The following is a 72089-nucleotide window of genomic DNA, read 5'->3' as shown; positions in this document are numbered from 1 at the left end:
CAGCGTCTGTGTGATCTATCCGCTAATTACATCAGCAGCCTCTGCCGCACTTCAGTGTCTATTTGGACTTTCTGATAGTGCAACACAGTAGTCCCTGCTGCACCTCAGCATCTGTGTATACTTCCTATTAACATCACAGCAGTCTCTGCTGCACTACAGCGTCTGTGTGGACTTTCAATTAATTACATCACAGCAGTCTGCCGCACTCCAGCGTCTGTGTGGATTCCCTACTATACATCAGCCCACAATGCTGCAACCAGCCAAGTATTCCTCAGCCCTCAAGGCTGCAACCAGCCAAGTATTCCTCAGCCCACAAGGATGCTACCAGCCAAGTATACCTCAGCCCTCAAGGCTGCAACCAGCCAAGTACACATCGGCCCTCAAGGCTGCTACCAGCCAGGTATACCTCCGCCCTCAATGCTGCAACCAGCCAAGTTTATTTCAGCCCTCAAGGCTGTAACCTGGCCATCAGGCCACACTCCAGTCTAGTACATTCCAGTCCTCAAAGCTTTTTTATTAATTGACTGCTCATCAATCGATTCCTCTAAGCTGCTAGATCAATTGACTCTTTAAAGCTTCTTTATCAATAGACCCCTCAAAGCTTCTTTATCAATCAATTCGCACCTCTAATGATGAACTTTTTCCTGTGAATGTTCCCAGTGATTCATAACAGCCATCTTGCAGCCTGGAGATAGTGGAGGCTGTAACTGGTTCAGTATCTGGTAGTTGAATACTTTAGTTGAAATAGAGACTTTCTCCATTCTAACACATCTTATGCAGCACACTTTGTTCACGAATGATAAGGCTGAGTGGATTGAGCAGAGTAGAATGCTGGAGAAGACTGAGGCACAGCAGTGGCATATAGCAGAGTATTTGCAAACCAACTGTTAGTAAATCTGGGAGTTCTATAGTCATCTATGTAAAAGTATAGATGTTGGTCAAAAGTCTGGACTGAAATAGGGTACCGTCATCACAGATAGGTTGAATGGAACAGTTGAGCAAGTATTGGAACCCAGTTGGTGGGATTCAGTCAGGTGATAGCAGCCAAGATGGTGGCGTCCATGCTCCTACAGTATCAGAGAAGACTCCAGCATGGACGCCAACAACCCTGCTGATTGGCAATCATTGAACGTAGGGAGGCTTCCCGCAGCCAGGAGGGACATGTATGGGCATGAGAAGGCACTGCCAAAACTAGTAATGGCGACCTGAACCCTGATTTGTGACACTCATACACTAGGGTATTTGTTACAAGAATGTATGATTGAGGCATAGATGTCTACCCTTCCGCATCCTCCGGGAGAGTCCCATTTCAAGCTCTAATCTCCCACTGCCCTGAATTCTAGATCAAAACCCACGGATTCTTTGGATTCATCACTGCAGCTGGGGGGCCACCAAGGAGTTTCTGAGCAAGGACAGTGATGTGCCACAGTCACTATGACTGCTGTCCAGGCTCTGCTGTCTTCTGTCAGCAACTCCTTGTTGGACCACCAGCTGTAGAGAATACAGCTTGCCTGACCCCTGTGATCAGTGTCGTCTTATCTCAGGATCTGCTGCTATTGCTAATGTGAGAATTTTTTTATTAGTAATCTTTAGTTAAACACACAAAAAAGGGCAATACAACAAAAAGTTTTAAAATTTGTTTTCACCAAGTGATGATGATTAAAGTAAATCTATAGTTTCTTATCATATGTTCCCAATTGTAAAGCGAACGGAATATGCTCTGCTATATAAGTAATTGTTAATAAATAATAATTATATGGTAAACAAATGGTAATTAGGCTAAATCTATGATCAAAAGTAGTTGAACAATATATATCTGAAATAGAACATCAAAATAATAGATGCCTGGAAAAGCTTGTTCTAAAGATAATTGTAATTTATGTAGCTCATTAGTACACTGATTCATGGTGAACTATAAGCAGTCCGTTTAAATACTATCAGGATCCCAAACACAATTCCTCTTAGCAATATATTCTCAGTTGACACTGCAAGAAATATTTGCTTAGGGTTGAATTCACACAAGGTCAAATTGCATTTGAAATTTAATGCGTAGGCATCACATTTATCATGTATATATAAGAAAATAAATATCACACCGAATAGTTCAAACAAGAAATCTGCTATTGCAGCCTGCAATGTTAGTATCCATACTTGCAAAATTTCCCAAAATATATTGTTACTAATGTTATATAGAAATATCTTGCATTTAAGCATTTCAAGCATTTAAGCATATCAAATAAAAAAACAGTGACCTTGCGCTGGAAAGGAGCAGCTTAGGATTCTTACCAGTGTTATCTATACTGGAAAAGTAAATATGTAAATGAAGGAAAATAGAAACCTTGCGCTCCACTGTAAGGATATAATATTCAAAAAATTCAAATCAATCTCAATTTATACAAATACTTAAGTCTTTGGGATTCTTTCAATCTTCTATTATTCGATTTTTCTTACATCAGGGGTTCGTACATAAAAAAAACATCACAATAGTGTACTACGTTTATGATGTTTGTAAATCTTCAGTAGAGAAAGTACAGAAAAGTCCAACTGAAAGACTTCTTTCGCAGATTCCCAACCGCGTGTAGGATGTGTAGGATGTAAGGAAAAATCATATCAAGGTATCTTTTCTTTTATCCCTCATATTCACCGTTCAGAAACAGAACTTCAAATCACGTGTCCATGTGTGTAAAGCAAGAAAGCTCACATGTATGCTTACATGTAACCAGCACTGTATGTTCCCGTAGCAGTTTCTTTCAATCCTTTCTTAGTCTGAATTACCACTCCCACTCCAAAATTAGGTATAGGGGTATTTATTCATACAAAAAAAATTAAAAAAAATATTCCACAATTAAATATACAAATAAAAGATGACAATGCACCTAAATTCTTATTCCTTATACCAGGCTGTTATAATGCATAAATCAACATGGCAGAAAACCTAAGGGGCCCAAAAAAATTCCTTACCATATGGTTAATATCGCTGGCAAAGGTCAAATGTGTCCATAAACCACCATATCACCAACGCTTTTTCGACAGCAACTGTCTTTGTCAAGGTGATGGTGTCACCGTTGTCTCAATGGGTATAAATGGTTAGATAAGTCCCGCCCCTAATCAGGGGCTGTGCAATAGTGTTGCTCTTTAAATATCCTTAAAATACATCCTTTATGGTTCATAACATATATCTTATCTCCTCATATAAAAATATTTAGTGTTATGTAAAAACTATAAATCTACTTAGATTAGTATAGGGAATAACACTTCCTATATCATTATGTTACCCCTGTTACCTAGGCAACCGACTTGAGGGGCCAATCATAATGTACATATCTTTTTGGACACTAGAGGTCCTGTGCTTTTACGTCTAGTGATCTGAAAACATGCTCACACACGTCATTCGGACACTAGAGCACTTGTATGTTGACACACTTCCGGTCTGTGTTATCCCCGTGATACCAGATGTGTCCTTTATATCTGTTTTCCTTCTATTACCACAGTGGTCAGCACTTGAAGACTGCTTGCTCTAGTAATGCTCACACAGGGAACTTCCGGTCTCAACATCATACCTAAAACCCAGAAGTGTTAGAAACTTGAGATCTATATGTCAATCATCATTAAAGTGTATATCATATCCTCCCGTGGTGTTCTGCCTCTAGTGTTTAATCGTCCACCATTTTTTTCAAGAATTATACATTAAAATTATAATGAATAGAACCCCTATTTTCTAGGTAATAAGAACATTTTTAAAACATGACATGTTCTATTAAAATGTGTTATATAGAAGACCAATTATAAAAATGTAAACATCAAAACATTAAGAAATCCTTTAAAAACCATAATTATACGTAAACAGGACCGTATATAAAATCGATGTATAAAAAAAACGGAAATCAGTGGATATTTAAATTCAAAGAAACCATTTAAGTTCAAATTCTAAGTTTAAACCTTGGGGAACTAGCGTATTAATATCATATATGTATTTAATTTCACATTGTGCTAGACTACTACTTTTTTCCGCCAATTAACTTTTACTTTCTTAATTCCTATAACAAGTGCGATAGAATCAACTGAACATTTGTTTATCTTTAAAATGATTTGACAAATTGTGTTTGTCAAATCCTTTTTTTATATTTCTGATATGTTCCGCAAAGTTCTAGAAGTTCTCCCAATATATTGCAACCTGCATTCACATTGGATTAAATTTATACAGTTGCTACTATTACACCGAATGAACTCCTGGATTTTAAAAGAACGTCCATTTGAAGTTGAAACAAAGTTTAAAACTAGACTCAGAGTTCCTTTATACGTTTTGCACATAATGCAGTCTCCACATCTGTGGAATCCCACTGTTTTGATACGTCCATTTCGTTCTTCTTGGACTGTACTTTTTACAAGATGGTTCTTCAAATTTTTCACTCTTCTGTATACAAAAGATGGTCTCTCTGAAATAACATCTTTCAAAACTGGGTCCTTTGTTAGGATATGCCAATGGCTTTTTCTACTTCTTTATATTGACCACTGGATGTAGATATAAAAGGTAGTGTTTGTTTTCCACCTTTCAATTTCTCTTTATATTTAAGTTAAGTTGCTCTATCTGTATTTCTCATCTAGTCCACTGTTTTCTCAATCTCAATTTTATTTACACTATGTCCTTTTTTTTTTTATAAATCGTTTCAGTTCCCCAACTTGTTCATCAAAAACATGTAATTCAGAACAATTTCTCCTGATTCTTTGGATCTGACTTCGAGGAACACTTTTAAGCCACATGGGATGATGATTACTTGTTGTTGGAATGTAGGTGTTATTATCAGTTGGTTTGATTAAAAATTTTGTTTCAATTGATCATATATATATATTTATATATATATATATATACACATCAAGGAAATGCACTTCCATTTTGCTAATATCAAAAGTAAGAGTAATATTAAAACCATTGTCATTTAATATATTACAAAATGCATTTAAATCCTCTTCACTACCATGCCAAATAAAAATTATATCATCTATATAACGTTTCCATAGCTTAATATTCAAAATATATACATTATTCTTCCAAACATGGTTCTCTTCCCAAAAGCCCATAAAAATGTTCGCGTATGCTGGGGCAAACTTTGTGCCCATCGCCGTGCCTTGTGTTTCTTGATAAAAACGTTCCTTAAAAAAAAGAAATTATTGTTCAATATAAAATCTATCGATTCAATTAAAAAAATTATTTGTTTCATCAATATCGCTTTTCTCTAAACTGTGTTTCACTGCATCTATTCCAATTTGATGGTTTATAATGGAATATAGAGAGCTTACATCCGCTGCTATTAAAAAAAATCTTCATCTGAGGGTACCTTTTTTTACAAAAATTTCCATCAAAGTATTCATTTATTTTTGAACTTGGAACTACATGTAGAAGTTTTCAAGTAGTTCTATCACTTAGTTGTTTTAACACTTTATCGGTTTTGTTCAATATAACAATATCCCCCCCCTTGTCTGCCTGCTTGATCACAATATCCTCATTCTTTTCTAGGGTTTCTAATGCTTCTCTCTCTGATTTTGTGATATTAGGATGTTTGTTTGATTTGGGGTCAATTTGGTCCACATCTTCACTCAATAATCTGTTAAACGTCTCTACGAAACATCCCCGCATATGGGTTGGATTAAATGTGGATTTTGGTTTAAATATATTTCTCACTTCTGAACTAGCTTCTTTTTGTGTGATAAAATTTATGTTAAGTGATTAAGTTATGAGTAAATTTCTGTAAGTCGACATATGTACCAAATTTATTGATCTTATTAGCTGGTGCATATTTCAGACCTCGTTGTAAGGCCTTCGTTTCCTCCTCGGTTAAAATATGTGAGCTGAGGTTAAAGATTCTATTATCCCGTTGTACTGGAAGGGTTATATTTTGTTCTGTAGATATTTCATTTGAAATTTTAAGTTCTGTTCTTTTTTGTTCCCTGTCCTCTCTTTCCTGTTTTTTCTCTTGTAATATATTGACTATTTTTTAAGTGTCTCCTCCTTACTTGTCCTAAAAAAATCCTCATTCCGTAATACCTCAAATCAGTTTTTGTAGGAGAAAGGAGTTTCTAGGCTTAGAGCATTAAGCATAGATATGGCCATAGGTGGAGCTAGACACAGCCTTTGGGTGGAGCATGACACTTTCCCTCAATAGCGTGTCATGCCGCACATTCTTCTACTACCAAATATATTCTCCCTGAAACTACTGTAGTTCTCAAAAGTAGGCAAGTATGGATTGAGGGGAACACTCACTTATACACAATGAAAATTATTTGTGAACATCATTGTAATTATACATTAATATTAGCAGTAATTCACTTTGTGGTTCAGAATTCTGGTTTATCACGCAGTAACAAAACAATGCTAAAATTAGTTTATAGTATATATTTGGGCAACTGAATTTTTACTATATGTAGATACTATGAGTTCTTGAACATGTCATTTCTTGAGATCTGATAATATAAAATGGTATAGAATGTGCACACCTACCTACCTGTACTAGTGAACATGCATTAAGTTCTAAAGATTTTAGGCTTTCCAAGAAGTGTGTGGGAAAATTTAATGATGTGTGGGTTATACAGCTATAGGATATTTCATCCTGAACACCTTAGTAATTTTTTTTAACAAAAGAGAGTTATGGTAGACTAACCTTTTGTTAACTTTTTCTTTGAAGTCCACAGGGAGACAATGGGGGGTGTAGGTTGTGGATAGGAGGACCGTACACCAAACAGTTAAGCTTTTGCTATTCCAGGATGCTCCGGTCCGTCCGTCCCCTAGACTCCCATTTGTCCACCAGGAGCTGAAAGACTTCTGGGTGCAGAGACCACTCCCCGACATGCACATCATGATGGCTGAGGAAATCGGCTTCACAATTGAGAATCCCTGGGATGAACACTGTGGAGATGGCATTCGGCTCATGTGAGTGCGTGACATTTCTGCCATTACTGACCGACTTAGAGTGCCTCCCTGGTGATTGAGGTAGGCCCCCGCCATGGCTTTGTCAGACTGTACTTGTACTGGCCTGCCCTGAAGAATATCCTGAGCCAGAGTGATGGCTCTGTAGTTGGCTCGGAGTTCTAGGGCGTTGATTGGTAAAATCACCTCAGCTGGTATCCAGCGTCCTTGGAAGGAATGCTGGCCGGTCACTGCACCCCACCTGCAGAGGCTTGCATCCATGGTGAGGAGTACCCATTCCATGATCCAAAAGGGGCGATCTTTGTTTAAGTGAAATATCTGTAACCAGGAGAGGGGCAGACAAACTGCCTGAGAGAGGACCATCACCTGGGATCTAATCAGATGGGGCAGCCCCATTCCACCTGGAGAGGATTAGGTGTTGTACGGGCCTGGAGTGGAACTGACGAATTCCACCATGTTGAAGGTGGATACCATGGACTCCAAGGTCTGCATTGCTGAGTGAATTGACACTCCACACTGCAGCAAGGTTACTGCACAGTCGCCAAGATTTTGACTGTTGTCAGGAAAATTCTATGAGAATCCAGAAGAGCTCCCAGATGTACCATCCTTTGTAATGGGGTCAGGGAAGATTTTTTCCAGTTGATCAACCAGCCGTGCATCTGTAGAAAGGCAATAGTTATCTGAAGATGGCGGTGAAGGACCTCTGGAGAGCGTACTAAGAGCAAGTAACTGCCATGATTTTGGTAAAGACCCGCGGAGCTGTAGAAAGCCCAAAGGGCAGTGCCTGAAATTGGAAATGTTGCTGTAGGATAGCAAACCGGAGATACCACTAATGGGATGGTGCTATAAGTATATGTAGATTAGTGTCCTAAATGTCCAGCTACCATAAAGTACCCAGGTTCCATAGCTAGGACAATAGAGTGGAGGGCTTCCATACGAAACCTGGGCACCCTGATAAACTTGTTCAGAGACTTGAGGAGAGGCCAATGAGACTCACTGGGCTTCTGAACCAAGAAAAGGGTGGAATAATCATTCTCGCTCTGTGACGATGGGACTAGAATTATTACCCCCGCATGCAGCAAGGACTGAATGGCTTTCTGGAGGAGCAAGGCTTTGCTCGGATCTGATGGAGGGCCTGTGTAAAAGAACTTCTAGGGGGGACATCTCAGGAATTAAAGGGCGTACCCATGAGAGACCACTTCTTGTACACAGGCATCTGTGGTCTGATGCCAGAATTGGGCAAACTGAAGAAGTCTGCCTCCCACTCTGGGGGCCCCCAGGGGGAGGCCCACCCCGTCAGGCTGAAGGTTTGTCCTCGGATTTAGCAGCTGGACATCTGGTCCCCCAGGCCTGCTTGGTTCTGGCCTGGGAGGCCCTTTTGGATGCCAACTGCTGAGGAAAGGACTGACCTTTTAGCTTTTTCCTGTGGACAAAAGGACCTAAAGAATGTCATCCGAGACCTCAGTGTAGATGCTGAGGGCAGAAAAGCAGTCTTAGAAGCCGCTAAGGTAGCCACAATATTGTCCAACTCTGTGCCAAACAGGATCTCCCCAGTGTAAGGCAATGATTTCAAGGCCTTCTTAGAGTCCGTGACGGCCTTCCATGAACAAAACCAAATGATACGGCAGGCTACCACCGAAGTAGCAGATGCCTTGGAAGCCAGGAGACCAGTATCCAAAGCCGTTCTCCCAAATAGGAGGCTGCATTCCTGATGTGGGAGATGTAGGACAACTGTTCCCGGGAGGCATCAGAGGGAAATGTGTCCTCTAGAGCATTTGCCCAGCTCTCAATGGCTTTTGCCACCCAGGCAATGGCCATTGCTGGATGAGTAATGGCTTCTGTAAAAGAATACACAGATTTGAGGCAAGCTTTAATCTTCCTATCCATCATGTCCTTTAGGGAGGATGCTGTAGGGATAGGTAAAGTAGAGCTTTTAACTAGACATGTCACATGGGAGTCTTCTGCTGGGGGAGCTACCCATTTAGCGCAATCAGCTGCTGGAATAGGGTAAAAAGAAACCAGGCGTTTTGGTGGCTGAAACTTTTTACTTGGCGATTTCTATGCTTCGCTCATGAGCTGATCAGAGTGAGGAAATGCCGCTAAAACCACTTTTTGTCTCTTAAAAAGTGGCTGTTTTGTTTTAGGAGCAGGTTCAGCATCTTCTATCTGAAGAATTGATTGGGCAAGGTACATTCACTTTAGACTGAGGCTCCTCCTCCCATGACGGGGACTCCATGAGAGAGAGATCTGCGTCTTCTGCCTCCCTAGATGACACCTCAGAATCTGAGAGCTGTGTAAACTATGAGGATAGCACAGTACGCTTAGTAGTTTACTGGGTAGTGGTGTCTCACTTTACAACAATTGTAGAAAAGCTGTAGAAGTAGCCACTAGACTCTGCAATGAGGTAGAAAGTAGGTCTATCCATGGAGTAGGCATAGGAGGTACAGGTTTCGCCTGTACCTGTTGTGGCAACCCCATAGGAAGAATTACTGCCGGGACTGCTAGGCGGTCCGCAATTTAGCTAACAACTGTGAGAAGGAAGCCCAGGAGGGGTTCCTGAGCAGGAGCTGGTTGGCCTGGTGTATTATAACAAGTTGCAATTAGCCCATCCTGAATTAAATCCTCCTGGGTTAAGCCTGCTGAACAGGACCTGCAAGAGACCAGTATAGGTACAGCAGTCTGTTTGCTACCCTTGCCTTTGCTAGACATAGCTGCAGGACAGTACAGCACACAATATGGCACTGAGAAGCATGTAACCACACAGTATGTGACTGCCTTCACAAATACAAGTTGTTGAATCGTAATATTGAATCTTTTTAATACATTCCTGCCTATAAACCTCTAAGATTCACCTGCCTAGAACCTCTAAGACAAAACCTGCCTATAAACCTCTAAGATAAAACCTGTTTATACCTTCTAAAACCACAAGCTGTCGCTAATTAGCGCTGTGTTTGATTATACCATTAATGAAATACTGAGACAGTTGAATAGCGGTCCAACGCGCTAAAGATTATTATTCAGGTAAAAGTACAGATGTTACAACGCTATGATCTAATAATGAGCGCAAATAAATTGTACAAACATTAGGTCATAAGGTACAGTTAATATACATGAAACGGTTATTAAAGATCAAAATACAATGAGCAATATGAGACAGAGAGAGAGAGAGAAAGAGAGACACATCAAAATACAATGAGAGAGATATCAATGTCTCCTGAGAGCACATGTTCAAGATGGCTGGTGATGGTGTGTGTGTTTGTGTGTGAGGGGGGGGTTGGGAATGCTTCCTGCCCTATTGTCCAAACCGCATGGTCTACAAACAAACTCCATTATGAAGCTACCTCATTGAAATCTCCCATAATGCCATAGTTAATTAAATATGCAAGCTGGATATCATATGCCAACACATCAGGCAAACACTGCACCATTTAATATTCCAACATGTACAACACAAGCTGATTCCAATATACAACAATACCATCCTACAACAGACCTCATCCAGTACCCACTAGACCGTGGGGAGGGGGAAGGGCTGAAGCACATGCTCTTCCTTTGTTTGCAAGCCTCATGATCCCTAGGCAAACTCCAATTTGAAAACTCACATTAAGTTGTAACTCTGTAAATCATACATCCATCAATGATCACAATTATAATAAAGACAATATACTGTTCTGACCCATACAACACCATAACTGGGTAGAATTATAATTTCCTTTGTTCACCCCACATGGAAGTAGCCATCTCTAATAAACTGCAGACAATATACCTATCTGACCCACACGGCAATTACTTATGACCATTCAAAGCTGTTATTAATTCAACTTCCATAATATATAACTGATACCACCCTATGATTACATTCATGAGTACACAACACATACCAAGCCTATCTCTCCCAAGCAGAGATATTGTTCAAGCACATGGGAAGGCCCTAACACCGAGCACATGGGAAGGCCCTAACACCGAGCACATGGGAAGGCCCTAACACCGAGCACATGGGAAGGCCCTAACACCGAGCACATGGGAAGGCCCTAACACAGAGCACATGGGAAGGCCCTAACACAGCTCACCAGAGGATCTCAATCAACCAGCATCAATCATTTACAAATATTACAAAAACTCCATAATCAATCCCTTTCCTGCATGCTGATAACAGACTATTGTACCCTACAGTGTAGATGAAAAGTACAGATTAGATAACATATCATCCACTGTATGCTAACACAGACTTATGAATATCCTTAGAAAACTACAAACCACAAACCATGCTAATCTAATAACAGATAACACCAAAAATAGCTACAGACACCCAAATAGGCTAAATATTGCACAATTTATACTTAGCTATAACCCAGAGGAACTGAGACCCATTTTCCGTGGTCTTGTGAGGGAGGGAACCTCTCTCTCTTCCAAAATCTGCAAGTGTGTCTGCTGGCTTGTGTGTTCTCAGAATGTACATGCTATGTTCCCGCCCCCTTTCACCTGTGAGGTCATCAGAAAGGGAGTATCCTTTTGGTTTCCGGAAACTACTGCTAATTAGGTTCTAGTCCCAGTTAGCTATCTCTATTGACTAGACTGGAATAACCAGTCCTTTGGACAAAAATGTAAACAAGCCTACACTATGTCATTGTCTTTTGGTAAGGGTTAGAAATCTGTTACAGGGCATTTATTGGACAATTTCAAATGGATACAAAAGGTCTCCAACCTCCCTTTGCATCCCCCACATGCAAATCTAAGCTGCTATGGCTTACAACATTTCAAATAGTTATTCTCTCTAACATTCATATTTCATAGCCGCATGTTCTGATCTTCATATTGATGTCACCGGAATGCTGTGGAAACAGAGTAGATCAGTACTTTTCCAAACACTGTCCAATTGTCATTTACTAAGCCATAGTTACAGAAAACATTCATTTCTTTATATACTGACATTGCGTTTAAACCAAGTAATAATTATCCTTTTTACGTTACGGGACCATTGCTTTTAAATGTATGTATGCGGGGAAACACCACTGCTTTGCTGTTGCTCAAATATAAGTCTGTGGTGATTTTAATGTGTTGGAAAGTTATTTTATGTATTCTGAACACTGTCGGTATGTGTTTGGGGAAGATTGTTAAAAGGCTGTTCGTGCTACTTTTAGCAACTTTGCACTGTGGTTTGTGTACTATGCATTTTTGACAAAATGGCGCTTGTGTAAGCTTTCTTTTCTTACTTTCAAAATGGAGTCTTGCTGCCATTCACAAGATGGCGTCGTGCAGGTTTTCCTGATTGCAAACAGATTCTGTCTTACCCAATTATCCGGTTTTGACAAAGTAGATGTGAAGTACTGGGAACCCCCTATACACTGGTATTCCAGTGTTATTGTGAAAGAAAGTGGAAAGGCATAAGCTGACAGTAGAGTTAGGAAAACACAGACAGCAGCGCTAGCATGTCACTTACAATGCAGAAAATAAATAACTGCAATGGGCACTAAAATCAGCTACTCAGACTGCAGTGGCTGGTGGGCTATAGCACTACATAACCTGGCTCCTAGGAGAGGAATGTGAGTTGACTGGAACCAGCGTTACCGGAGGCAGCTGTGGTTTAGAATAATGGCCGCCTGAGGACTCTGAGGGAGCAGGGGGAGGAGAAGCAGCTCCGAGGTGGCAGGACTTCAGTGGAATGGTGCTCTGAGCTCGGGGAGGGGGCCGCAGAAAGAGCTGACCTCCCCTAAGCTGACATTAACCACCGGTTCCCTGGTCTCTTGCGCCAGTAATGTTAGCCCTGGTGGTCTAGTGGAGTCCCGGACGGTCCGTTGTCCACATCAGCATCTCTGGAGACAGACCGGAGATATGAATGCGCTAGACGCGAATTCCTACCTTACCTATATCCCGGCTGCAGTCTGGGGTCTGCCCAAGGATCCCGCTATCATGACCCCCGATGTTCCGCCAAAAGTACCAAGCCGAGGGCCAGAGTTGCGGCACCACGGAGGGGTGATGGACCAGCAGCACAGACTTCTCAAGGGCTGTCTAGAGCTGCTTTGTCCGTCTTGAAGTTAAAATAAATAAAGTAAAGCTTGCTTAAAGCAGCCCCACTGTTCTAACACCTGCCGGACACCAAGACAAACTGATTGCCTCAGGCTGTGGGCGGGGTATAAGAGGGAAGGACCGAAGCATCCTGGGATAGCAAAAGCTTAACTGTTTGGTGTCTGGTCCACCTATCCACCACCTACACCCCCCATTGTTGCCCTACGGATCCTGAAGAAATAAAAATATTTTTTTTTATATAAGAAAAAATAACAGTATGAAAATATTTGCCAAAAATAAGTGTCCAAATAAGCCTCAGTGGTAAGGCAATAATCAAAAAGTAGAAAGTTTGAAAAATATGCCAGTCGAATGAGAAAGGAAGAAATGTAAAAATGAAAAAGTTCAATGGAATTCAATTAAAATCATTGTATCCAAATATACAAGTAGCAAAATTAGATTGAATGTGCACTTGATGTGAGGTAGGATTGGTCATCTGTTGTACAGCCACTATTTTACACATTAGCCACTGAGGCCAGGCCCGTTAAGAGCCGCGCCGGGCCCCGGTAAAAATAAAAGGGGGCGTGACCTAATTGCAGGAGGCGTTGCCACGCCCCCGTAGGTCAAAAAAAAAAAAAAGAGGTTTGCAGCGCCGCAAAGGGGGCGCAGTGAACCCCCTCAGCCCGATGCTTAACTAGTGGGGGGCGCGATCAGCATAGGAGTCTGCTGTGGCTGCTTCTTAGCAGCCGCGAGCAGTCTCCCAGTGCAGCCAAGCACACAGCAGCGTGTGCTGGGCTGCTGTGATGTAAGAGGGTAGCCGGGCCCCTCCAGCAAGTCTGGGCCTGGGTAATTTGTACCCGCTCCAACCCCCCTTCTTGGCACCCCTGGCTAGTTCCGTGAAGCGATCAGACCCACATGTTGTTAATGCACAAAGCTGTCAGTCCTGCAGTGACTGACAGTTCTTCCAGTAGTGTTGTAATGGTTTGTAAGAACGGGGCTAGCGCTCCTCCAAACTGCGGTGGCAGGCAGTGAGAGAACGATCCCTAAGGTAGCGGCTTCAGGGGTCTGGTAGAGTGCAGAATACATGGGCGGAAAGCACAAGAGGCGGGTCTGCCGCTAACACTGGGCTTTACTGCTCTTGTCCGGCACTATCAGCGTCCCCAGCACAACACGTCTTCCTAGCTTACCTTACCTGCGGCTCTGTAGTAAATGCCGGTACCCTCTGCGGATGTCTCCTCTGTCTGTCCTGGGGCTGGGTACTGCAATGATAGTGCCGGACACGAGCGGTAAAGCCCTGTTATGTTTTCTTATATAAATAATATTTTTATTTTTTTCCCCATTTCCTTTCTCTCATGTATCAATGTGGGTCTGTTTGTCTATTTTAGATTAATATTTAGATCCGTAAGAGCTCTATTAAGAATTAATAAATACCACTGTTTTTACGTACCATTGCTATAATTCATTTTTATATATCGATTATCTAGCCACAACACTCTCATAAAGTGAGTGCAGGCTAATCGTGTTATTATCTATTTCTATTTAAAGAAAGAGAGGTGACCTCTCCTGCCATGAGCAACTCCTAATGTACATTCCTGGGCTCTAGATAAAGTGCACTGTACATTTTTCCTTTCTGAAGAAATAAAACTTACTTTACATGTTGAATATTCCACCCTAATCCTCTTCCTCTCCTGTCCGGTATAGCTATAGTCACTTTCTAGATCACCTCTAATCTCTGCATTGGACAGCAGTTACTGGATTGTAGCTCCCTCAGTGCACCATATCATTCTACCTGTGCTATCTCTTCTCACAGTGATCTGCAGACACTGCCTGGATTGAAGGTAGGTCAATGATAGGGATGGTCTGTATCAAACATGCATGGCCCACAATATAATAATAACTGAATACTTCCTGGAGTGACAATCTGGCAGGGTTTCAAGTGGTGCCCATATAATTGACAAGTAATGATGTCGTTTTGAAAAGCTTTGTACCTTGGGAAAAGAGAAAGGTAAAGAACGGCTGAAGAGGGCAATAAGCTTGATAAATGAAATAAAAAAATTTAAAAAAAGTTAATCGTGAATGAATGATCACTAGTAAATGCTAATGGCACCGCAGCTCTAATCTCGTACGCAGCAGCTGTGCGTAAATATGCAAATCTTTATGTATTGAGCTGCCCAATGACGTCTTTGCAAATCCAAGCATCTGCGTTCAAGGATACAGAATCAGTCGCAGATCATTCGATGTTAGCAGTCCTGAATGTCTCCATGGTCGCCCAGATTAAGGATGTGACACGCCGCCAAAATGGTTTTGACACGCCTGCGTTTTTAGCTGACATTCCCCGTTACCACTCCGAAATACTCCCTGTCGATCAAATGAGTAGATACTCACTGCGGACGACTATGGCAATGTACCTTGACAAATGTGCAGTGTGACTCGGGTGCATGCATAGAAGGATAATTAATCGCTCAACTGCGAAAACATCAGCATAGCGTACAACTCTGAATCAGGCCCTTAATCTCATATTCTTTGCAAATATTTTTGGAAAACCTAGGGGTATATTTACTAAGGAGGGTGATGTCAAAGCAGTTAAACATCATCGGCTTTGAGCGATCGTTTTTAAATGGCCATAGGGATAGATGAAAAAAAAACTGGTTTACCATTTATTTCTATTGCCGTTTTAAAATGATCGGTCAAAGCCACCGATGATCCACAGCTTTCACAAACTGCACCTTAGTAATTATATCCTGTACATTACCATCATGTTAATACTAGGTCAGTGGTTTTCAAACTCTGTCCATACAGTTCACGTTTTTCAGGTCACCTAGCAGCTGCACAGGCAGGGCCGGATAATAGGGGGGGGGCGACAGGGGCGGTTGTCCCTGGGCCCCCACACACTGTCCCCCGTCCCTGGCCACATCAGAGTCAATTTTTTTTTTTTTTACTGAGCCGTCTGCCCCGGTCCGCAATTAAGCCCTGCCCCTCCCGGCATTTGGCTCCGCCACCTTTTTAAAGACCCACAAATCGCGCCAGTGAGTGACCAACATCTGTTGCTGCTGCCTCCTTGAGTCCTCTGACACCAGGAGATGTAAGAAGACAAGAAATGTATTGTATGTGTACCTGTATCTGTGCTTTGTACCCCCATTGATGGACAGATGAGCTTTTTTATGTTGATATCTTGTACGTGTGGTTTTTTTTTTTTTCACATCATATTTATTGGATTTTTCAATTTTCAAAAAATATACATTTAACAACAATTGGTCCATATTTTAGAATACAATTCTTTAACAAGATATAATTAGTCATATAACATATTTCAGTTTAATTGAATACATTGGATACTTGCACAATCTCAGTCTTATTCATCCTAAGAAACTAATCTTGTTGTACCAATACTTACAAATTAGATAAAAAATATAAGCAATAAAAGAATATAATGAAAGAATATAAATTAAATTAAATAATATAGTATAATAACTTAAATAAAATAATAAAAATTAAAGGACACATACACACATCTGTAATATATATTTATGCTGGCAAAATGATAAGTCATTAAAAGTTGAGTGGAGATTAAATATCTCCTTGCAGTGTTATCATGTAAAAAACAAACTGTCTGTTATGTAGCTTCTATGCATTTTTTATACATAAAGCATTCTGTCGATTCAAAAACTGTAAATATATGTTTTTGTGTTTCTGAAGGTAAGTTATCAATATATGGTCCCCACTTACTATAAAAAATGTTTGCTCCCTTCTCCATCTCCGGAATAGCAGACTGCCTATTATTATATAGTACTTTTAGTAATAGTTGAGTTACTTCTGTTAGTTTAGGTGATGTATGCGAGATCCAAGAACTCAGTATTACCTTTTTTGCGACTGTTACTAGAATAGTCAAGAAAGGTTTTAAACTTTTTTTTATCCGTTTCTAAGCTCCAAGACAAAAAAATTGCACCAAGAAATACCAAAGGGTCTAGCTTAAAATGTGTTAGAAATTTGTTATTTATAAAAGTAAGTATTTTATTCCAGAAACGCTGAATATATCGGCAATGCCAGAAGTTATGAATAAATGTAGCTTTTTCCCTTTTGCATTTTGGACACATTCCCGTCTCTGTTGCTATATAACGACTCCTTTGATACTGGGATATGTATGCCCTATGGATCGTTTTTACATGTATCTCTTGGAGTTCAGAGGATTGTAAAATACATAGTACATCATCATAATGATCAAGATAGCAACTTGTGTAAAGGACGGAACATCCTTTTGCCAAGCATTGATAGTATGTTTCCATAATATATTTCTATTAGGACGTATCAATTCTGTATAAAAATATCTAAGTCTGTATTTGGTTTGCTTGACTAGTGATAGCAGAGACATTAAAGAATTTGGTTTGTCAGGAGATAACATAGCCATTGGGATCGATGCAATAAAATGTTTCATTTGGAGATGGGCATAAAAAAATTGTCTAGTGAGTCCATATCGTTCTTGTAACAATTGAAAAGATAATAGTCCTCCCCCAGAATCAAATACATCGGCAGTAACTTAAATACCTTTTTTGTTTAAACGCAAGTATACTGCATTTTCCAGTCCCGGAGTAAATAAGGGGTTTCCCACAAACGGTATCATGTTGGAATGTCTTGGATTCCTTCCCAATTTCTTATTAATGGCCAACCATGCATTATACGTATCTCTAAACATTATGTTACTAAATAGTTGAGGTGGTATTTGAGCTATTGGGGTATGTAGTAAAGCACTAGGCGAGAAAGGGGTCAAGAAAGCAGCATCTAAGATCGAAATTGTATAATCATTTTTATTCAACAACCAGTCTGTTATGTATCTGAAAAGTATTGAGTGAGAATATTGTAATAGGTCTGGTAATCCTAGTCCCCCTTCCATATGTGAGGATTGTAATTTTGCACGGGCAATTCTAGATTTCCCTCCTTTCCAAATAAATTTCTGAAAAGCAATATTTAGTAATTGTATATCCGAGTTAGATAATTTCACTGGAATCATCTGCATTATATATAAGAGTTTAGGAAATAATATAGCCTTGATCACTGTTATTCTTCCCAAAAGCGAAAGGGGTAATAAACGCCAACTATCCAGTTTTTTAATAATATTTTTTATAATTGGGGTATAGTTAAGCTTATACAGTGACAATAAACATGAGGGAATATAGATACCCAAATATTTAAATTGTGTGGTGACTATTTTTATACTTTGCAATGGTCCAGAATCAGGTAAAATGAATGAGTTAGTATTCAAGGGTAAAATTTCACTCTTATTAATATTAATTTTATAACCGGAAAACTGTCCAAATTGATCTATTATTTCAAAAACTACTGGAAGCGCATGTTGGGGATATGACAAAAAAAGTAGCATGCCATCTGCAAATAACGCTACTCTTAAATCTATACCCTCTATTACAATACCTTGAAACAAAGGTGATTGACGTAGAGACAAAGCTAGAGGTTCTATTGCAATTGCAAAGAGCAAAGGAGATAAGGGACCCTTGTCTTGTCCCTCTATATATGGAAAGTGGATCTGACAAAAATCCGTTACATAAGACTTGAGATGTGGAGTTAGAATATAGAATTTAAAAAAAAAATCTACAAATTTTGGTGGGAAACCGGATCTATTTAATGTATCAAATAAATGCGTGAATCATATCAAACGCTTTTTCAGCGTCTGGAGTCAGTATGGCCTTTGGTATATTAGATGTAGAAATTTTACTGTAGTGTAATACTGACAATACCTTACGAACATTTACAACCGAGTTTCGTGCAATTATTAAATCCTGTCTGATCACAATGTATTATAGAAGGAAGTATATATTTCAGACGTTCTGCCAATATTTTTGTCAATAATTTATAATCAATATTTAGCAAAGATATAGGCCTATAAGAGCCAGGGTCTGATAAATCTCTAACCGATTTTGGAATTACATTTATCACCGCCGAATTAAAATAAAGAGGCATATTTCCCGAATTTAGAATCTTGTTAAATACGTCTGTCAATATGGGTGTGATTTTAGGTGACATAAGCGTATAAAATTCTGCCGTTAGTCCATCTGGGCCAGGAGCTTTGCCTGTTTTCAATCCAGATATCGCCCTTGAGACCTCTAGTTCCCCAATCTGAGATATCAAGATATCACTTTGTTCCTCGGAAATATGTGGTAAATGTATATTTCTCCAAAGCTTCGAAAATTCAGAGGCACCAGAAGGCGGCTCTGAATAAAGATTTGAATAAAAATCCTTAATTGTTAGTGCTATTTGTGCATTGGAAGTAGTCAGTTTGCCACTAGATAAGCGGAGTGGGTGAACCATCATCCTTGGCCTCTGCCCTTTTAGTAAGTTTGTTAATAAACGACTAGATTTATTCCCAAATTTATAGAATCTGTGTTCTTTTCTAAAGGAGTAATTAGATTCCATCTTAATGAATAAACTGTCAAAATGGATTTTAGATTCTAAATATTTAGTTTTAGCATATGATGTAGGCGAGGTTTTATAAGCTTGAAAAGCATTCGTTAAAGTTTGTTGCGCCTTAAGGTATTCCTCAGCTACCGATTTTTTTTCAACGCTGACGTATATGAGATTATATTACCCCGTATAACAGCCTTAGAGGCCTGCCAGAACAATATTGGAGCATCAGAATACGATTTTGAATTATTTATTGTATACTCTTCCCATGTTGATTCCATTTTATTACGAAATTTGATGGACTGAGACAGGGAAGAAGGAAATCTCCACGACCGATAAGAACTTTTTTCCCCTATTAGCACTAGGTCTAACCAAATCAGAGCATGGTCCGACATACAAATGGGTTCTATTTCCACGTGTGAAATCTTCGGCAATAAGGACGAGGATGCAAACATGTAATCAATCCTAGACATAGTGCCATAAGCAGCCGATAAACAAGAGAACACGATCTGTGGGATGAAACACCCTCCAAGTATCTAATAATTGTAATTGTTTTATAAACATAGGAATACCTAATTTTGGGGTACTACGTCTACCCATCTTCGGAAATTGTTTATCAAGTTGAATAGAGGATACTAGATAAAAATCTCCACCAACAATCATAGGAATATTTGTATAAGGACTAAGATCTGCTATTCATTTTTGAAACCATTATTTGGAATATACGTTTGGGGTGTAGACATTACAGAAAATAAATCTTTGTTTTTCTATTAGTATATCACATAAAACAAATCTTCCCTCACGATCAATCTTAGTAGATTTCAATTCTATCTGTAAGTGTTGTTTGGCAAGTATTACTACTCCTCTGGCCTTTGATGAATAAGGAGCTGAAACAAGAACTTTCCATTTTAATATGTTTAACTTGAGTATCTCGCTAGGGATCAAATGTGTCTCCTGTAGGAATACCACTTCTAGGTGTAACTTATTTAAATATAATAGAATTTTCTTACGTTTTTGTGGCGAATTAAATCCACCAATATTCCTGGATCCTAATTTCAAATTAACCATTTTCGATAGTAAAAACTATGCCACTCAAAGAGAAATGCAAGCATGTATATGTCAACCCATAAATAGATAATAAACGACACATTCATGAAATAAAAAGAAGAAACGAAAACGAAAGGAAAAAAAAGAAAACAATCATTCAGAACATAATCTGAAGAAAAACAAAAAAAAAAGGCAAAAAAGAAATAAAAACAAGCAGAAACAGTTACTGGATATACACATTGACAGCATCCGATACATATTGATGCCAGCGGTATCAACCACTCAAACATTTTGCTATCATGAACTGCGCAATGTGGTCCTCCGGCTGAGGAACGTAATCTATACGTCCCGAGAGTAGAGACTTTTTTTTATTATTCCTTTTAACTCCTAACCAACACCGTCTTTATAATCTTATTACTAAAGAGACCGCCATGAGAAACATAAAATATATTTCGCAATATACAGTATATTGAGGAATAAGGCATATCCCAAAATTTACTCTACCAACACTCCAAGGTAATGAGATAGTTATCATATTAGATAATATGTGTCTGGAACGTACTAGAAAATTCACCAGCAAATATAACAACTAAATTCCCTGAAATTTAATGCACCTAAACTTTACCAAAAGTGATAAGTTAGAAATGCAAAAAAGGGAAAAGGTGAAGGCATTTCCACAGAAACATAGTTCAAGTAAATCCTGACGAAACGGAGGGTCTGCGGTTATCTTCCAATTCCTTCAAATATTCCTCGGCATCAGCAACTGTGAGGAAATCAGTAAACGATGTGCCCTCATATAAACAAAGACGTGCAGGGTATAATAGGGCAAATGTTTTGTTTTGCTGAACAAGAAGTGCACATAATGGGGAGAATTCTCTTCTGGCTTTAGATAGTTCAGCAGAATAATCCTGAAAGATGAAAAGTTTGTTTCCTTCCCAAACTAAATTGCGTAATTTACATGATGCCAGCCATAGTGCCTCCTTAATTCAGGCATCTAAATAGTACCACTCTGGGTCTGGTTCCGTCAGAATTACGTTGAGGTCCCAAACGATGAGCTCGTTCTATTATAAGGTCAGCACATGTTTCTTGTACTTTAAGCAACGCAGGCAATGTCCTGCGAACAAAATCCGCCAGCTCAGCTCCTTTTATCGATTCAGGTACACCGACTAATCGGAGATTATTGCGGCGTGATCTATACTCTAAATCATCTACCCTATTCCACAATTGATTGTGTTTTCGTGACTTTAGTCAATGAATGCTTCATCTCTTGCACATCATGAATCATTTCACCCACACGTTGCTCCACTTGTAAAACCCTGCCTGATATCTGGGATATCTGATGTTTGATATCCTCTGTCTGGGCTTGCAATACTGGGTTAATGGTTTCTCTCACTGCCTGAACCAAGTCCCCATAAGTAACCGGAGTGTCCGCTGCAGGTAATAATAAGTGCTCACCCTTATCTCCAGAAGCCAAGGAGGAGGTGGAAGATTCAGAGGTTTCCTCTGTAGACTGCTTAAGAGAAGAATCCTCTTGCTCTGCACTCGCAGCGGTGGTCGGCGCCATCTTGTTTTCTGTGCGGCGCCTCTCCTGTCTCTGCCTCTGCTGTTTACTCGGCATGAGAGGGAGAAAATATTTCTCCATGCAGCGCCTAGCTTTCTGCGTGTGTGGGATTCTCACAACGATCCGGTGTAGAGGCTAAAATAGCCTTGTAAAAGGTATGTTAGACGGGCTGTAGCGGAGCTGTCTCTACAAGCTGCTTTCCATGAGGAAGCCGGAACCGGAAGAGCGTACGTGTGTTTTTTAGACGTTTATGTCACTGTCAGATTAAATTTGTTTATTTTTACCCTGAACTACGTGTAATTGTATATGGAGCAATATGCTCCTAAAAAGGGTATATGACAAAGTTTTATTATGTATACAGTGTTAAAATGGTACACACTATGTTGCAACTTTCTTCCTTCTATTTTATGAATACCCAGTCAGTAGACTGAAGATACAATTACCAGATAAGTTGTCATTTATCATGTATTTATATATCTACACTTCACAAATGCTTTACTTTTAGACACATTTAGGTGCATACACTTTTCACTACTAATATATAGATATATATAAAAAGCACTAATCCACGACACTCACCATTCCTAGATTTAGGGTGCAACATGGTATGTGACCACATTGTTTAAATAGAAATCACAGGGGCTCTGCACTCACCATAATAACTAACAATAATAATACTAAACAGTGGGGTTTTCGTTCATGAGTGCAGAGCCCCTGTGATTTTTATATATATATATATGAATATATATATATATATATATATATATATATATATATATAGTGGTAGAAGCACTGGAGAAGTATGGGGTGGCATATATGTGTTTTAAAACCCCAGGAAAATCTGTTATGCCAAACAGACCAGGAGTGTCGGCTTTTGGTAAAAGCCGGATAATGGGTCCTATGGGTGTGGATATGAGAAGAGAAGGGAGGGCTCCATCCACAGCCATTCCAGGTGTTGGGCCTTTCAGTCTGAGAGCAGGCTGATTAGTAGTTGCACCTGGAAGTGGCTCAGATAAGCTGTGTAAAGCTGGCCACACACTAGAACAACTTACATCCAACCAGCCAACTTGTTGATTGGTTGGAATGAAAATCTGGTAAGGAATGAGAGTAAATGATGATCAGCAATTTACTCCTAAATGCCAGAAAACAGATGAAAATGGTCTTTCAGACAAGTTTGTTAAATGTTTGATCTAAACTATTTGTTCATACAACAGTTTTGGTCCATTTTTCAGCGTCTGGGAGCAAGTTGCTGATTGGTTGGAATGAAAATCTGGTAAGGAATACAATCTACTAGTTGGCTGGTTGGACAGATAATCTTTAGATGTGTGGCCAGCTTTAAGCGTGCAATTCCATCCATGTAAAATGCTAATGCAGCAGGAAACGGACACCTCGTTGCTGCATCTGCGATCCCAGCACTGCAACCTCCATCGTTGCCTCTTTGGCCAGGCTGCTGTAGCTGAAGCTTACCGCAGCCTAAACGGGTCCTGGCAGTTTGCAAGGTCAGGAAATCTGCATCCGCTGTCACAGACCCAGGCCTCATCCCTCCAGTAAAACAGGGTGGCGAACGCCCCCGTTCTACCCCTACCAAACGCCACAGCCTGCCAATTAGGCTGTGGCTGGGAGGCACTGTGAGCAGACTCTCAGATTGAGGGCTGCGCATACCCAGTAAACATCCTGCACATGCGCAGTCCTCTATCAGATGTGCACTAACCATCGGGTTAATATACATCTTTGAATCAGGCCCACAGCCCCTGGGCAGGGGGAAACTAGGTACAGTACCTGAACATGGTGATGCTAGGTTTAGTACCTGGGCAGGGGGGAAGCTAGGTACAGTACCTGGACAAGGTGATGCTAGGTACAGTACCTGGACAGGGGGAAGCTCTATACAGTACCTGGGCAGGGGGAAGCTAGGTACAGGACCTGGGCAGGAGGATGCTAGGTACAGTACCTGAACATGGTGATGCTAGGTTTAGTACCTGGGCAGGGGGAAACTAGGTACAGTACCTGAACATGGTGATGCTAGGTTTAGTACCTGGGCAGGGGGAAGCTAGGTACAGTACCAGGACAGGGTGATGCTAGGTACAGTACCAGGACAGGGTGATGCTAGGTACAGTACCTGGACAGGGGGATGCTAGGTACAGGACCTGGGCAGGAGGATGCTAGGTACAGTACCTGGGCAGGGGGATGCTAGGTATAATACCTCCATCTTTTTCAATACATTTACTTTTATTTCCAGCTTTTTCAATACACTTTGCATGGTTTCTGGCTTATTCATTTAATTTAATATGATTTTCGCCTTTCTGGCTTTTTCAATGCATTTGCTAAAATTCAGTTTTTTACTGTAGCTCTTCAAATGTTTAATATGTTACAATCAGATAAAATACAATTGCACCTTCATTGAGTATTAAAAATGAAACATAATATTGAGAATAAAAGTATGACCAAGTGTAATAACATCAGAGACTATATTATTCCAAAAATGATTTAGCTAAAGCATTAGCAGATCCTTATTCAGCAGTGTTTGCGAATAAATACTGTAATAATCTGTCCATTAATGTTATGTAATAGCTCGGGCAGGAACTAGAATTCTTTCCCTTTGTCAGGTCAGGCCGTCTCTCCTCTCCAAACTGCGCATGCGGGAGATGATGACGTCAAGCGAATTCTTCTAGCCAATCAGACGCAGCCGATGCGTCAGCCCTGACCCCTCCGCTCATCCCCAGCCAGCCAATCAGCCTCCGCCTCACCTGACCCAGGCGCTGTGGTGACGTAGCCGGCCACATCCAACCGAGAGGGCCGGACCAACTACCGGAGACCGGGCCGTATAGAAGTTACCGCTGTACCGGGAGTTGCAGGTGCCGAGCAGCTCAGAGATAGTCTATAATCTGTGTGATATTGTCCGCATGTAGCCTGATCCCTGTCTGCATCAGTGTGATGGTGATACTGTAAGTGTCCCAGGTACATTTAACAATGACACCTCCGGCTCCTGAATAAATACTTACCCCTCAGTACCTACCACTCAAAGCTTAGCCATACCCAACACTACTTACTGTACCTTTACCCCTCTCTACTTGCCTTTATCCATCACTGCTTACGCTTACCCCTCACTACTTACTCTTGTCCCTCACTACTTAATCCTCAGTACCTACCCCTCAGTGCTTAGCCATACCCCACACTGCTTAAGCTGGGTACACACTAACCGACGTGTGTACCCAGCGATGCGACCCACGCCCCACCTGCCGAAGGGCCGACATATAGGGCGGTCTGGTGGCCGACCACCTGATATGCCAGCCCCCGCCGCATAGTTCTGTATGGGATCATCAGCTGCAGCGCCTGATTTTGCTGCATGTACAAAAGATCAGATGATGCTGCTGACGACCCCACGGGAGCGCGCACTACATGATGTGTTGCATACACACTGCACAATATGAATGATTTGTCGTTCTGATGCGTCAAAATCTTTAGCAATATCGTGTAGGGGCCTTTACCCCTGTCTACTTGCCTTTATCCGTCACTGCTTACGCTTACCCCTCAATACTTACCCTTGTCCCTCACTACTTGATCCTCAGTACCTACCCTTCAATGCATAGCCATACTCCACACTGTTTACCCCTCACTGCTTAACCGTCTCTAACCCAGATCCCTCACTACTTACTCCTACCCCGCACTGCTGACGCTTACCATTCAATACCTACCCCACACTGCTTATTCTTACATCTTACATTATAACCCTCACAACTTACCTATACCCCTCATTAATTATACTTACCTATCACTACTTACTCTTATCCCTTACCAGCTACCCCTCACTGCTTACCCATCAATACTTACGGTTACCCCTCAGTATCACCTAACCCTCACTACATACCCCTGAATACTTACCTAGGGGTATATTTACTAAAGTGTGGGTTTTTAGAAGTGGAGATGTTGCCCAAAAGATTCTACTTAACATTTATCTAGCACCTTCTAGAAGATAATACCTAGAATCTGATTGGTTGCTATGGGCAACATCTCCACTTCTAAAAACCTGAACTTTAGTCCCCATATTTAGTCCCCATATCCTCTCCCTGCTGATCTCATCATCTCTCAAGTTTCCTCTACTCTCCTTAATTCACGGTCATAAGGACTCAGATGAGCCTTATGTTCTAGTTTCCCCTTCAGTCCTGGTCTCTGCATGCATGTCATACACAGGACATTAATGTTACTCCATTGCATAGATTACAACTAAAATCCTGCACAAACATACTTATCCTGCTAGTGAGGCTCAGGTATACAAAGCTCCTCTCTCCCTGCAGTGAAAGTAATGTCTGATGCATGACGAATTTACAGAGTTTGATCATCAGACGGGCTGTACACATTTCTTATGGGTTTGCATCCTTTTAAATGCTTCTTGTATTTCTGCTAGGGAAGATAAACTCTGGCTCATAAGTTATTGGTAACTAGCTTGGATACCCAGCGTTGCCCAGGTTGAAGCCTGGACCCTGAGATACACCTGCAGTCTTTATTTGTTTAAATTGTCCCTCCCTATAACCCCATTCCATTGATCCTGAAAAGGACCCCACTGTTTGCTAACATGCTTGCAAACAGTGGCGTAACTACCGTGGGTGCCAGGGGTTGCGGCTGCTATGGTGCCTGAGCTGCCTCTGTGGCCTGCCGCTCCCCCTGCACCCAGTCACGCACACAAGGTGGGCCAGTCCAGTCAGGGCCGCCCAGGCATCTGCGGATGCTACACAGGTGGAGGCGAGAGGATGCTGGAGGTGAGTTGCTGGGGGGGGCATTACTACTATGTGGCATAATGTGTAAAGGGCATTACTGTGTGGTATAATGGGTACTACTGTGTGGCATAACATAAAAGGGCTCTGTGTGGGGGCAAATGTATGTGGAGTTTTTTTTTTTTTTTTTACCTCGGTGGGGGGTTCTAAGATCTTGCTATGTGGCCCCCAAAGTTCTAGTTATGCCCTTGCATGCAAACACAGAGGGCTGACTAATATATATGGTGACTTTAAAAAGGACTTTGGATTTAATATGAACTTGCATAAATCAAAGTTTGACTCTTGCTCAGACTGTGAGGTTAAAAGGATACATTTGTAGCTTTCACACAGGTTTGTGGCAGACTGACAACCCACTGGAACCTGTGTAATGTAATGGAGCATACACACAGTCAGATTTGTCAGATGAACGATTGAACGATTTTACCAAAGTTTTGAACGATTTTTGACTGCATTAAGATGAATGGAATCATCCAAGTCTGACTGCAAACACATCAGATGTCAGATATCGTTATCTGACAAATGGGAACGCGCATCGTCCATCGTTCAGGCATGTCAGATATGTCAGATTTTCCTTCAGATATGAACGACTGAACGATTTTTAAATCGTTATCGTTCAGATCTGAAGGAAAAATCTGACCGTGTGTATGCATAAGATGTGTCCCCATTTGTAGGGATTGTGTGACAGTTGTAGCCCTGACAAAGTTAAAACCTAGGCAGAAACCTCATCCTAATGAAAAGAGAGGGTAGTGTCAAAATTATGGCGCTATTATCATGGAAAAGCTGTGATGGTAAAATGTGGTATGGGCAAAACTCAAATACTCAACCAAGCATATGTTGTACAGCAATCCAGTCAGGTTCAAAAAACAGGTATCCAGCACTGCAGTATGTGTCCTTGGCTTCATTTAAGGTGTTTTCTATTCCATTCACTATGCTTGGTGCAGGTCTGGCTCTCTGGACCCTCTTCCTAGCTTCTTTAACCTGTCCCATATCAACTCTCCCATTATAATTAAGTTTGTGTTTAGTTTTCAACCCTTTGTTGTGAGTGATTTTTCACTATTGCTATTATGCTTCATTGACATTTATTAATTGCTGTGTTTTCATATTTTCTTATTTTTTTTAAAACAAATGAACTAGTTATAAATGTGGAATAATTTATAGTATTAAGTTTACAAAAGCTCCATAATCTATATAGAAATGCATGGTATTTTATTACAGATTAGCTGTGTGCGTTGATGATCAAATAAATCCCAGTTTTTCTGCTATGTCTAATGGTGCATACACACGATCAGATTTTTTCTTCAGATATGGACGATAACGATTTAAAAATCGTTCAGTCGTTCATATCTGAAGGAAAATCGTTCATATCTGACATGCCTGAACGATGGACGATCAACGATGCGCGTTCCCGTTTGTCAGATAACGATATCTGACATCTGATGGGTTTGCAGTCAGACTTGGACGATTCCATTCATTTTATGGTGCATACACACAATCAGATTTTTCCTTCAGATATGAACGATAACGATTTAAAAATCGTTCAGTCGTTCATATCTGAAGGAAAATCGTTCATATCTGACATGCCTGAACGATGGACGATCAACGATGCGCGTTCCCATTTGTCAGATAACGATTTCTGACATCTGATGTGTTTGCAGTCAGACTTGGAAGATTCCATTCATTTTAATGCAGTCAAAAATCGTTCAATCGTTCAAATCGTTCAAAACTTTGGTAAAATCGTTCAAATCGTTCAAAACTTTGGTCAAATCGTCCAAATCGTTCAAATCGTTTAATCGTTCAGTCGTTCATCTGACAAATCTGACAAGTCTGACAAATCTGACCGTGTGTACGCTCCATTAGTTCTATAAAGTACCACTCCTGTTTTATTATTATACCTAGTGGCCCAATGTCTCTTTTCTTTCTCTTTATAAACATTTTCTTTTGGTAATATCTTGGCATTACATATTTGTTTGGACTTGGAATTACCTTTTTGTTTAGATTACTTTGGGAAAAATAGGCAGAGCATTCAATAATTTGACCTTTCACAAAGATTCTGTCCATTATTCTTTTGCGCAAATACTGTGCTGAATATTCATGAAAATGTGTGTAAAATTTACTGATAGTTATAAGGTTTAGATGAAAATATGTTTCCTATTTCTTTCCCCCAGGGCTATTTTTCTGGTTCAGAAACTGTGGGTGGAGCTACTGGGTTGGAGCTATAGAAAAAACAAATGTGATAGTTATACCCCTTTTACACCAGAGCTAAAACCCGGGTTATTGCAGGGTTAACCCGGGTAGCTCCTTGGTGTAAAAGGGTGACGCGGAAATGCAACCCAGGTAACTTATAGGATTTAACACGGGAATAACCCATGAAACTCTGCAGTGTAAACAGCGCAATCCGTGTCACGATGACCTGGAGTGCACCGCATCCCGGCCGAGTGGCCGGCTTCAGTGGCGCTTGGAGATGATGCCACTTCCACACCGGAAGAGACGGGTCACTGAAGACCCAGCTCCGGTGTGAACGGCCCCGACTCAGGAATTTCCTGGGTTGGCGCCAGCTAAATTCCAGGTCTGATCCGGTTTGGAACCCTGTTCCACCTTCCGGGCCAGACCCAGAATTTAGGTATAAAAGCTGTATTAATAAGAGGTTCAGGGACAGAGTTCCTGCTAAAAAAAAATAACACTGCTTTCCCCTACCTATTAACATTTTTATTTTATGCCCGTTTATTTTGTCACAATACCATGTTTTTATAATAAAAACATAAATTGTAGATTGATTTGAATAGAGATGATTGTAGCTCCTTGTTAGTTCAACAGCAATAACCAATTAGCCCCGAACATCGTCAAAATAATAGGATATTTCTCCCGAAAACACATAGGATCCGCGATAAGCTCGGAGACCTACAGTATGTGTTTTCACCATTTAGGTGGTGAAAAAACGGCACTTATCGTGGTTTATATTTCGCGACACATCAGGTCCCGAAAAATATCCACAATAAATGCCGGCGTCGGGCTGCACTTTGGGGCTAATTGGATAGCCTCGTCGCGATAATTTAGCAACGCTACTTTAGCGCTGCTAATTGGATACCCCTGCAAGTATATTAAAGATTTATTTCTGCAGCTTGGAGAACTTGACCTATGATTCATTTGTCTGCCATGAGGAGCTCTGTAGCATGCTGGAAAGCCACTTATGGCAAATTACATGAGTACAGCAAAATGGAGGAAACAAAATAGAAAAATGTTTTTGTATAATAAAAAAAAAATGAAATGACAAATTCTGAGGATTACTTTTTTTTATCTCTTTATTTATAATAGTTGACATAAAATATAGCACAAAAATTAACTCACACCTATTATGTATGAATAATTACAAACCAGATATTATATCCAAAATATAACAGACATCACAGCGAATATCTGAGGATTACTTTTAACAGTAATGTTGCTTATTGTATTTATTCTTTTGGTAGGAAATTAGGTTTGTATGTTTTATTGGTTTTGCTTTTTAGACAGGTTTGACTCTAAATATAGAGCTGCTTATAGGATTTATTTTCTGCATGTTCTACTTAAGGCAGACGCAGAATGGAATTGAAGATGTATGCTGTGATCTGAGGCCAGACCGTGCTTTGTGAAGGCCGCCTCTTGGCAGAGTTCCTGGGACAGTCCGATCCTGCTTCAACTCTGATTCTTGATACACTCAGCTGGGAGGCAGAAGCCACAGAGGGAGGCCGCCATGTTCACCAAGCTTAAGAAGAAGATTGCTGAAGAAGCGGGCATAGCACCACGGCCCGGTGGCGCTGCACGTATCCCTCGCTCCATCAGCAAAGAGTCCATCACGTCTGCGGGAGCTGATTCTGGAGATGACTTTGTGAGTCTCGGGTATTATTCTTTTCCCTACTTTGGTGGGGATGTACAATGCCATATTACTTATGATGTTGTTGTTTTGTTTTGTTGATATATTTCTTTGTTTTGTCTTGTTTTGTTTTTTGCTGATATGTTTTTTTTTTTTTACCAGGGCATATTTTAAATAATGGGTGAAATGTTTTGTTTATTTGATCCTGTGTCACAGGCATCAGATGGCAGCAGCTCGCGTGATGATATATCTTCTCAGATCTCCAGGAGGAATGAGCAGATCCGCAGGCTGGAAGCCAAGTTATCAGGTAATCCCCAGAGCAGATATATCAGTATACTCTGCACATACTAATTCTCTGTACCAGTCACTCGGTGATTACCAGTATAACCCTAATTGTGACTTGTATACTTGACCCTCCTCTTCTGTAGAAAAAGGCAAACATCACTTAGCGACAGTACCAGTCCATAGAAATTCAGACGCCAGAAACTGACTCCTCAAAATGTGACATTAATTATCAAAGTTTTCCAAATCACTATCTACGTGATAAAGAGCTATTAAATGCTTCTGGGGAACTCCAGGAACTTGGAAACACACAAAAAATCAACCACAAGACAAATTGGGGATAGATCAACTCTTGCATGGTGTCCACATGTAAATCTCTTCTGTAACTTGCCCGTTGGGCTTGTAGTGTAAAGCTCCATAGATGGAGCTTCTCTATTCATTTCAATGCATCCATTCACAAGACATTTCATTATAAAACTGTCACTATATTAAAAACTGTATACCTTTTTACTTTATAAAGTTCAATGACTTTTCAATAAGTTTTCAAATATCAACTTATTAGAAAGCTGTAACTTGGTGATAGTTTTCCTAGAAATGGCCATTCCTTAGTGGTGTATCCCAATAAGTAATGCTGTTAGGGCTACTATTTCTGCCCTTCTCCCACTCATTTGTTGTTTTTTGTTTTGTTTTTTTTCCTCGTGTTCGGTCTTTTGTGTTGGCCACTTGTTGCCTCTCCCACTTGTCTTCTCCTTGTTCTTCCATTCTGTTTTGTCTCCTTCACCTACCAAGATTACGCAGAACAGGTCCGAAACCTGCAGAAGATGAAAGAAAAGCTTGAGCTTGCTTTAGAAAAACACCAGGATTGTACGTATTTACCTAGTCCGGTTGTCTCTTATCCCATGTCCTGTCTCTTGCCCCATCATCCAATCTGTCACCGTTCTTTATATTAATCCTCTTCATTTTTTTTTTTTATATATATAAATTAACAACTTTAATAATGGTAGAATAAATTTCACATTTATTTATATACATTAATTCAACAACATTTAATTTTCATCCCTTAATTCTAATGGTTCTTAAGATGGGTACACGCCATACGATGTGTCTTCCCAGTGATGGAACAGCGCAATGTAACAACGCACCTCGCATCTGGCACACACTGCACGATCCGGTGTACGATGACGTGATATATTGTTACATGCTCCTGTAACAGCACTGCAGCGTTCATTGCATCGTCCCATCTGCTGTGCAGATCAACAGATAGGACGATACGATGAACGACCATCACAAACGATGGATCGGGCGTTCACACTGCACGATTTGTACAATATATAGTTCCGTTGCGGATCGAAATGATATATCATACAACAGATCGTATACTGTGTACCCTGCGTGACTTGTCTGCAAACATTGTATAATTTTATAATGTTTGAGATTTTTTTTATTTGCTTTTTGTTGTACATATTATTAATACAGTATTTCCAAACTAGTAAGGTGATTTGCAATCTTGTTATTGATTTGTTTTTGTCCCATGCTATCATACATTTGAAAGGTTGTTCTCTCAGGTAAAAACTGTTTTTCAGAATGGCACAATATGTTTTTGAAATAAAGAAAAAAAAAAATCTTAAATTAGCCGTAGCAGCATTGCAAATTTTATTGTAGTGAATACTGAAGTTAGGAAGATTTGGGAAACAAACTACTATACTTTTTCATATACAGAAAATACAGTAATTCCTTGCGCATACCTTACAGTATAAGTATATATCCAAATCGCTAGGTTGATAAAATTAATGACTCAAAGTCTCAGTAATCTAATATGATATTTATTGGTGATAAAATCTACCAAAAGGAATCTTTGGATTTAATAACGATTAGGTAGGTTCATAAAGATATCAAATTTGTACATTTTACTAAAAAATATATAAAAAAGTATGTAAATACGTGTATCAATTTGTTAAAAACTGTATCTGAAGTGCAAACACTTAATACCAGTATACCAAACATATGAAATTACCACATGACAACATATATCACGTTGACATAAAAAATGGCAGAACATATAAAATCCAGAAACGTATGGATAACTATGTATGGTGGAATAACCCCATTTGTGATAATGTCCTTATGTATAAATATCAAATATCTGGTGGTGATACGCTGAGCACGTTTTACTCACCCCAGTAAAGGTGTCTTTAAGATTGCTCCCAATGGTAGTTATTTAGAGGAAAGGGACACTGGCCCTCATTCAGAGGAGGTCGCAAGAAGCGATCGCTCTCTCTGAATGAGGGCGGCCGTTTCATTTTTTAAGTGCGCCCTCCTGGTCGTTAGTTAAGCTGTGGGTTACCACCCACAGCTTAACGACCGACAAGGTTGATGGTTGCGATGGTGATCACCATCGGGGCTTACGACCAGACCCTATGGTTGGGTCTGGGCACTCGTAAGCCCCAGGAAGCTTTCTGCTCTGATGGAGCAGGAAGCTCCCCACTGACATCAATGATGATGTCAGTGCGGCCGCCCCCAAAACAATAGGCGTTCGTTAAGGAACGCCTCCGTTTTGGAAACCACCCCCCCGGCCCGCCTACCAAACGGGGCCAGCTGTCGATCAGCATCGACAGCCGCCCCTTTGGTAGCGAGCTCCGGAGCGACAGTTTCTGTCGCTCCGGGGCTTGCGCACACGCAGTGCGGCTGCTGCGCGTGCGCAGGACTGACCATTGAGTCGGTTACGAGCACATCGGCGCTTGCGACCGACTCTGAATAAGGTCCACTGAGTGGTCAGGTGCTCAATATCATGCCTCTGAAGGCTGGTCAGCTGGTCAACCTTCAGAGGCATGATATTGAGCACCTGACCGCACAGTGTCCCTTTCCTATGAGTCATTCATTTTATGAATCTAAGGATTTGGATATATACTTATACTGTAAGGTATGCACTAGGAATGACTGTCTTTTCTGTATATGATTATTGGGGTTTGGTTAGTGCACCCCCACTTCTTATTCCCATAGCAGCAACCCGTAACTACAGTACATGCTTTTATGTGCAATAAACTAGCGCAGCTTCTTTACACTCATTCTATTACTATACTTTTTAAAACTCATTTGACAAATGGCTGAAATGTCTGGCTCACAAGGAGATAGGCTAGATACAATAATACATGCCTATATTTCCATGAGGCAGCAGAAAAATTAATAACAAAGCGCAAATCATTTTATTCTATGGGCGATATGAATATAAAACTTTTTTTTTAAACCATGTTGAAATTTTTAAATATAAACAGGAATATAAGCATTTTTTTACTTTAATAACAATGATAGCGGCAAACAGAAAAAAACATGTTAGTTTAGAATAAGAGAGAGCTTGCTGTCAGCATGAGATTCTAAAAGCAGATGATGTGTTCATTCTCGCACCCTGCAGCTGTCACAACCTGTGCAGTTCCTCTTTCCTGCCTGGTGCGTCACTCTCTGCTCTGGTGCTTCTAGCACACTCTGGTCTGTATCTTAGCAGTTTGTTGTATCAGCTTAGTGTGATAGAAGCACCATAGCAGAGAGCGACACCCCAGGCAGGAAAGAGGAACTGCACAGGTTGTGACAGGTGCAGGGTGCTAGAATGAAGACTACAGATGGGAGAGGAGGAAGGTAAAGGGAATCACAGGCGCTCTACACAAGTCTTTTGTGTTTTAGCTCAGCCACGATTTTAGGTTTTGGAACACCAGTTGTCAACTACAGTTTCTTAGTAACTTTTGTGCATACATAAGCACCAATGACCTAACCACTCATAAGCTCTGTCGTCTCCATCTTTGCTGGTAGAAGGTCATTGGCCTTCAAAACTATCCATTAAGAAGACAGTTTGGACATATTACCTTTAAAAACATATTGATAAACCATTTCATGTGTATTTGATTAAATGCCATAACTATAATTATATATGGCGTTTTCTTAAGGTGATTACAGGTTTTTAATTGTTTATCTAAAGTAGTCTGTATTTAATGATAAACGCCTCTAAGTTGATGAAATTTGGATAACTACAGAAACGTTTTGCAATTATTTTTTTTCCCCCAATTTACACTTTAAGATTCTGACGATCAATTATGCTAAGTTTCGTTACCTTCTACCCCTCCCCACACATTATTATTTTTAACAATATTTACCAGTGATTAAGAACTTGGATGTAGGGAAAAGTAATATGTCTCTATCCCATGCTGTGCAAATGCAAAGTTGAAAGTAAATTTATATTGGGATTAAATAATACAATTACTTGTTTGGTGAAGGTATAGAGAATTCCTGAAGACTATTAGCTTAGTGTTTCATATACTGTATGTTGATCGATGCAGATAAAAATGTTTGGTCATTGGACAAAAGAAATATAGTGACGTATATATTAAAACACCCAAAAAGTCAGACTCCTCTGGTAAATGCAGAAACCTTCTGTTAGTAATTTGCCGGATTGTTTTAGTTGGTGACTTGTTCTTTTATCCCAGCGTCAATGCGGAAATTTCAAGAGCAGAGTGAGATGTATCAAGCAAACCGAGCCAAGATGGCAGAAGATTCGGCGCTGGCTCTTGAAAAGAAAGAACAGGTGGGTAGGCCTCAGTCTAAAATGAACGGATTTTACTTTTATCGTTTCATTTTCCCCAAGTGCTTGAAAAGCAAATATCTGCTCACATACTGTCCTGTAAATGGAGTTGTTAATACATTGTTTTAATTTTTAGAATGCAAGCTCTTGTGAGCAGAGCCCTCTCTCCTATCGTGTTTCCTATGTAATTAGGTAATTTGTAGGTTGTAATTATGTCAATTTGTATATAAGTCCATTACAGTCTAATTAGTTTATGGATACATTTTAATTTCACAGTCCCAGCAAGTAATATTCAAATGAAATATACAGATGTCTCCTCATGCAGTTAGCCTCGGTACGCCACGCAGCGCGACTTGCCTTGGCATGAGGGAGCCAGCAGGTTCCGTGCTACTCAGTCAGCGCCAGGTGTCTTTTTTTATTTGTGCCGGAAATGCAATGCGACTAGGACGCACCAGCAGACTGTGCTGCTTAATGTGATACGCGTCACTTGTATATCTGTGTGCATCTGAGTCTGTGTATGAACCACAACAGAACTCAGAACGAAAAAAGCTGCGATCGCTACATTGTAGCATTTCGTATACAGATTCAGAGGCTCAGTCGCACTCAGATAATACAAGTGACGCATATCAAATTAAGCAGCACAGTGTGGTGGCGCGTCCTAGTCGCATCACATTGCGACTTAGACACACTTTCGCCAAAAAAAAGAAGCCTGACTCTAGCAGAGTCTCACGGGACATAGTGCGCAGAGAGGGGATTTCTATCGCAACTGCAGCAAAGATGTATAAGGTCACATCTTTATAATTAAAAAAATAAACTCACAGGGATGTTTATTTACTGCTGTTTTGTTCGTTTACGCAAGCATACAATCATATTAAAGAGTTTTTATGCACATAGTCATTATACTCCTTTGATTTCTCCTCCCTGTGGTCCTGCAGTGATCCATCCAAGAAAGTCCAGTAGATTGCAGCCTTTCTTTTCTAGATATTGAATATTTTTGGATGGGAGGTGTGAAATTAATTTGGCACTGTTTTTGCATTCATTAAATTCCTACAATCCCAGCAGGTTTGATACTCCCACAGTAATTAATTGTTCCTACTTCTTGTCGAGTGAAACATTGAGGAACAATAGTTGTAAAAAGGGAACAATTGGAGTACCAACAGGGGGCTCCTACCAAAGCACTGTATTACAGAGCTCTATACAAAGGAGGGTTTATTGAATAAAGGGCCAACCCTTTAAAAAAAAAAAAAATACCAATATGCTAATGAAACGTTATGTGCAGTAACCTATCCATAATACTTAATATTCAATAAATGACTTAAAAGTAAAGTTTAATTTCCCTGTAACCACTTAATTTCTCTTTACTTGCAGTACATGACATTAGAGTAGTTCAATGCACATTGATATCTTGAAAAAGTCTGCATTGACTTTCGGATGCTGTTGGAGCCCCTATCTGCTAAAAGCCATTTATGTTTAAAGATATTTAATGTTGTTGTACTTATACTGCATTATAACATATCAAGTTTACCAAGTTTACAGAAATATTATATGTTACGATAGAAAAAAAAAAAAAAAAAGGCAATACTTTGTCTTTCTGTTTATTTCTACGGTGCTCTTGACTACTGTTTTTTAGCACCTTTTCTTATTTTTATTCATAAAATCTTTTCATTTGTACGTAACCTCTTTTGAAATGTGCAAGGATAGAAGAACCTGCGACCAATCGGATCACTGACAGAATCAATGCAGCGCAAAGTATTTCAGGAAATGTGTACTGATCTTGCTGGGATGCAATTGTGAGGATGTTAGTGTGGACAGGCTGCATGTTGTTATGTTAATAGCGGAACTGGAGCAAACAGGAAGTTAGAGTATCAGTGTGAGGAGCAGAGTACCCTACAGAAACCAGCTGTCATGTCAAAGTAATACAGAAAAATAGAAGATGTGGACAATATATGAAAGAGTCAGGTTTTGTGTAGTTTCTCATCTATTATCAGTGTAGATACAATTATATTAAATGTATGTCTGATTATTGTACTTATTAGTTTCTTATAGCGCAGCATATTCCGTTGCGTCTTGCAATTAGAAATACAAATATGTCCTCATACATTTAGCCTCAATACGCCACGCAGCGGCTGCCGTCAGTAAGCTGCCAGGTCCTGTGCTACTCTGCTAGCATCGGGCTCCCTTTTTCCTGAAGATGCGTCTAAGAGCCGTATTCAATTTGAGCCGAGCCACGTTAAGTTAACGTGGCCCGGACTTAACGCCGACTTTGCCTGTTTTAAAGTTAAAGTATCACGCGCTTGCACGCTTTACCCCGTATTCAATTTCAAATACAAGTGACACATATCAAATGAATTGGCATAGTCGGCTGGTGCGTCCTAGTCTCAGCGCACTGCGACTTAGACGCATTTTCGTTTAAAAAAAAAAAAAAGACGCTTGGCGCTCTCACAGGACCTGGCGCGCCAAGAGGGGCTTTTTAGCGCTACTGACGCAAAGATGTGTAAGGACACATATGTAATGGTGATAAAACAAAACTGGGTAATAGACAGACCTAGAGGTAGGAAGGCCCTGCTTATAGAATTCAATCTGACGTCTACTTGTGTGTTTTTGTTTTAGGAATGGATGGTAAAGCTTGCAAGTCTAGAAGAGGTAAAACATAATATTAGAACCTCTAGTTTGTAAGCGGAATAAATCACCATAATGAATGCTCTTATTCCTTTCCCTTTATTGATTCATCTGCAGGTGATATGTTAAGCTAATAATTTTGCGTGTCCTCAGGCCAGTCCCGATGTTTGATGATTGGGAGCTGTCAGCCATGATGATATGTTGTAGTCGCACTTTGCTGAGAGAAAATTTAGTGATCAATGCAAAAGCCTTGTTAAGATTCTTATTCTGTGTGGTGTATTTTTAATTGAGGAGAAAATAAAAATATACCTGCTACAACTTACATGGCTGCTAATTGTGCATGATGTATTTATCTTGAAGGCAACTTTTTATGTGGGCTGGATCATGGGGTCCATTCCCATTTAGATGTGTACGTTCTACATGTGCTGAGCTTTTTGAAGCTGCACAGGTTTCTCCGATTCAAATGAAACCCATATTAAACTTCGGTGCGCCGCGTGGATGTTTAACTTTAACAAATATGCCTTAGGTGAGCTATCAAACGTCTGTGTGATCAAGCCCTTAGGGAACAGCACCGTCCTGTGCTATATTGCTAAACATACGCTGTCTGTAATCCCAGGAAAAGAGACAACTGTCCCATCAGGTGGAAGAGATGAAGAAACAGAATCTCTCTCTGTTCCAAAAAAGAGAAGATCTGGATGAGCTGGAAGTGTTTCAGCATCAAGAAATGGCAAAAGTCAAACACATGGTAAGCCGGATATTGTTATGATTCATACACAATGATGATATATGGAGCATTGCAATGTTTTCTCTGTTGTGTGTGCATATATAAGGATGCTCATTGTAGCCTTATTTGTTCTTTTACCCATTTTAAGAGCACAAAGTTCTTTTTTTTGCCATTTGATGACCAGATCAGACGTCACGTTTTGCATCATGTTGATCTAACTGGGCATAACTTTATTGATTTCTTAGTGATTTTCTTTTGATAGCAGAACAATAATGTAAGGTGCATACACACGGTCAGATGAAAGATTTGAACGATTTGGCCAACGGTTTGAACTACGAACCATATTTTTCCTGCATTAAAATGAATGGAATCGTCCAAATCTGACTGCAAAACACATCAGATGTCGTTATCTGACCAAACATGTCATTTATGTCAGATTTTACTTCAGAGATGAAGGATTTTTTAAATCGTTATCGTCCAGATCTGAAGAAAAATCTGACCGTGTGTATGCACCATTACTTTCCCAAAAAAGTACTCCTGGCTGAATGCAGCCAATCTGTTCTTAGGCATCCTTCTTAACACTTCAAATGCATCACAATTTAATTTTCAGGTTAATATCTTGCTTTATGGAGTATTTTATATATAAATAAAAAAAAAACTGATTTAATTTGCTTTCGCCGTAGTTTATTAAAATACTTAAAAGACCTCCAGATATTCTTTGTAAAATTTAATGAAATTATTTCAAACGTGCACTTTGTGTGATATTTGACACCACTATAGGGTCCAAGATGTAAGGTGTATATTGTAGTTCAGATACCCAACAACCCTCCATTTATGGTACATGACTACAGTACACCAATTTGGTGTGCCCACATGCACAAGTTTTATATTTGGTAGACGGGAAGGTGGCTATGGTCTGCGTTATTGAGTTTGTGGGCTGACCATTTTTTATTTATATTTTATTTTTTGGGGGGTGGGAGTATTTAAGCCAATAGAGTAAATGGGATGTTCACCTATTGGAGCAGAGGATGCCCATTGAGAATGATTGACACCCAATCTCTGACTCCTCTGAGATTATGTAAACGCCTGGTAATTCTTTGGGGGTAAAAGGGTCTTTGCATTTGGTATAAGGAATAATTCATCAAGGAAAACTCTTCTCCCAAATGAGAAAAACTTTACTGTGTTGAAATGTGCTGTTTTTTGGATTCATACAAGAACTTGATCATCGGGATCAATTCAGTTAGATGCAAGAGGGGCAATTTGCTATTGTAACAGTTTGGAAATGCTGCCAACGGCCCCGGGACTTGTCCCTTTGTGGCCTGAACTTGTGGATTATTGTACATAGGGCCTGATTCAGAGGCGCTCGCTTTTTACTAAAAATCCGCCTCCAGGCCGCTCGCATAGCTGTGGGTGACCACCCACAGCTTTTGCGAGCGGCCTGGCGATGGTTTGCGATTGTCGCGACCATCGGGCTTGCGACGAGACCCTTGTGGTAGGGTCTCGGCTCCCGCGTGCCCGAGTGAACTTCCTCTTCTAATAGAGCAGGAAGTCCACTACTGACATCACGAATGATGTCAGTAGGGCCGCCCACAAACGGCAGGCGTTCCTTCGGGAACGCCTCCGTTTGTCCAGCCAACCCCCTTCCCCGCCTACAAAACGGGGCGAGCTGTCGATCAACATCGACAGCCGCCCCGTTTTGTTGCGAGCCCCGGAGCGAGTGAAGTTCTCACTCACTCTGAGGCACGCGCATTGCGCACTGGCCGACCATCGACCCGCTTGCGAGCGGGTCTGAATCAGGCCCTTAGTCCTTAGGGGGCTGCGAACAAAAATCTGCAAGTCCAGCGGTAACGTAAATGCGGCATATAGCCACACTTACTCGCTGCCACCAGTAAGTCTCATCTAATTGAATTGACCCCATAATGTGAATGTGGCATATATGTTGGGACATATAGAATCCATATAGAGGGCTATCATTATATCAGACATGTGCCATTTCCAGCTGTCATGGAGAAAGCGGTGAGCTACTATCTGGGATATTTGTTTCCTGCTTGGCAGGTCCCTGGTGGCAGTGTTGGGTGTTAAATGATTTGGCTGAGCAGGCTGATCTCTGTGCATTTGCCTGACTGCTCTCTCAGTTGACCCCATAAGTAAGTTCCTGCGGGAGTATTGCAGTATGGTAGAATTGCACTGCTTGGAGTGTTCACTTCTACCTTTCTCAGGTACTACAAGAGTGAATAGATCAGTGTAATTTTACATGTTATTGCTATTGTCTTGTGTATGTACCTTTCGGACAACTTTGTGGTTTGTTTGTCGAGTCTTCTCCAGCCGTTGCTTCTGGTTTTGCATCTAGTAGCTGAATGATGACACATTGTCATCTAAGTAATTTTTTTGGCAAGGAACAAGGGGTACTTAATCTTACCTTGGTTCCAGAAGAATTTGCTGTGAGCTTATGTACTGGCAGACACTATTTTAGGCCTGCTGCTTATTCTGCTGGCCACTTTCATGAAGCAGTCTCGTGGATAACTCCACTCTTTCTCCAGGTTCATGTATTGCCTCTGCAGAGGGGGACTTCAAATATCGATGATACAAGTTTCAGTCTCCTGAAGCCATGTTTTACATCCTGTTTTACAACATTAAGAAACCCAATCAGGAATTCATGTGAAGCCATTTAAATTGAGAGAGAATATTGAGGGAGTGATACCAATAGCTACTATGGAACCTTGTGGGGGAGATATACTAAGCTTAAAATATATTAATAAAATTGTCATTTTTACCAATGGTCTACAACTTTCAGCTGCTAAAGAAAGAAGAATTGCTCAGCACAACAGAACAAGACTTGGCACTACAAAGGACAGAGGCAGAGGCATCTCGGGCTGATCTTCAGGACACCAAAAAGCTGGCAGCTAAACTGAAGAAAGATCTTCGGCAACTGCAAGAGGATAACTCCAAGCTGGCTCAGCATAAGTAAGAAGCGGGGTGGGGAGGGGAGCGGTAACTGAACATGTTTTGAAAGAGCAGTTTTCCAAGTTTTATGACTTTTTCCTGCCAAATGATTGAGTAACTCCAGTGCTCTCCCCAGAAATTTTTTCCAGCTGGGTGGCATCAAGAAGTAGCCGGGTGGGGGCCTTCGCAATAAAAAAATGTTTTAAACCCTGACATTATGATTTAAACTTGAAATAACATTTTATATATTAATTTTCTCTTCTTGTTTGGGGCCCAGTCTTCTGATTATGAAAAAAGCTGCAAAGTTTGTAGGATCTGGTCCTTTTTGTACAGCTCCCAGATACTGTCCCCACTTGCAGGCTCCCAAAGTGTCGGGTGGTAGGCGGTTTCTTGCCGAGTGGTGCACTCGCCCAAAACAGCCTGGGGAGAACACTGAACGCTAGGATCTGAGAACTACCAGCAGCAATGATACTGATACACTAAGGATAATAAGTATACATTAAGACTATAGTATTCAATGATCTCCATGCCAAAAAAAAAAGTTTGAGACGCAGTGATGGTCTTTAAACCTAAATGATGATAAAATATGCTTTTAGATAGAACACATGGCACTTAAAATATTGTCAGATAGCCATGTGTACAATATATCACCCAGTCGGTGCCCACAGACCAGAGCTCCCCATAGCAACAAGTAACAGGTACAGGTGGAATTGAGGTGCTACCCAGTGGCATGTACAGACCAGAAGCTGACGTGTTAATGACTTTCTCCAGAAGTCTATGCTCCAGTAATTAAGTTGCCATGCTTAATGGCATTTGTTGGTTACACAGGACAGAATTGGCAGCAGCTCAGGAAGGAGCAGAGCTAAAGATTACAGAGCTGGAACAGAGGCAACAGGAACTTCAGGATTTTATTCAGCGACTCTCCTTAGACTTGCAGAAGGTAAGAGACCGGTGCCACCATGCTCTCTTAACATCCATTGCATGGTATTAATGCCAGCCCACTCGCAGTATGGACGAGATCTGGCCATTCAGGGCTCAGGCCAAACATCTGGATCTCTTCCAGCTGCGACATTAGTTCACAGGAATCCATGTAAACAAGTCAAAATCTGCAGTCCTCTTCCAATCACATTCACCAGCATGCCCAAAAGTGATCTCATTTATTTTGCTCACTCTTATCTTGTATGGAGGTTATTGTGGGACTAAGGACAAAATATATGTTGTATAGAAATGTGTAGAAATAGAATAACCTGTTTTATGGGTATTTATGTACTGTTTGAGGTTCCTGTATCCTTAATTGGGAGAATATGTATCTTTAGGGGCTCGCCTAGGCATTGAGAATTATTACACACATAATTTAGTAATAGTACTGCTCTCTTCTATCTTTAGAACCAATCTGCAGCCTCCAGTAGTGAGAAGAGACTGATAGAGATCCAGGAGGACTATGAAGCTCTAAAGCTGCAGCATGAACAACTTAAATCTAAGGTGCAGGTCCCACACTTTTGCGCACTTTTTGCATGTTGTGTGCGTCAGTGGGTCTTTAGGAAGTAGAGCAAACAATCGTTCAGCTATTCATGAATGGCTTCCCATGATGATCAAATGTTTCACATCAAAATACTGAGTGGGATAAATGGGTTGGGTACGGGATCCCAGCGGGCAGAATACCGACAACGGCATCCCGACAGAATTAGGTAAGTACCCCTAACACTAATCCACCTTTCCTGCAGCCTAACCCTCCCCTCCCCCAGCCTAAACCTAATACTTAACGTCAGGATGTGAGTGGTCGGGATACGGGATTTCGACAACGGTATTCTGACCGCTGGCATCCCAACCGCCTGGATGCCGACTACATCCCAGATAAATCTAAGATGTAGGCAACTGGTAAACTAAAATGACCTCGGGCCTAAACCTGCCTACAGTCAATGCAATATATGAGCATCACGGGAACTATATTGTACATTTGTCTTCATGTTCAGTATGTTCCTTGCCTGTCTCACTAATTGCTATTCTCGACACTATAACTCAGTACACCTGACCATCCACCCCCTAGATGCCTCTTCTAACTATAGACCTCCAGCACATCCATCCACCTGTGCCTCTGGCATTAGCAGGTCCAGCAACTGGGGTGGCACACTGTTACCAGTCAGACTGCTGTGGATGTATCCAATAACGCTATACAGCCCCACTAACCACAGCAGAGCCATTGTGTATAGTCTCCCATTGCTTACTGACTTGTCAATTTGTTCACTGACTTGAACACGGCGGTGGGAGGTTTCAAATGTTGGTGGTAGTGGATTGAACCTGGCAAGTTACAGTACAAGTACTGCAACATTCACTGTTTAAACTCCACAAACGCCATACATGCAACGACATGTATGAAACGTACTTCATATTTTTTACTTGTTGTTTACATAGATGTAAATATACAGTGGTAATTCTTATGAGTAACTGCACTACTACCTACTGTGGGTGCATTTGTTGTTGAGCTGTGGGTGGGTGGGAAATGTTGCGAGTTTTTGCTGACTGTGCTGTTCTACACCAGATGGCTGTAGAAGTTACAGAAAAGGATGTCTTGATTGTTCGTTTACAAGAAAAAGTCAGCTCGCTGGAGAAGACGCTTGAAAGTAGTTTCTCTGGAGAGGAAGGCCTGCAGGGACTGCTTAAGGAGGTGAGCAAATTAGCAACTGTGCTCAGTTCTGAACCATTTTTATGACTGCACAAAGCTGTATTTCTGACCAATTAGCTCTTGCGTTAGAAACTGACCACAGTATTGTTTGAAGCTGAAATGTTGCTGTTCATGAACACCAAACAAGAAGCATACTGGAGCAGGTGGGGCTAGTTTCTCCCAAACTGCGGGATTGCTGGCATAGAACCCTCACAGTTCTGCCAAGTTGTTGTTTTTTTATTCTTACGTAGCAATTTTGTTCTGGATAAACATTAGATGCAGCATGCTTCTACTTATGTTAATCAATAACACATGAAGGAAGGGGTAATGGAAGGGACTGGTAAGGACCACTGCTGGCTGAGTTCCTGATTCAGCTGCGGACACACTAGCTATCGCAGCTGCAATAGCTCTAATATGGTAATTCAGCAGGAGGCGTCATACCTCCCGCATGCATTACTGATCCGAGTTGCATTCTAGAACATAACAGCGGAGCATCTACAATGCCATGAGCCAGCTAAGTGACCGATGGGGTACTCTGCTGAATCAGGCTCTTAATCCCAACATACTAAAGTGTGATCAGGACTCAAGCTACTGAAAACACAAAATAAATTGTCAATTTACTCTATCTGAAAGAAACTGCAGACATTGATTCAAACATGGGCCACCCACATTGTTCCAAACGTGATCAGACATTGATGTGAAAAGGAAGTTACATTATTTATGATCACCAATATTTTAGTGTTGGCTCCCACTAGTCCGGTTTACTCCCAATATTACTCCTTTCAAAGTACATGCACAAAAATAAACATGCAGAGAAGACGTATCCATGTTCTGTCTAAACTACATCCATATGGGGCACTAACGAGGTGAAGGAATCTAAAGGTTCCAAATGTAAAATGAAAATCCTTTAGTGAGAAACTTGCAAATGTGTAGTTTGGTCATTGTTCCTTTAAGCCGTTGTATTTGGTGGATTTGCCCCTTCCAACACACAGCTTGGTGTTACTATCTGCAGAAAGATGCCCTGGAGATGAGGCTGGATGAGACCAGACTACAGCTGGTGGAGACCAAGACTTTGCACTTGGATACAGTCACGCAGATGGAATCCCAAGTAAATGCCCAATATTCCTAATTTTGTGACAGCACACACCACACAATACTCAGACAGTGCACAAGTTTGTAATATCTTGCATGTAAATACTTTTTGTGCCACCTGAGTAATGTGCATGCTATAATAATAATCTTTAGAATATGTATATGGCATATGGCAGCCCTTACTGTGCGTGGAGCAGGGGAACATGTTTGTGTAGGCTAAGCACTGTGGGCATCCTGCAGTTCAGCTGTCGTAGTACGACGATAGATCTGTACAGTGCCTCAGCACTGTCTTATTAGGTCAGAATTAGACAAACTGTGAGTCTCCAGCTGTTGGGACTTATTGCCTTATTGCTGTAACAGTATTGTATAGACTAGCAGCGGTTGGCAACGTTTGGCACTCCAACTGCTGTGGAATTGTACATAACAGCATGCCCTGCCACAGTTTCAGCATGCCCTAACAACAAAACATCAGGGCATTCATCGTTCCACAGCAGCTGAAGTGCCACACAATTAGGGCTTGTACACACAGGTGCTTTCCGCATACCTACGGACCACTCAGAGCTTTGCTGGCTGCTTTTTTTTCCCAATAGACAGCAAAACTAAACAGTCAGCTACAAGAGACACAAGATTTGCTACAGCAGAAGGAAACCGAATTGAACCAGTTCAAAGAGGAAAGCTCCTTACAGGTCAGTGTTATTTATGTGTGCATATCTATTTACCCATCTATGTTTATACATTTCGGTACATTATGTGTCTATATGTATACTTATTTGGAAATGTCAGTGTTGCTGAATGGTGCTCGGCTTGTTCCGAGTCCCGTAAATGTAACATCCATGACAGTGATGATGCCAAACTTCAAAACACCTTTCAGTGGCAGTCGTTTCTCAAGCTGCAGTTCTGAGTATACATAGAAGAAGGGCGTCTATCTAAGTACATCTGTACCGGAAATAAAACAATTCAGGCTTATCTGTAAAGTTCTCTTTCTTAAATATCTCGCTGTTGGTATGCTTCATGGGCTTTCCAACATGATGTGTTCGTATAAAAGGAGAATCACCAATAGTGTAGTATATCCAGACAATCTATTTAATATAAAAAAACAGACAAATTATAATGTGTACATTAGAATAGAATAACCACAGCTTATCTGATAGGAAAAGGTTTCAAAAGATTAGAGAGGTGTCCAACTGTTTTTGAACGACGCGTTTCTACTTCAGGGTCCATAGGGGGTCCACAGGGTTGACCTTGGGGATATAGCTGGATCAGGATCCATGGGCACCACACAGTTAAGCTTTTAGCTCCCAGGATGCACTTGGGTCCTCCTCTATACCCCGCCCCCGAGCCACAGGCACCTCAGTGTAAGCTGGTGCCCGGCCGGACTCGGTCACCGCGCAGGGGGGCTGCAGGAGCAGCCCCCAGAAGCTTTTTATTTTCTAATAGATTTTATTTATTTTAGTTTCTCTTTTTACTACAGACGGCAGCGAAGGGCTGTCTGTACAGACGCCCACGCTGCCGCTCTGATCCCGACTGGCGCCGCGACGCCAGTACTGATATGGGGATCGCGGCGGGAGGACAGAGTCCGTACTAGCCGGACTCTGTCTACCTCCCAGGACTGCTGCCGGAGTCGCCGGGGATTCAGGTAAGCCGCGCGTCGCTGGCTAGCAGCGGCGCGCGGAATACCTTAAATGCAGTCCTTTAGCCTCCGGTCCTGGGGACAGACCGGAGGCTGCTGGCAGTGGCGGCGGGCCCCCCCCATAACCCGTGGGACCACTAGACCACCAGGGATAACCGGCAAGCGGGAAGCCAGCATCCCTGGGGTTAATGGCCAGCCAGGGGAGGAAGCCTTCCCTGTTCAGCGGCTCCTCCCCTCAGCTCAGCGCGCTTTTCAGCCTGCATGTCTAGCGTCCCTGAGCTGCAGTTCACTCGGCCACTCCTCCTCTGAGGTCTCTGGCGGCCATTTTTTTCTACATATGGCAGCGCAGATCCCTCAGGGAGCACGCGGACCGGTCCCCCTGTGTACCTCTCCCCTGTTAGGACGGCGTACACAGCACTATAGCCCTCCCAGACACTGAATCTGGGCGGTTGAGTGTAGTGTAAAGGTGCAGTGAGTATATCTTCCTGCATGGTATGTGACTTTTGCTAGTGCTGCTGTCTGTATTTTTCTCTTATTACTGTCAGCTTATATCTATCTCTTTCCTTCTTCCTTAGCCCTACAGGTGTGGAGGAGGGGCTTTTCTACTAACCTCACATATATAAATCAAGTATTTGTGAGGTCTGTCACATACAGTTGTGTGCTGCACAGTGCCATATTCAGGACTGTTGTTCAGCACACAGGGAAGTGCAGTTCTTTTTTCCTCTATTGCCATATATATTTTGTCTGTACATTATATTTGGTTATGTCTGAGGGTGAAGTTGAGCACTCCGGGACTCCAGTGTTGTTTTCCTGCAGGCGCTGCTCTGCGGGATCACATAGGGAAGAGGCATCTCTGGATGGCCTTTATGAGCGGTGTCAGTTGACTCCTGGTCAATCCAGACCCCCTATGACACAGGAGCCACCATGGGCTATGTTTTCACAGGTGCTGGTGTCTCTGGCGGACCGCCTTGCGGCTCCGTCTGCTGTCCCTACGAGGACTCTGTCCCAGCCTACCATTTCCCATTACCAGTGTACCCCGCAATTATTGCAGAGTTCCTCTGGGTCACAGACTGTGGACCCTTATTCAGGATTGCCTATCTATTTTCAGGCCACTCCTGCTACACAACAGTCTGTGGTGCCTTTCCAGACCAATGTGGCAGCTCCTCCACCATGGGTGGACGTGCTCTCCAGTTCAGTCCAGAGTCTGGCAGCTGCATCTTCGACTTTTCAGTCGATGCTGCACAATGACAGGTCTGCAGGGGCGTCTAAGCGTGCACATAAGTTGCATGCGGCGCAGATTTCGGACACTGAGGGGTCCTCAGATGAGGGTGATGTCCAGGACGACTCCGATTCGTACACCTCGGCTCAGGAGTTGGAATCTCGGTCGTCTATTAATGTACGAGCTCTGGTTAGGGCGGTGCGTGCCATTCTCCTAATAGAGGATGAGGCACCTGATCCTAAGTAGAAATTCCCTAGTTTTTAAAAAAAACAAAAAAAAAAAACTAAAAAAAACTAAGGTGACTTCGGCGGTATTCCCCCTATCTGATCAATTAACGGATCATATGGCGGTGGCTTGGCAGACACCCAGTAAGAGATTTGTGCCTCAAAAGAGGTTGGCTTCCAATTATCCATTCCCGGAGGCGCATTGTAGGAAGTGGGTAGCTCCACCGGCGGTGGATTCCCATGTCACACGCCTTATTAAGAGTGCTACGCTGCCAATACCGTCAGTTTCCTCGTTAAAGGATCCCACGGACAGAAAGGTTGAGGCTTGCCTTAAGTCTATTTATTCCCTCTCGGGAGCAATTGCTCGCCCGTCCAGGGCCATTTCCTGGTGGCTAAGGCCATTAGGGTTGGGCCAATGCCTTAGGGGACACTTTTCCTGAGGATACTCAGGAAGTCCAGAGGGCATTACTAGGACAGATGAGTGATGCGGCTTCTTATATTGGAGAAGCTTCCTTGGACGCTAGTCTGCTAACCTCTAGGGTGTCGGCTGCGGCTGTGCATGCCCGCCGCTCCTTATGGCTGAGGTCCTGGAGAGCAGACGCTGATTCAAACAAGGGCCTGGAGGCCTTACCTTTTAATGGGGAATTACTTTTTGGTCGAGACTTGGATAGGATCGTGGATAGACTGGCTAGGTCCAAGAAACAAGCTTAGAGTGCCAGGCGTCCCTCTTCCAAACAGGAAGATAAGCCTTCCGCCTGATGGGACGGGCCTCCCTCTGGGGGATCCCAAAGGGGAGGCCGACTTCTTCATTTCGCCCAGAGCTGGTTCAGTACCACCACCGATGCCTGGGTGCGAGAAGTGGTCTCCCAGGGGTACGCCCTGTCTTTTCGGCGCAGACCGCCTCACTAGTTTTTCTGCACGAGTCCTTCTCAGGACATAGCCAAGGCTATGCTGATCAGGGAAGCTATAGACTCCTTGCTGACTGCAGGGGTCATTGTACCTGTTCCACAATCTCAGCATGGGATGGGGTACTATTCTGCTGTTTCTGGTACAGAAACCCAATGGCTCCCATCGACCCGTTCTAAATTTAAAGTCTTGGAACAGGTTTCTCAGGATTCCCAGGTTCAGAATGGAAACCTTGTGTTCCATAATTCTGGCTATGGAACCAGGGGATTACATGGTCTCCCTGGATATCCAGGACGCTTACCTCCATGTGCCGATAGCAACGTCACATCAGAGGTGTCTGCGGTTCGCTCTGTTGCACCGTCACTACCAGTTCCGGGCTCTCCACAGCGCCGAGGGTGTTCACCAAGGTGATGGCAGTTATGGCTGCCCACCTTCGGAACCAGGGGGTACGGTTGTTAGCGTATCTGGACGACCTCCTATTGCTGGCAAGCTCTCCGGAGGTTCTGCTGCAACATCTCCAACTGACGGTGGCTTGTCTGCAGATGCACGGGTGGTTAATAAATTGGAGGAAGTCATCCCTGATCCCATCTCAGCAGATGGTCCATCTGGGGGCCCTCCTAGACTCTCATCAGCAGCGGATCTTTCTAACTCCAGAAAAGGTATCTTCCCTACAGTTGCGGATACGCAGTTGCCTGGATTGTGCCAGTCTTTCGGTACACTCGGCAATGAGAGTGCTGGGTTCCAGGGTGTCGGCATTCGACATGGTGGAATTTGCCCAGTTTCACTCCAGGCCTCTGCAGAGGCTGATTCTAGCAAACTGGAATGGGTTGCCTCACCGGATCCGGTCACAGACCCTGGTGCTATCTCCGGATGTACGACAGTCCCTGAATTGGTGGCTTTAAACAGCTCACCTTCTCGAGGTTCGCCCCTTTTGGATCCCAGACTGGGTTCGGCTCACGACAGATGCTAGTCTTCGGGGTTGGGGGGCGGTGACAGGCTCCTTGTCACTTCAGGGTCGTTGGACAGCGGAGGAAGCGGCTCTCCCCATTAATGTTCTGGAACTAAGAGCCGTGTACAGGGCTCTGCAGTCGGCCGGCACCACTCTTCACGGAAGGGCGGTGCAAGTGCAGTCAGACAACGCCACCACGGTGGCGTACATCAATCACCAGGGAGGAACTCGCAGCCGGGCTGCGATGGCAGAAGTGTCTCACATCCTAACCTGGGCGGAGTGCCACTTTCCAGCGATCTCTGCAGTCTTCATTCCCGGAATCCTCAATTGGGAGGCAGACTTCCTCAGCCGTTACGACGTGCATCCAGGGGAATGGTCGCTTCATCCAGAGGTATTCCAACTACTCATGGACAAGTAGGGACTGCCGGAGATGGACTTGATGGCCTCTCGTCACAGTCACAAGTTGCCCGTGTACAGGTCAAGGACAAGGGACGACGGCGCCAGTCTGGTGGACGCTCTGTAGGTCAGATGGACGTTTCAGCTGGCATATCTGTTTCCTCCGATGTCCCTTCTGCCTTGGGTCCTGCGCAAGTTCTATCAGGACGGAGGCACTCTGGTACTGGTGGCCCCAGCGTGGCCAAGACGTCCGTGGTACTCCAACCTACAGAGTCTGTCCATCGACGTTCCGTACCTTCCTCCTCAGCGGCAGGACTTGTTGTCTCAGGGGCCCTACCTTTACCCGGATCTGGGTCGTCTGTCTTTGACGGCGTGGCTCTTGAGACGGCCGTCTTAAGGTCCCAGGGCTTTTCTAGTTCCGTTATTTCCACCATGCTGAGGGCACGCAAGCCTGCTTCTGCAAGGATTTACCATAGAGTGTGGCACACGTACTTTCAGTGGAGTGAGTCCAGAAACTTATGATCCTCAGGTATTCAGAGTTTCAAGGATTCTGGCTTTTCTTCAGTCGGATTTGGACTTAGGTTTACGCCTTTCCTCTCTGAAGGTGCACGTGTCTGCTTTATCGGTTTGGTACCAACGTAGAATTGCTATGTTACCGGACGTACAGACTTTTTTTCCGGGGTGTTCTCAGGATTCTCCTGGCTATTGCTTCAGCAAGGAGGGTTTTCGAGTTGGGGGCACTTTCATGTAGTCCCCCCTTCTTAATTATTTTCTCCAGGACAGAGCAGTGCTTCGCACTCGTCCTGAGTGTTTAACCTAAGGTTGTCTCTAAGTTCCATATCAATCAGGAACTGGTGGTCCCAGCCTTTCAGTCCCCTGATCTTACAGCAGGGGAGACTTCGTTGGACATTTTCCGTGTTCTCAGAGTTTATGTTGATCGGACTGCTTCTGTTCGAAAGTCCGACTCCTTGTTTGTCCTCTTTGGTTTTCATAAGAGGGGTTGGCCTGCCAGCAACCAGACTTTGGCCTGTTGGTTTTGTTCTGTTATTAGGGAGGCTTAGATACGAGAGCATTTACCTGTTCCAGCCTCTGTTAAGGCTCATTCCACTCGTTCTGTGGGCCCTTCTTGGGCTGCTAAACGTGGTGCCTCAGCTGTTCAGCTGTGTAAGGCAGCCACTTGGTCTTCGGTTCAAACGTTTCTAAGATTTTATGCGTTTGACACCTTTGCCTCTCAGGATGCATCCTTCGGGCGCAGGATTCTCCTTTCTGCACAGGAGCGTCCCCGCCCTTAGTTGAACTGCTTTGGGACATCCCCAAGGTCAACCCTGTGGACCCCCTATGGACCCTGAAGTAGAAAACAAGAGATATGGTAAGAACTTACCTTTGTTATCTCTGTTTCTACGAAGTCCATAGGGTCCACAGGGCGCCCGCCCTGACGCACCTGGCTTCTAATGGGCTGTGTTGCTGGTCACCGGTATTTCCGTCTCCTTTTTCTGTGAGTATGGTTTCTTGTGTGTTCCAGTCTTCCTTCTCTCTGTTCCATATTCTCCTCCGGCCTAGGCTGCTTACCAACTGAGGTGCCTGTGGCTCGGGGGCGGGGTATAGAGGAGGACCCAAGTGCATCCTGGGAGCTAAAAGCTTAACTGTGTGGTGCCCATGGATCCTGATCCAGCTATATCCCCAAGGTCAACCCTGTGGACCCTATGGACTTCGTAGAAACAGAGATAACAAAGGTAAGTTCTTACCATATCTCTTGTTTTCGTCCTGTCAAGACTTCATCAGTTAAGTCTCTATTCATCAGGTATGCCTGTATAGTTGCATTTCCGGTAACTATTTACTTAATTATGTGTACTCATTTACTGCTCCTTGATAAGCATATTTCTTTTATTTATATTCAGATATATAATATTATGTTAATAAATTGGTGCCTCAATTGAATTTCTCACCAACCATTAACTTGCTACAAAGTTGCTAGATCACCCTTCTGACTTTAATGTTTTTGCTGTATCAGCTGAAGGCCCTTGAGCAAAAGTTGCAGAAAGTCCGCGAGAGGCTACAAGTTGGAGAGGAGAAGCTTAAGGAGAAAGAGGAAGAAATCAAACTGTGTGTGGGTATCTATGGTTTCCTTCTCTATCACAAGCTCTCATCGCTGCTTCTAATCTACACTCATGCAGAGTAACTGGCCTTACAGGCAAATACGCGCACAACTGCATTACTGATGGCTCGGAAGACTCCTAAAGGAACTACATTTTATTTTCAAAGCAATATTTACCAGTCAGTGGGGTTATTTACTATTAAAATGCATACAGTATGTGTGCATACCATACAACAACCAATCAAACATTAGCTTTGGTTGGTCTTGTGAAAGCTAGTAGGTGATTGCTTACTGTGGGTTATGCGCACCTCCTTTATGAAAAATTATGTAATTGTATCGCTATAAGAGGATAAGATGACTACTAGACTTGAAAATTGTCTGTTTTCTTGGTTCCTGGATCCTGCATTCAGCAAGCCGAGCTGAAATCCGAGACCGATAAACTGACACAGCAGCTACACATCGTGAGACAGCAGTGTGCAGAGAAGATAGAGAGACTAGAGGCCCAAATCTCCGCTCTGGAAAGTGCCCGAGATTTTGATAGGACGTCCACGCAGCACAATATTGTAAGCTACGTTTTTATCTGGTATTTCAGCAACCATACAGGAGATGTCAGATAAATAATTTGTAATACATGTAAAATGGTAACTGATGAAATATTATCTTCAAATGTATATGTGAACATTTTATTAAGACAGAACTTAAGTTTGTAACCTCAGCCATGAGGGACACAGACCTAACCAGGTTTTATGCATAGACAACAGGACACCTTTAAGCAAACTTTCTCTGTTCCTTCTTACAAAGTGTAATTTTTTTTTTTAACGGAGAAGTTTGGGTTACTATTAGAGATGTCACAGTCACTTACAGATGTGTCTTCATACATCTAGCCTCCTTGCGCATTAAACAGCTCTTCTAGTCGTGCCGTGGCGTGGCTCTGTAGCGCAGAGCGTCTTTTTGTGCGACTTTTTCACTTTATATGCAAAGTGATGTGAATAGGATACATAAGCAACTTATATTGATTAAAAATGATATGCAGCGTGCCTATATTCTGTGTGCAACTGTATCTGCATGCAAAATGCTACGTTACAGTATCACAGCCACTGTGACGTAGCATTTTGCATGCAGATATAGCCGCAGTCGCACACAGAACATAGGAATGCCGCATGTCATTTTAATCGGCATAAGCTGCTTGTGCGTCCTATTCGCACCACTTTGTGAATGAGATGCATTTTAAGGGAAAAAGTCAAACGCGCTCACGTGTTGTGTAATGCGAATTGAATTTGTAGAGATGTATGTGGACACCTCTTTATGCTACAGATAACTGTGTGGGACTACTTAAGACTTATAACATTTGCAATTAGGACTAGATTTTATGGCACTTTAAAAAAATAATTACTGGACTCTTTTGACCAAAATTATTTTAATTCAATTACACGTTACATTAAGTTTTATTAAATGCATCATCCCAAGATAATTCTCCCTTCTCCTGTATTGAATGTAAAATATAATCACTGCAGCGTTTAGGACAGTTATGGTGTTTTTTTCATAGGTTTTGGGGGGTTTTATTGCATTTTTGCCATCTTTTTACAGGGTGCTGCATTTACGCAAGAAAATACGGTACAGAGTTGACCCACATTAGAACTTTTCTTTATTTGAAACCTGAGTTTAGATTTCGGAAGGCTTCCAAATGCTTATCTGTTATTTTCTACAGAGTCAACTGGAACAAGAAAATGAGTCTCTAAAGGCAAAGAACCAAGGTCTGGAAACTGCCCTGAGGATGCAGGAAGCTGATCAGGAGAAGTTAAAGGTGTGTCCATGCAAAGCGAGATCTACCGTTCTGTATCTTTATGCCTGCCTGTAGCATTAATAACAGCCTTTATAATGATAGAAGTCATCCCGCAGAGATGATTTGGAAATCTAGCCCATAGTGGTTTATTAACTAAGTGTCGGGTTCTAAAACCCGGCGCTGCCAATCATGAAATTTAAAAGGGCAATGCTTTTACTAGCCAAACATGGCTAGTAAAAGCATTGCCCTTTTACATTTTGGGAATAAACACAATCAAGAGCGCCGAGTTTTAGACCCTGTCTCTCAGTAAGCAAACCTCTAAAGCCGCGTACCCACTAGCAAATACTGGCATGACAATACGATTACAACATCATAATCGTACCATCGTTCCCCTTCCCCCTGCAGTGCCTACACTGAACGACTGATCGTTCAGTGTAGGCTCCCTCCTTCATTCCTGAACATGGCCAATCTGTCGTTTTCGGCAGATGGACCAGCATGTTCAGCCGATGATTAATGTCGGAAACGACCAGTGGGAGCGCGCATCACTGGTCGTTTCCGACATAGTGCACGATTTGTGCACAATTACTGAGCGATTGACATCGTAATCGTGCAATCGCTCAGTAACATCACGTAGTGGTTACGCGGCATTAGTCATTATGCATTATACTATGTTGGGTCTGAATGTAGATGAAGAATCCATTTTATGTTAAGTAGGATGCAGCTCATGTTGGATGGAGTTAAGATGTAAGTTTCCACCACAGAGAGATGAGCTCAGGGGAGACCGTTTGCACCTTGCACATTATTTTGGGGGTGTGGTAGGAATACATCTCTCCGCACTATATAGTAGAGGTGTGATAGGGTAATAAAGTACATTTGTGTAAGGGTTTGGTGCAACATGCAGGAGTTGCTTCAGCTTAGGTAGAGCGGATGTAAGTACTTTAGAGAGCAGTTGGTGTCTATAGTAATGTTTGCATATTATTATGCCACTTGTGATGGAGGTTATGCCAGAATGTATCAGTCCCTACATGATGTTTTCTCCTGGATTTCTTCAATATTTGTGTTCAGCAAGACATTATAACAGACTGGGTTACAAATTGAACATAAATGGTGCATTGAGCCCTGATTTGTGAGAGATTCTCTAATGGGGTACAGATGGCTTAGAAACATAGACTGGCTCAGGAGATTGGTGCTCCCTTAGAGGAATGCATTAACGATGGTAGAGAAAGAATTCACAAAAGGGCCGGGATAGCTGTTAGCCACAAGGGGGGGGAAGGGGGTTAGGTTTAAGCACCATAGGGGGCTTAGGGCTAGGCTGTGGACAGGGGTGGTTAGGGTTAGGCATCACCGGGAGGGGAGGGGGTTAGGGTTAGGCACTAAGGGTGCATTAACGGGAAGGGTTAGGGTGCGGGGTAGGGAGGGTTAGGATGCAGAAAGGGAGGGTTAGGGGGTGAAGGGGGGAGGGTTAGCATACTTACCTAGCCCCTGTCGGGATTCTCAGCATTGGGATGCCGCTCTCAGTGTTTTGACAACTGGCATCCCTACTGCCGGTCTCCCATACCCAAACCCTTGTGTGGCATGATGTCTGCATATAGGTATTTTGGTGGAAAATGTGATGTTTCTGTCTGTACACAGACCTGCTAATCTTTCTGCATTCAGTACATGTTTCATGCCTGTAATAGAAGTTCTCATTGTAGGAAGAATTGAGCAGCAGGGAGACTGTGAGCGTAGAGATTGCTAAAGCTCTGGAGGAAACGCGGAAGCAGAAGGAAGAGCTCCAGCAGCAAGTGAGTGACTGCACACATGGGAGACATTAAGTCAATATTAAGCCAGCTCGCTCAGTAGATAGCAGATGTTGGTGGATAATTTGTCTATGACCATTTGTCATGACCTGGACCTGGTAGTAGACCTAAAGAAGCAAGAGATGTATTCAAGGCATATTGGTTTGGAATTTATTAAGATGACACAGAAGTATTAATATCTCTCCCGAATGGGCCCTATGAGACATATACCTTGATCAAAATTTACCTAAACCACAACTGGGTCAACGAATTTTGTTAGCTAAAATTGCAGCAGCAAGAAAGAAGACCATCCTGTCTCAGTGGATATCCACAGATACCTTGACATTACCTTTGTTAATACCTCGTATTTCCTATTTGTTCCACATGGATTGGCTTGAAATGTCAATTAACAAGGAAAAAAAGGTCAAAAAGTTTTGCGCTACCTTCTGAGACAAAAGATAATTTACGCCAAGCGGTGAGGCTAACAACTTGGTACAACCTAGAAGTTGTTTCAACAGGAGGCTCACCCTTCTAAAGTAGTAATTTGGCTGACCCATAATGTTTATTGGGGATACGTGCGGTTCTCTCAATCCATTTGTTTCTGATAACTTATATATATATATATATATATATATATGTTTCATGATAAACATGGAATGTAACTGTTTATATATTTGATTGTGATACATTGTATACTATATTTATTTTATTAATGTATACAGTTTACCAATAAAATATTTTGGAAAAAAAAAAAAAAAAAGATGACACAGAAGCATGTAATGTACCTTGTAATAATTGTATCCACTGCTTAATGACAGGTGGCAGATTTGACAGCTGTTATTGGGGTGAACACTCAGGAAATCTCCCTGAAGAATGAGCAGCTGGTGAGAGAGGCTGAAGAGGCTGCCATGCTGAAGGGAGGTGAGCAGTGTTTAATCTTTATTTAGTACCAAATTCAAAATACTACACTTGTTCTGCACAGTTGGCGGCTCGCTGTGCCCCTGACAAGCCACAGTGCTAAGGGCTTGTGTCCGTTTAAAGGTGGCTTTCTTTATTTTATTTTTTTAAAACAATATGATCTGTGTTTAGCTCTGTTCTCTAATTGATGTTTCACCTCCGTGATTGTGTAACATATAACACAATTCTGCTGTTCAGTCTCCTTTCTGAGCAGCCAAATCTAAAGGAAATGTGTGGACACTTTCAGAAGGCCAGATTGTACTGATCTGGATGCTCAGCAACAATCATAATGGATAGCATGGGGCACATTCATTGTTGTCGACTTGGTGGAGAACAGTCAGATTGGTTTGCCCCATTGTTCTGTGATCATTTCCTATGATGCGGTCTCTTTAATTGTTTGTTTTTATTAGATTATGATGTTATCGTGTTACGAATGCAGCAGCTGCAGTCAGAACTGGAGACCTACAAAGCCAAAGTAACCCAGAGTGTGGAGACTGCAGAGAAGCACGCCAGTGCTGTCCAGCTGCAGCTTCAGGAGCAGAAGGAGGCCCTGCTGGCAAGGGAGTCACAGGTATGGCAGTACTCGAGCACTTGCCTGCTGACCGCATATCCCAAGTTACTGTAAGAATGTTGTTAAGCTGGGTAGAGCGATGTCTGGATGATTTGCCGTTCTGTAACGACATCGCTCAGTGGGTACGCTCAATATGCGCTGTCACATGCAAAGTCGTCAGGTTTGATGTGCTGCACATTAAACCTAGCGATATCGCTGGTGACATGTAGTAAGTTAATAAAGGACGGAACAGTGATCGTTCTATCATACATTAACAATTGCCCGTAATTGTGAATGTTAAAGGGTATATACTTGTGGGTGATTGTACATCCACCTATGGTGTGTTATCCTGTTTTGTGTTCACCAGAAGGTGACACATCTGTGCTTGTCAAAATAGCGAACTATTGATCACTGTAAAAAGTATTATTGCATCAGTTTTCATAGTGATCAACTGCTGACTACTCTATCAAATTTCTAATGAAAGGTCTAGCACCTGTAACATTATTGCTCAGTGCTGTGTGATGCTTTGATGGGACATGTGAGAATAATTACGAGCATTGCAGCTTCTGATTGGTTCTTCACTCTCCGCATCTACAGGCACTGTGCGAAAATGTTCTCCACTTTAGATGGTAGTGGTGCTGTAAGTAACAACACCAAGACACATCCAGTGATTGATCCATCTGTGAGATGGTGAGCACATGAAACCCAATAAGATTATGATCTGCCCATAACAGCAGTAGTCGTAACTTGTATATCGTAATATCTTTAGATTATGTTCCTTTATCGAGGAGAAATGTAGTATACTTTCCCACATGGAGTATGCCTATGCAACGGGAGTCCTATACTTCTGTTGTAGTAGATTGGCTGTGGAAAAATGATGTTGGGTGATTTTTTTATTTATTTTTTAATAATTGTGAAGTCCACATGCCCTATGATGTTTTTCTTTCCATTATCATATGCAACAAATTTGTTCCCCCCCCCCCCCCCCCCCCCCCACTGTGCTCATCACTAGGTATCCTCACTGCAGGAAGAGGTCTCCACTCTGCATGAACGTCTGCATGGTACAACCACTCAGGAACCTAACGGAGATGTGACCGTGGGGGACATTGTACAGCTACAGAAGGAGAACCGAGAGATGGAGCAACAAATTGCTGAAAAAAATAAGGTGTGGCTGGCAGGGAAAGTACAGAGCTATTCTGTGCCTCCTCTCAGCACTAGATATTTTTACTAGTGAGTTAAACGGTTCCTCAATCTGAATTTTTTTTTGTTCAAAATAATACCGGTATCCCTGATTTAATGTTAGCTTTCATTTAGCCATTGAGTGGCCCAGACTAAAGGTCACTTAATGTAACGCCTACAAACCTTGTAGGGAAAGCTCCAGTCTTCTGTGTGCCCTTGGATAGAAGGTTATGGCACAAGCTAAACATTTTGTCTTCGTATAAATAAAGTGTTATCTCTAGGTCAGTTTTGTCTTCTGTGATAGTACATAATGACGGAAAGGGGGGGCTGGACTGCACTGCACACCCGAGTTTTAAACATAATAAAATGTGCTACCATGCTGAGACTTGTAGTGCCATGCAGGTAAAAGCAAATGCAGGTGCACACTCTACGCACTGATAGTCAAAATAGTTTTGATAAACTCTATATTAACATGGAGTATAATTGAGGTTCTTAGCACATGTTTGGGCAAAAATGTATGCCCATCCACTACGTCATGGTGAGCCCCATCAGATGGGTCCTTAACATCCTAATACTAACACACATCAATTTATCAAAGACTTACCATAATTGACATTATCAGGGCAGATGGGAGCGGTGCTAACATCAAGCTGAAGGAGTCTCAACCTTTTAGTGTACATTATATGCACCAATATCGAGGAATGGGTGAGTGGCTTGGACTGTACACCCACATTTTAAACATAAGAGGTGCTACCATGCTGAGACTTGTACTTGTAGTACCATACAGGAAGACGAAGGTGCATGCTCTTAGCACTAAGAGTACTGATTGTCAAATAGTTTTGATAAACTCTACAATTAACATAACCTTTTATTTGTGTATATAATGAAGGTTGGTAGTAGCACCTGCTCTAAAGTTATTTTTTATCAGCACAGGTTCCTGGCTATTTGCACTTTGATGCAGGTCTGGATCACTGAAGTGCAATCTAGTATGGGCATACAGTTATCCATGACCATAGAGCTGTGTCCTATCCTCTGGACAAATCTTTTTGGCTTCAGTTTTTAAATAGCAATTGACATAAATCTTTTCCCCATGCCTGGCATCTAGTCTTAAAGTACGTTGCAGTAATACAGGGTCACCCGACTGGCTTAAGCTGTGTACACACTGGGTGATATATCGGCTGATATATCGCTAGCGTGTCAGCGGGTGTGTACCCCCGATACATCTGAAGATATATCAGCTCATCTGCCTGTGTGTTTGGGTGGTCAGCTGACCACCTATACACTGGCTGCAGGGAACACCGGTGACTGACAGCTCCACTGGGCAGGCAAATCGAATACCCGCCCAGTTGTGATGTCAGGGAACACACATCGAGCAGTCAATCAGTAAGTTTGTAAAGCTTACCTTATCTGCCGCTGTGTCGGCGGATCTGCCTGTCAGTGGAACCGTTGGCACAGTGTGTAACCAGCTCCAAGGTAAGTACACACTGGACGATGCGTGCCAGGATGAGATGTTGACATGTTGGGCTGACACTGTACCGCGGGTACATATTAGAGCGATGTTATGAACAACGGAACGATCACTCATTCTGTCCTTCATTAACATGAATGGGGCCGCTTGATGTGCAACACATAAAACCTGACGACGTTGCATGCGACCGCGGTAACGCGCATACACACTGCGCAATTGGCACGATACGTCGTTACGATATGGCCAAATCGTAACAACATCGCTCCAGTGTGTAACTAGCTTTATAGAATAAAGGGAAAGGAATCTGGGAAAAGCTTCTGCACCAGTAAATAATTTATCAGAGATAAATGTGGAACCCCAATATCGGAAATAATAAATATCAATATTTATATGATATCTGGGGCGTGCTGCTTGGGACAAGATTAATCATACAAGAAAAAGAAAAAAGAAATGTCCCTTTGTTGGCGCACTTACAAGAAATGTGATTAAAAATTAACTTTTAATAATCAATCTTAAAAATATATATAATAAGTAATAATCTCTCCAGTGAAATATAAAATATGAAAAAAGTCTTTGTGTGTTTATTACTCATATAAATTGTCTTATTACCACACCTGCGCGTGTAATGGCAAATCAAAGATGGACACTAGTAAATTGGAAATCTATCACAAAGAGGTCGTAGAATATATGTAAATCCAAAAAATAGCAAATCAAAAAATGGCAACAAAGGGACATGTCTGTTTTCTTTTTTTATTTTTCTTGTACCTAGCTTTACACTAACATGATCTATTTTCCCACAGACTATAAAACAGCTTCAGCAGAGGATGGCGGAGCTTAAGAAGACGTTGCAGAAGGAGCTGGTGAGTAGGTGGATAGATAATCTGGTGCATTGTGTTGTGGAAATTACATGCTTCTAAATGATCCCGTTTTTGTTTTATTTCTTCCTGTTTTAATAACTTTCTTGTTTCTAATTATGCTAATTAGATTACATGTCTGGGCCCCCATCCCACCAAGTCAAATTATCTTTTTGCTTTTAGACCTGCTGCTAATCAGGTAATTAGCCGATCCATTCAGACAGCTCTCCTCCACACTGCTCTCCTCCACACTGCTCTTTATCTCTTTCTTTTGTTTCATTCGAATACAGGCTCTGCCAAAGTGAGCACTGTATATAATAAGTAGTAAATAACAATTACACAACATGGAGATAAAATAGGAATGGGAATGTTTATAAGAGCTTTTGTTTTGCTTTGCCTGCAGTTCCTTAGCGTCTCATTCACTTATACCCCTTTTACACCAGAGCTAGCACCCAGGTTATTGCAGGGTTATCCCACGTAGCTCCTTGGTGTAAAAGGGCTAAGGGTTCACAATGGTTGTAGCAGACTTCCTTTATCCTGGATGCATCCTCTTACACAGAAGAAAGGGCCTTAGACGTTTGGCTAATGCTGCAGTGATGTATAGGGTGAGGTGTATAAAACCTTGGGCAACTGACAAGAGGTCCCAAATTGTTCCTGTCTGCAAACTCCCATTTCCTACCTGAGCTGGTAAAAATCATCAAGGATTCTTGCAGAACCAACTAGTTTTCATTGCTGAAGTCATGGTTTTCTTGCTAATTGGAGGCCATGTTCGGTCACCCTTTCTCTTTTAGCCCATCTATGCGGTCCCTATGTGCTTCCTCACTTGGATGTGGATGTACTACCTATGCAGAAGCTTCCTTTTTCCAAGTCATATTTGGTGGAAGTAGTGCCTATGCAGAAGCTGCCTTTTTCAAAGTCCTATTTGGTGGAAGTAGTACCTATGCAGAAGCTTCCTTTTTCCAAGTCCTATTTGGTGGAAGTAGTGCCTATGCAGAAGCTTCCTTTTTCCAAGTCCTATTTGGTGGAAGTAGTGCCTATGCAGAAGCTTCCTTTTTCCAAGTCCTATTTGGTGGAAGTAGTACCTATGCAGAAGCTGCCTTTTTCCAAGTTCTATTTGGTGGAAGTAGTACCTATGCAGAAGCTTCCTTTTTCCAAGTCCTATTTGGTGGAAGTAGTGCCTATGCAGAAGCTTCCTTTTTCCAAGTCCTATTTGGTGGAAGTAGTACCTATGCAGAAGCTGCCTTTTTCCAAGTTCTATTTGGTGGAAGTAGTACCTATGCAGAAGCTTCCTTTTTCCAAGTCCTATTTGGTGGAAGTAGTGCCTATGCAGAAGCTGCCTTTTTCCAAGTCCTATTTGGTGGAAGTAGTGCCTATGCAGAAGCTGCCTTTTTCCAAGTCCTATTTGGTGGAAGTAGTGCCTATGCAGAAGCTGCCCTTTTCCAAGTCCTATTTGGTGGAAGTAGTGCCTATGCAGAAGCTGCCTTTTTCCAAGTCCTATTTGGTGGAAGTAGTACCTATGCAGAAGCTTCCTTTTTCCAAGTCCTATTTGGTGGAAGTAGTACCTATGCAGAAGCTGCCTTTTACCAAGTCCTATTTGGTGGAAGTAGTACCTATGCAGAAGCTGCCTTTTTCCAAGTTCTATTTGGTGGAAGTAGTGCCTATGCAGAAGCTGCCTTTTTCCAAGTCCTATTTGGTGGAAGTAGTACCTATGCAGAAGCTTCCTTTTTCCAAGTCCTATTTGGTGGAAGTAGTGCCTATGCAGAAGCTGCCTTTTTCCAAGTCCTATTTGGTGGAAGTAGTGCCTATGCAGAAGCTGCCTTTTTCCAAGTCCTATTTGGTGGAAGTAGTGCCTATGCAGAAGCTGCCTTTTTCAAAGTTCTATTTAGTGGAAGTAGTACCTATGCAGAAGCTTCCTTTTTCCAAGTCCTATTTGGTGGAAGTAGTACCTATGCAGAAGCTGCCTTTTTCCAAGTTCTATTTAGTGGAAGTAGTACCTATGCAGAAGCTTCCTTTTCCAAGTCCTATTTGGTGGAAGTAGTACCTATGCAGAAGCTTCCTTTTTCCAAGTCCTATTTGGTGGAAGTAGTACCTATGCAGAAGCTGCCTTTTTCCAAGTCCTATTTGGTGGAAGTAGTGCCTATGCAGAAGCTGCCTTTTTCCAAGTCCTATTTGGTGGAAGTAGTGCCTATGCAGAAGCTGCCTTTTTCCAAGTCCTATTTGGTGGAAGTAGTACCTATGCAGAAGCTTCCTTTTTCCAAGTTCTATTTAGTGGAAGTAGTACCTATGCAGAAGCTGCCTTTTTCCAAGTCCTATTTGGTGGAAGTAGTGCCTATGCAGAAGCTGCCTTTTTCCAAGTCCTATTTGGTGGAAGTAGTGCCTATGCAGAAGCTGCCTTTTTCCAAGTCCTATTTGGTGGAAGTAGTGCCTATGCAGAAGCTGCCTTTTTCCAAGTCCTATTTGGTGGAAGTAGTGCCTATGCAGAAGCTGTCTTTTTCCAAGTCCTATTTGGTGGAAGTAGTACCCATGCAGAAGCTGCCTTTTTCCAAGTCCTATTTGGTGGAAGTAGTACCCATGCAGAAGCTGCCTTTTTCAAAGTCCTATTTGGTGGAAGTAGTACCTATGCAGAAGCTGCCTTTGCCAGAAAAGTTCTCCATATGAATGTTACTTTTTAAGCATTCTTAATACTCATTCCAGGTGTCTTTGGGCCATCCTAACATCTGTTATTCCCTGTTCTAGATACTGAATGCCCGCACCAGCCCATCCAGGATTGTAGTCTCTCTGTCCTTTGCAGCTGCTTCTTCCACCATTTTGTTTTTCTCTCCTGGCTAGGTTAATGCAAAAGCTTAATGCAAAAATTTAACTCGGAACACACATGAATTACAAAGATTCTGTAGCTTGCTGACTTCAAGGGGTATATTTATATTTACTAAAGTGCAGATTTTTTTAGAAATGGAGTTGTTGCCGATAACAACCAATCAGATTCTTGCTATTATCTTCTAGAAGGCGTTAGATAAATGATAAGTAGAATCTGATTGGGCAACATCTCCACTTCTAAAACCTGCACTTTAGTAAATATACCCCCAAGTCTCCATTTCATCTGGTTTTAATCAGCCACAGAACCTTTGTAATTCACTAGTGTCCAAAGTAAAGTGATGATATGGCAAACCTAGTTATAGGGAACACATATTATGGTATAACAAAACTTCAGGTAATGAGCTCTTAGTTTGAGTTTTGTTTATTTCTTTGTTTTGTATGTTTCTTATTAAAATATATAAAGCCTTTCACTAAAAAGATACAATTTAAAAATATATTGCTTTAAAAAGAAAACAAAAGACAAACTCATGCACAATAATAATCTGCACTAAAAGTCATGTCTATAGATTCTGTGACATTATCACCTTGATTCATTTCATTTTGAAATTCTTGTGCATAGGAGCCAGAACCAGTTTCTTTAGCTGCTCTTCTCAACTCCTCTAAACTACATGTTTTATTTATAGAGACTTAAACCAGACATGGAGGAGAAGTTGAACTCTGATCCACCAGTGCTTCCTCTCACAGTGACCAATAACGCAGACCTAAATGACTTACGGGAGATAAACTTTGAGTACTTAAAACACGTTGTGCTGAAGTTCATGTCCGCTCGTGAAGCAGAGGTGAGGAGTTCTTTGGAAAACGATGTAACATTTATAATCAAAAACTATCTTTTTATACTTTTCATTTTTAAGACACATTGCAATGAGAGCTATGTTCATTATGGCCCCCCATAATACTGGGAAAACCTCGAGGAGTCACAGGGTATTTCCGCCGTTTAGTCCATGTCAACAGATGACATCAGCAAGATGGAAAATGTACACAGCCTCTAAATATATGACGCAATTAATGGTTTTCTTTAATGATGTTTTCAGGCTTTCCATCTTATCAAAGCTGTATCAGTATTGCTCAACTTCTCTGTGGAAGAAGAAAATCTACTTAAAGAAACTTTAGAATATAAGGTAAAATATTATTTAATAGCATTCTAATTTGTCCTCCTTGTAATTTCCTGGGATTCCCTGGAATACAGTAGAAAGACAGTAACAAGCTGCAGTGTACGTCTGTAGTAAATCTGATGTAGTTTGTGTCACTTACCTGTCTTGGGATTGTGAATTTTACAAGGAATAACAGCTCACAATATAAAGAATATCCAGGTCTGCATGGGTTGGGTACGGGATTCCGGCGGTCAGAATCCTGACGCCAGCGTCCCAACAGGGTTAGGATATTTGTCGTTCAGTATCCTAACCCTTCCCCTCCCCCCCTAGTGCCTAAACCTAAGCTCCCCCTTCCCGCACCCTAAACCTAACCCTCCGCCCTTAGTGCTTAATCTTCTCCCTAACCCCAGTACTATTTACGCCGGGATTCTGGCGCCGACTTTCTAAGCGCTGGGATCCTGATTATCGGGATTGTGACTGGAACTTCTTTTTCTGCAACATTAGCTTCCTTTCAGGACAATTGAACATTTTGTAGACTGTGGGCCTGATTGTGAGTCACGTAATGCAAACTCCATTCCGGACGACCGCTGCGAACGGAACGCTAATGCGACTACACACGTGTTCTGAGCTAAGCATCTATGCGATTGCACTGCATCACTCCTCCGCCTGCAGCAGCTACCGTTGTCGGTCTCATTGGCACTTACATCACCACCTACCACTGGATGAAGGAAATCCGTCTGAACTTAGTGGCCTCTTAGCATAAGCACGACTCAGAATATCCAGTAAGTGGCTACACTTCCAGCAAACCATTCTCCTGAGTGTGTATGCGTTGTTGCCGGCCATTTAGTGGACACAGAGAAAGAGCCGGGATGCAGCCCTAATGCGCAGTGTGCTGAAGCTAGATATAGGCAGCTTTCTGTCTTGCGCGCGACTCACAATCCAGCTCTATGAATGCTCACAACTCATTCCATAATTCTGTGTCATTACAGATGTCTTGGTTTGGTTCTAAGCCAGCTCCAAAGGGTACAGTCCGTCCATCCATCTCCAAGCCGAGGACACCCTGGTCTTAAATGGACGGGAATGTAGAGAATAACTCTTTTATGACTGCACTTTCTATGAAAAGAACATTAACCGCTGGAAGGTCTTGATGTCTTCTAACCACTTTCCCTACTGTGTGTTCTATGATCTTTTCCAAACCTGTTTACACTCCGGGTATCTCGGTGGTGACTTGCTTTGGTTTGAGTGGATGACCAGCCCAGAGACATGACAACCTCAAGCATCTGTAGATATGATCCTATGCAATGGAAGATTCCTGTACTATTCCTATACTGCATATGAAATGCATTCAGGTAGAGCATTTTGACTCTAATATGAAACCATTATCAGATCAATTTTCAGTGTTACAGAGCTTTTGTCTTGCGATACCCGGCCAGCATTTACTTGGTACCGCGAACCCTCCTAACGGATTTATTTCAGCATTTAATACACTTCCAAGGGCTTTTGAGAACAGGTGAGATTCCCGTTCACAGCACAGTGTATTACAAGCTCATTTACCGTACAGCATAAGTTAAAATGGAATCACATGGCTTAAGTACATGCTGTCCAATAAAGGGGTAATTATTGCTATGTCACGTTTCAATATTCTATTTATATAGAAATGGAGAATTAACTTTTTGTTACTGAACATGCACATTATAGGATTCTTGCCATTGATTGAAACAATCTAGAATTGTGTTTATTAACCTTGCATTCCCTATTCCACTTTACTGGTGACCATTAGCTTTAGCAACTGGGACATTGTTATCTGTAACATAAAGATAATTTCATTATTTAGCTTATTAATCATTCTAAAGAACTATTTTTCTTTTAAAAGATATACTGTCATTAAATATAGCACATTTATCTTGCCAGCAGACCTGATCCCCTTTATCTAGCGATATAATATTTAAATATTAGATGTCGTTGACGACATGCGGGAGCGTACACACTTGCCGGGAGCGAAGGCGCGACAGCGTGGGCTATGCTGCATTCGGCAGCATGGCCTCCGCTGACGATATCGCGAGGGGCGATGTCGCTGATGACGCGCAGCGTCATAGTGGGTACACACTGTCCGATGTGGGCGATATGTCGTCCGATCCACCCAATCGGACGACATATAGTCTAGTGTGTACCCAGCTTTAGTATTGTGAAAAAAAGTGGATGCAATTATGGTTGTGATTTGGAGCACGAGCTACAAACTGCATCTTCAATTTCTCCCCAAAAGAAGATCAGTCTAGCAGAGACCACTAGGGACATATTAAACTAAACCTATCAATCAAAAACCAATAACCCATGGGCCACGATGCACCTATTAATACAGGTTGTTGTCTCTAGTGTTTGTAATCAGTATTATTATACATTTTTTGTGTCATTGTAGCAATACTGTGCTGTTGATTGTGAATCAGTTTTACACTCCTTCAAGATGTTGTTTTTTCTTTAAGACTTTTTATTGAGTTTATACAAAGTAATGAGGAGAGGGAACATACTAGGAAATAGAGATGGGAGAACCAAAAGCATATTGGTAAACTAGACATAAAATTTGTTTTTTTTATTGAGTCTTCCCTTCTAGACATCTTAGTTATACTTGGGACATTGGTGGTTAAACTAATGAAGTTCTTTATGCCCAGGCAGAAGCACAGGGATGTGTAGAGTGTCTCAACGATAAGTGCCACATGTTTCCCTATCAGAATGCATTGCTTCTAACGCATGCAAGCTACAGTTCTGCAAACCAGCCACATTCTGATTGTGCATCGGTGACCTAGACACAATGGAGGTCATTCAAGAGAAGGCAGCTGGTTGCTGGACTTAAGCTAGGTACACACTATACAATAAATGAGGCCGATCACCCGATTATTGTCAAATCGGCCCAATAATTGTATAGTGTGTACGAGCGATCATTTACAAATAAAACGGGTAGAAAACAACCACTAACACATTCCTTCGATTATCCGATCTGTCGGTCAAGACCCAAAATCTCTGCAACAATTTCACGATATGGAGCAGTGTACACGCATTCTCAATAACCTGCCCATATTTCTTATGTTCTGACGCTAGGTCATCTTCCATGTGGGCGGACATATGTAAAATGAGTGCGGTGTGATGGAAAATCGGTAGCGTCTAATAAAAAAAATTACATTGTGTAGCACAGATATCAGGGCTTTCAATTTGCCGAAAAATCGCCCCGATCAAAAATATCGGACGGTGCGTAGCTAGCTTTAGAAACCAGTGGCAGCACAGAGGCATGCAATCACTGCGTCATAATGAACAGTTATGCAGCTTTCTCATGAATATAGTAGGTTCAACACACAATATGGCTGCTTCCATAAAATGAAGGTGATGGGTTCATCTTATAGTGCAAACACAAAGCTGCCTTTAACTTTTAAGCCTACAGATTTTTTATTTATTTTTTAACCAACCTAAAAACACCCTAGGGCAGTGGTTCCCAAACTGTGTGCCGTGGCACCCTGGGGTGCCTCAAGACACTTGCAGGGGTGCCTCAGGTTGGTGGTCCAGCACCAAGTCACATTATTTATGACCAATGTAATGTAAATATGTGGACACACAGAAGCACAAACCTGTCCCACCACCACATAACTGACCCTAGGGATGACAGGTCAGCACAATTTACATCACTCTACTACATTGTGTTCTGAATTTCTCATAAACTTTTGGCTTAGGGGTGCCGTGAAAACAATGCTGATTTACTAGGGTGCCTTGGTTCCAAAATGTTTGGGAACCTCTGCCCTAGGGCATTGGTTCCCAAACTGGGTGCTGCAGGCACTTGCAGGGGTTCCACAGGTTAGTGGCCCAGGACCAAATAAAATTTGTTTGTGATAGGTGACCCAGTGATGGTGGCCGTCAGCCATAAAATATGTGGACAAACAGAAGTATAACCATGCCCACCACCGAGTAACTGAACCTAAGGATGACCAGTAAACACAATATACTAAATCATTTTTTTTTTTGTGCTGAATTTCTCAGTAAGAAACTTCAGTCGTAGGGGTGCCATGAAAAAGAAAATGCTGATACTCTGGGGCTCCGTGATTCAATAAACCACTGCCCTAAGGGGTAAATTTACTAAGCAAGCTGTCGCTTCTCTGCGTGTTTAAGCAGCAAACACACCTAGGGTTCTAACTTTAGTTTAGACTCCATTCAAGTGAATGAAAAGGCAATTTAAATATATATCTGTATTGTTAAGATACATCAAATATGCTATCCTAAGGACTCACTGGGGGGGCCGGTCTAGAATACAACTATGGCCCTTATTCAATTACAGGGGAAAACCATCATTTTCTACTTCAGGGTCCATAGGGTATCCACAGGATACCTTGGGGTATAGGTGTGACGTCAGTCGCAGGGCACCAAAGAGTTAAGCTTTCAGCCTCCCAGGATGCACTAGGTCCCCCTCCTATACCCCGCCCCCGGGCCAAGGCACCTCAGTTTAGTTTGGTGCCCGGCCGGAGTCGGGTGCACCTGTTGGAGTGGGGGCTAGAAGAGCCCCTGAAGCTTATTCTTCATGCAGCTGTGGCTGCACAACTGGATGTACAGCATGGACAGTCAGTCCTGACGTCCATGCTGTCTTCCCTACACCCCGCCGGTACCAGAACGCCGGTACTGATCCGGGGATGCTGGTGGGCGTCTGGGGTCACAGCTAGCGGTGACCCCAGATGCTCCGGACCATGGCCGGATTCAAGGGGGACAGAGGTAAGCAGCGGGGTCCCGCGGTGGGTCCCCGCTGATCACATGGTCCTAAGTCCCCAGGCAGGGGGCTCCCTGGGGACTGGCTGCAGCGTGGAGCCAGGCGACCAACCTGCGCTTCCACTACCCCCGGGGACAGCGGACCGCAGCAGAGCGGTAGCGCTGCGGCGTCCCAGGGGTTAAATGCATGCCAGGGGAGCGCGCCTTCCCTGTCTCACAGCCGGCGCCTCCCACGCTGCACACAGCCCTCTCTGCATGCTGCCGACTGGTCCTGTGGCAGCGCTCCTCCCCCAGGCCAGCCTCCTCTCTGCTCCTCGGCGGCCATCTTCTCCAGAACGCATGGTGAACGCTGCTGGAAGCGCTGGAAGGAAGCATCGTGGTCTGGGTCCCCCCGCATACCTCTCCTCCGCTGTGGCTCAGGTCTGTGTATGCAGCGCTGTGTCCTACCAGGCCCTGTGTCTGTGTAGTTGAGTGATCAGCGCTGTTAGTGCAGGAATTGTTATTTCTCTGCATTGTATGTGACTGTGCTAGCGCTGCTGCCTGTAATCTTTTCTTCATCTAAACTGTCAGCTTTATTACTGTCCCTGTTCTTTCTGCTAAAGCCCTTGCGGTGCGGTGCTGCAGGGTGGTCTCTCGCCTATTTAATACTTAATTGGTGAGAGAGGTCACATACGTGGTGCCATCATGTCTGAAAGTGATTTTCCCCTCCGGCTACAGTGTACCACGTGCAAAGTACCGTTAGCGGAGGGGGAGGGTAGCGCGGAGGGCCTTTGCCGGCAGTGTTTGTCCATGGCGCGGCCTATTACGGTTACAGCACCGGTACAGGAGCCGCCCTGGGCTTGTTTCGCTCAGGCGTTAACAGCTTTAGTGGGCCAGTTAGCTCCGCAGCCCGCGTTTACTCCGATGGGTTTGTCCCAGCAGTCTGTGGTGTCGTCACCCATGCAGGGGTTCCCACGACAATTGGTGGTACCCCACAGTCTCCCTATTTCCCCGCTCCCGGGTTCTCAGGAGCCAGCGTGGGTTAACTCCCTGACGAGTTCTGTACAGCACTTGTCGGATGTGTTGCAAGGGGAGTCTGTGATGCGGTCTCATAAAAGGCCGGTGGCGTCTCTGTCCGCTCCTTATGAGGATGACGAAGGGACGTCTGATGATGGGGAGATTCTAGATCCTTACGATCAGGAACCTCTCCATACTAAGGACGCTGATGCTAAGTCCAAAGTATATATTCCTGGACTTATTCGGGCGGTCCGCACAGCCTTGGTGATTGAGGACGAAGTTCCCCCAGCGGCTAAATCTAAGTATGCCTTTTTCAAAGATGTGAAGGGCGATGCCACAGTCTTTCCTCTTTCGGGTCAGTTGGTGGACCATTTAGAGGAGGCGTGGAAACAACCTGGCAAAAGATACCAGCCGCAGAGACGCCTGGCGGTGGCTTATCCGTTCGCGGATAATTATTTTGCGAAGTGGGAATCCCCTCCACAGGTGGATTCTCACGTGACCCGTCTTGTCCGTAGTGCCACATTGCCGATGCCATCCATGTCCTCCCTTAAGGATGCTACGGACCGCAAGGTAGAAATCTGCCTGAAGTCCGCTTATTCCCTTGCAGGGGGGGCAGCACGGCCGGCTATGGCCATTTGCTGGGTTGCCAGAGCGATGGAGCGCTGGGCGGATTCATTAGAGGCTTCTTTTGAATCCGACTGTCCGGCCGATCAGGCGGAGTTGATTGGCAATCTCCGTGATTCGGCCACCTACATCAACGAGGCGGCTCTAGACATTAGTACTCTGGTGTCTAGAATTTCTTCAGCAGCGGTAGCTGCTCGTCGCACCTTGTGGCTGCGATCCTGGAAGGCGGACGCAGATTCCAAGAAAGGTCTGGAAGCGTTACCGTTTACCGGAGAAGTTCTCTTCGGTCCGGATCTGGATAAGATTGTGGCCACGCTGGCGGCAGCC

The 72089-nt window shown here is 42.4% G+C and overlaps 1 protein-coding gene across 7 annotated transcripts; it reads left to right on the top strand.

Moving 5' to 3' along the window:
- Positions 1-24639: 24639 nt before the first annotated feature.
- Positions 24640-67865, top strand: GOLGA1 (golgin A1). 7 transcript variants are annotated; one of them, XM_088471104.1, is made up of 24 exons: positions 24640-24796; positions 30286-30578; positions 30780-30870; positions 31635-31709; positions 35318-35415; positions 38023-38055; positions 38648-38776; positions 41550-41719; positions 42527-42638; positions 43085-43180; positions 44238-44363; positions 45373-45468; positions 46043-46138; positions 52788-52883; positions 53282-53434; positions 54580-54675; positions 56349-56438; positions 57251-57353; positions 57800-57960; positions 58952-59104; positions 61387-61446; positions 64938-65093; positions 65346-65432; positions 66395-67865. In XM_088471104.1, exons 2-24 carry the CDS (start codon positions 30444-30446, stop codon positions 66473-66475), a joined length of 2493 nt encoding a protein of 830 aa, XP_088327230.1. In that variant the 5' UTR covers positions 24640-24796; positions 30286-30443; the 3' UTR covers positions 66476-67865. The 7 variants fall into 7 exon arrangements, with proteins under 7 accessions (XP_088327230.1, XP_088327231.1, XP_088327226.1 ...); XM_088471105.1 differs by having other exon boundaries at positions 30282-30578; positions 58967-59104; XM_088471100.1 differs by having other exon boundaries at positions 30282-30578.
- The last annotated feature ends 4224 nt before the right edge of the window (positions 67866-72089 follow it).

Source organism: Taudactylus pleione, unplaced genomic scaffold (assembly GCF_031769625.1).
Source record: "Taudactylus pleione unplaced genomic scaffold, aTauple2 ptg000110l, whole genome shotgun sequence".
Classification (NCBI taxonomy): domain Eukaryota; kingdom Metazoa; phylum Chordata; class Amphibia; order Anura; family Myobatrachidae; genus Taudactylus; species Taudactylus pleione.
Note: the sequence above shows the minus strand (reverse complement) of the source record. Positions and strands in the feature narration are given on the sequence as shown.

What these genes read in the sequence shown, in the direction of transcription:
- GOLGA1 (XM_088471104.1), top strand. Translation starts at nt 30,444, where the DNA reads ATGTTCACCAAGCTTAAGAAGAAGATTGCTGAAGAAGCGGGCATAGCA. An exon ending in CTGATTCTGGAGATGACTTT is followed by an intron (nt 30,579 to 30,779) that starts GTGAGTCTCGGG and finishes CCTGTGTCACAG; the next exon opens with GCATCAGATGGCAGCAGCTC. An exon ending in TGGCAAAAGTCAAACACATG is followed by an intron (nt 38,777 to 41,549) that starts GTAAGCCGGATA and finishes TACAACTTTCAG; the next exon opens with CTGCTAAAGAAAGAAGAATT.